The sequence below is a fragment of the Onychomys torridus genome, chromosome 1 (assembly GCF_903995425.1).
Source record: "Onychomys torridus chromosome 1, mOncTor1.1, whole genome shotgun sequence".
Lineage (NCBI taxonomy): Eukaryota > Metazoa > Chordata > Mammalia > Rodentia > Cricetidae > Onychomys > Onychomys torridus.
In genome coordinates, this window is record NC_050443.1 from 58928414 (window position 1) to 58989361 (window position 60948).

At 47.1% G+C, this 60948-nt stretch overlaps 2 protein-coding genes across 4 annotated transcripts in view; one reads left to right on the forward strand and one right to left on the reverse strand.

The window, feature by feature from the left end:
• Positions 1 to 1196, reverse strand: part of Det1 (DET1 partner of COP1 E3 ubiquitin ligase) — a 20069-nt gene extending 18873 nt beyond the window's left edge. Inside the window, exon 1 of one of the 3 annotated variants that reach the window (XM_036179631.1) lies at positions 1070 to 1196. The gene's annotated coding sequence lies outside the window, so the exon portion shown is untranslated. Of the gene's footprint in view, positions 1 to 177; positions 203 to 414; positions 522 to 1069 lie in introns of those variants that run through there. The other 2 variants (XM_036179638.1, XM_036179624.1) reach the window with 2 other exon arrangements.
• Positions 1197 to 51422: 50226 nt separating this feature from the next.
• On the forward strand, positions 51423 to 59335 carry Aen (apoptosis enhancing nuclease). The gene is made up of 4 exons (XM_036194147.1): positions 51423 to 51503; positions 54021 to 54621; positions 57373 to 57573; positions 58597 to 59335. Exons 2-4 carry the CDS (start codon positions 54085 to 54087, stop codon positions 58831 to 58833), a joined length of 975 nt encoding a protein of 324 aa, XP_036050040.1. The 5' UTR covers positions 51423 to 51503; positions 54021 to 54084; the 3' UTR covers positions 58834 to 59335.
• The last annotated feature ends 1613 nt before the right edge of the window (positions 59336 to 60948 follow it).

Sequence of the window (60948 nt, forward strand, 5' to 3'; positions counted from 1 at the left end):
CTCAATTACTGCTCTGGTTGGCTTAGGAAAGAACCTTTTCCTGGAACACAACCACACTCAACTCATTTACACATTGCCTATGGCCACTTTAGCCCTAGGAAAGACGACCTGAGTGTCTGTAACTGGTCAGAGACTTAAATATACTATCTGGCCTTTTGTAGAAACTAAATTCTTCACCTTTGAGAAGAACTGTGGTTATCAGCTTCATCATCTTGTCTTCCAAGGCCTTCTTTCACCTCAGGAGACAGATAGCCCAACACACTAGCCACGCCTCTCCTTCCCTGCAACTCTCACTATCTTACTTATGCGTACAACTAGGGTGATCTCTCCATGTCAGCTACACACCTCTTCTGAATGCCCACCACACTGCTTGACACATAGCAAGCTCCCCACTTGAAACACTGAGCTACCTACCTCAAGCCATATTCTTGGCCAACGCGGGAAAACACAGGGGTACCTTTCGTTTCCGAAATGCATTCTCCCTGGTCCTTGCCAGTAACTTCTCCTGTTGCAACTTCAAGTGTCAATTTTGGGGAAGTCTTTTTTGACCTTCCTACTTAAATTAGGACTCATCTTTTTCTTGTTTTTTTTTTCTATAGAATCTGTCACAACTTTTATTTACATGTTCGCCTGCATGGTTGTGTTTAATGTTTGATTCTCCTCGCTGAACTGTACTCTTTCTACTGGAAGTAACCAGGTCTATTTCGGTCACCACGGTATACTCTTTATCTCCAGCTCTAGGGCTAGCACATGGAAGACGCTTTGGTACGTTCTGAAACGAAAGAAAGCCTGGCTAAATCGGGTCACTAAAGGTGTGAGAGCAAGGTGTTGTTGTTGTTGTTGTTGTTCCTCGTTAGAGCAAGTGCACATGTCCCCTCACTTGGCTTCCAAAACAAGAAAAGGATGCCAAGAGGCAGACACACATGCCCAAAGGGGCGCCCCCGGAAAGAAAAGCCCAGGGCGGAGCCTCCCCGGGCAAAGCCTGGCGCCGGGGCTCGTGGGACCCGGCAATCATGCGGGGAGGAGCCCGGCGCGGAGCTCCCACGGGCCGAAAAGGACAAGTCCTCACCTGTCGGGTCCTGGCTCATGGGGCCGGGGCAAGGGTCGCCCTAGCCTGCTCGGTGCACACCTCCCCCGGCCCCGCCCACGCCATGCCTCCGGACCCCGGCGTTGGCAACCACCGACCCCCTGCTTCCGCCCGCTACCGGAAGTACTGCGCAGCGAGAAGGAAAGTACGGAAGAGCGAAACGCTACCCAGCTCAGGAACGGCACAGCGCACCCTGGCGCCGGGAGGAGGGATCGACGACGTAGAGGCGGGATGAAAAACCCTGAGCCATAGAGATCCAAGACACATTCATCATACCATGAATAGGAATTAAGTTTTCACCTGCTTCTCCTGTAATGGTGGAAGACAGGATTCTATATGCACCATGTCATTCTCCGTGGGCACGGAGCATACAATAAAATCTTCTGTACTAAATGAATCCCATAACATTTACTGGCCTTTCACTGACACATGCTTTAACAAGATAGTTCCTCCCTATGAGCCTGTGGATTCTCCTAGGCTGTCTAACCCCAAAATATCCCATATCAGCCTCTTTTGGATCATTCAAATCTTTATATATATATATATACATATAAATGACACTCTGTGTGTGTGTGTGTGTGTGTGTGTGTGTGTGTGTGTTTATTTTTTGACATTTTGGCAGGAAACCAAACTTCAAATGTCATCTCTTAAGGCTCCCCTGTCACCACCATCTCTGTTTCTTCACTCATCACTGCCTATTATCTGTTTTTGTTGTGGGCATTGCTTTGTTTTGTTTCTCTGCCCTCTGGTAGAATACAAACTGGAAATGGTGATTTTTGTCTTATTTTCTGTTCCAGCCCCACCTATAACAAGACTTCTTACAGAAGCTCAAAAAAGATCCATCAGTTTGCCATGAGTGGTGGTCCATGCCTATATCCCCAGCTCTTATGAGGCATAGGATATAGAATTAGAGGTCAAGCTGAGCCTTGCTCTCCCTGCCTCAACTCCCAAAAAAGACTCTGCACACAACGCCATGAGGAAGGAATATTGGGGGGGGGGTTGAGGGGTTGGGGGAATGAGGGATTAAAGTTCAAGGAAGAAAAGTGACTTGGGAATATTGAGTGGCTGTGATATTACTTTCTGTTTTGAAGATAGAGTCTTATGTGACCTAGGCTGGCATTGAACTCATTCTGTAGACCTGGTAGTTCTTGAATTTGAGATCCTCAACCTCCTGAGTAGCTGGGATTACGGCCTAGCCTGTAATGTTTTTTGTTTTTTGTTTTGTCTTGTTTTGTTTTTCTCTCTTGAGACTGGATCTCATGTGGTTCAGGCTGGTTTCAACTCACCGTGATCCCAGATGGCTTTCAACTTCAGATTCCCCTTCAACCATCTCCCAAGTGCTAAGATTACAGGCATGTGCCGGGCAGTGGTGGCACATGCCTTTAATCCCAGCACTTCAGAGGCAGAGGCAGGCAGATCTTTGTGAGTTCAAAGTCAGCCTGGTCAACAGAGTGAGATCCAAGAAAGACACAAAGCTACACAGAGAAACCCTGTCTCGGGGGGAAAAAAAGATTATAGGCATGAACCACTACACCTAGCTCCCACCCAAATTTTTAACTACACAAATAATACAAAAGCACATTACTCTTGTGAAGTGTAAGTAGTATAGAGACAGAGTGGACAGTAAAACACTCCTCCACTGGCAAGCCTGCTCCTCCCACTATAGTTAGAACTGTCCATCTCTCCAGACCTTTCTACAAATTATTCACTTGTATGAGCATAAACAGTTCCATTAATAGTTCCATTTGACTCTTGTCCCTAAATATGAAAAGATTCTGACATAGGTGTTGTTTTGCAAGCAGTCTTTTTCACTTATTTATCCATGTGTTTCTAAGATTGTTCTATGCTGGTACCTAGAGACTTCACTCAAGTACGCTGCCCCTTCTTAGCAATGCTCATGATTGAATAATACTCCCTGTGGCTCAGCGGATAAAGGCACTGGCCAGACAGCTCTGAAGACCTGAGTTCATCACCTGAACTAAAGGTTGAGAGAGAAAATGGACTTCCTGAAAATTGTAATCTGACTTTCACATACATGCCCGGCAAGCACAGGCCCAACACCTACTTCCACCTGCCATACACAAGCAAAATGGTTTTCCTTTTTCTTTTTTTTAATGTTTTTTTCTTAAAAAGAGAAAAAAAAACCACTCCTATGAGCATTAAAGTTACTTCCATAAGATCAAAGAATAGTTCAGTTGGTAGAGAGCTTGCCTAGCATGTATAAAAACCTGAGTTCGGGGTTGGGGATTTAGCTCAGTGGTAGAGCGCTTGCCTAGCAAGCGCAAGGCCCTGGGTTCCGTCCTCAGCTCTAGAAAAACAAAACAAAACAAAAAAACCCCTGAGTTCCAGCTCTAACACAGCATGGCAGGAGAACCAGAAGTTCAAGATTATCCTCCAATACAGAGTGAAGGCCAACCTGAACTATATAAAATCCTATCGCAAAAAAGAAAGGAAGGGAAGAAGGAAGGAAGGAAGGAAGGAAGGAAAAGGAGGTTTTTTCCCCTAGTTTTCACTGTTAAAAAACCATTATTAACAAAGTTAACTAGGTCTAGAATTTAGAAAATTGTAGCTGGTGATGTAGCTCAGTTGGCAGAGTGTTTGCCTAGCATACACAAACCCAGTTTAACCCCCAGGACCAACTAAGCAAGGCAAGATGGAGTATTCTACTCCCAGAACTCTAGAGACCAAAGCAAGAGGGTCACAAGTTCAAGGTTGTTCTCAGGTACATAACACGGGACACCTGCCTGCCATAGCTATAAATACAATTTAGAGATTCGATATTTTGCTTTTTTTTTTTTTTTTTTTTTGGTTTTTTGAAACAGGCTTTCTCTGTGTAGCTTTGCGCCTTTCCTGGATCTCTCTCTGTAGACCAGACTGGCCTCAAACTCACAAAGATCCACCTGGCTCTGCCTCCTGAGTGCTGGGATTAAAGGCGTGTGCCACCACTGCCCTGCCAAGATTCACATTTAAATAAAGTTTTAGCACTCTTCCTCATTGCTGCCCAAGAAAGTGGTATCCCTCTCCTGTTCAGCATCAGGGCGGTCCTCAGACCTCTGGTGAAATCCAAGAACACCAAAAAGAGACAAAACTTGCATCTATCACCAGTAAATCAGATATGTCAAAATGAAGAAAGCCAGAGATTTTGACAACAGGAAATGGAGAAGATGCAGGAGCCAAACCCTGCCCCCCAACATTGGCTACAGGAACAATAAGGAACCGAAGTACACGCTGCTCAGTGGCTTTCAGAAGTTAGTGGTCCACAGCGCCATGAAACTGGAAGGGCCCTGGGTTGCATATCAGATCTTACTGCATTTGTGATCATACACACTTCTTCCAAGAACTGTCACGGAAAACAAAGTCGTCGTGGAAAGAACAGCCCAGCTGACCGTCAACACTGATTCCAACACCAGACTTCACAGCATAGAAAATGAATAGACAGCTCACATGTACACTTTGTTTGTGCTTAAATGGAAACCACAAAATTCTCCCCCAGAGATAAAGTTGCAGCAGAGAAAGATAATTACCTTAATCAAGTGTGTTAGTTACAAAAAAATATTGCCAATTTGCACACTCATTTCAGTACATTCTGGCTTGCTCTTTATATCACAAATCTGTCCTTTTTTAAAAGCTGTATTGCATTTATTTGTGTCCTCTGTCTGTCTTTCTCTCTGTGTGTGTTTATGGGCCACAGTGAGTGTGTGGGGGTCAGAGGACACCTTGCAGAAGTTTCTCTACTGTGTGGGGCCCAGGGATTGAACTCATGCCCTTGAGCTTGGCAGCAATCACCTTTATCTACTGAACCATCTCCCCAGCCCCACATCACAAACCTTTCTAATTTTGCCAGTTGCATTAGCAAAAGAAAACATCTTATTTTTCAAATGTGTGACTTCCTGATTCTTGATGAGATAAGCTCTTTTTTCCCCTAGATACATACAAGGCATTTAATTTTCTCCTGTGAGTTATTTTTGCATTACCTTCTCCCCCCCCCCTTTTTTTTTTTTTTTTTTTGGTTTTTCAAGACAGGGTTTCTCTGTGTTGCCCTGGCTGTCCTAGAACTCACTTGGTAGCCCAGGCTGGCCTCAAACTCCCGAGTGCTGGGATTAAAGGCGTGCGCCACCACCGCCCATCTCTTCTTCCACTTTTTGTTGTTGTTGTTACACATCCTTTTTAAAATTTTCTTTGTTGGCTTATAGAAGCTATTTATACATTAAGATGTGTTAGTATTGTACATTTTTCTATGTGAAGCTTATACTCATCTTTAAACGTTGTTTATAATTATGTCTTTAGAAACATCTGACCTCTCATTACCTGTCTTGCTGTTAGCCAGTTTAATTCAGGGACTAGTGTTCAGAGGCCACACTGCTGCATTTCCTGGAAGTCTGCTAGCAGTAGGGGAGGGCCACCCTGTCTTCACTCCCTGCCTCTTCCAGGAAGTGGGTTTCACTTCATTCTGGCAGATGTTAAGGCTGTCAGAGTACAGTGGGGCTAAAGAGGCAACCGGGTCCAAGGCAACCGTGTAGGTCACTGTAGAGATTTTGCCTTCATTTGGGAGTAAGAGAAGGAATCATGGGAGTACTCGGAGCAGGGAAGTAGCATAAGGACATGTTTTAGGAGATTCACTCTGGCTACTATAAGGACAGAGGACCTGAGAGAACAGGCTAAGATAAAAAACAAACTAAGGGGCTCTTGTAACAGTCCAAGAGATGATGGTGACCTGGATTAGGGTGATAAGGGTGAGAAGTGGTAAGATTTCTAATAAGTTGAAGATGGAGCCGGCAGGACTTCACAGTGAATTGGATGAACAGTGTGAGAGGGGAAAAAAGGCGTTAAGAATGTTCCAATCCCAAACCAGGAGTGTTCTGACTCAGAAAAGAAGAGCGCATTCTCTTTGGGCTAAATTTGATGCTACCTTCTGCCCCCCCTCCCCCCCCCTTTTACTACCGACCCCAAGGCATAACACAATGCCAGGCACACAAGCACTTGGTAAGGATTTGCTAACTGCTAAATCACTGCTTCCTCCCTGAGCCCAGAGAGTGCCCCAGGGTCAGGAATGGCAGAGCAGTGGCAAGGAGGCTTGAAGGACCCACAAACCTTGCTCATACTCACTCCCACCTTGGGGCTCTTCTGCCAAGGCTTTTAGGCAGGCTGCCTGCCTCAGCCTTGAAAAGGGCATACAGGAGCAGCAGGCTAAGAGGCCCTTGTCCTTCCTCCCTTCTAGAAGAGGCCGCAGAGTGCTTCTTGCCTCACCATACTTCTTCCCTTAGCATTGCAAAGCCACCACAGTCATCGGGAGCCTATGAGTCTGAATAATTACAATCACCATTTAATAAATACTTTCAGTTTGCTAGATCCTATGCAGTTACCCACATTATCATAGCTAATCCCCTGGACGACTCAGCAAGGTGAATTCCATTATCCCCATTTTATAGATACTCCTCTGTCTTAGTCAGAGTTCTCCAGAGTCTCAGAACTTATGGAATGAATCTCTTTCTTTCTCTCTCTCTCTCTCTCTCTCTCTCTATATATATATATATATATATATATATATATGTGTGTGTGTGTGTGTGTGTGTGTGTATTCCATATATATCCCATATATATGTATTCTGTATATATGGAATTTGTTGGAATGACTTACAGGCTGCAGTCCAACAAGTCCAACAATGGCTTGCCGTGAATGGAAAGTCCAAGAATCCAGTAGTTGCTCAGTCCCACAAGGCTGGGTGTCCCAGCAGGTCTTCTGTATTTATGAAGGAATGAATGTGCTGACAAGGTGAGGACAAGCAGATGAAGGATGAATGAACCCTTCCTTCTTCCACTGTCCTTCCAGCAGAAGGTGTGGCCCAGATTAACGGCATGTGTCATCCAGTCTGAAGATCTGGATTAAAGGCATGTGTCATCCAGCCTCAAGATGCGGATCAAAGGCATGCTGTCTTCTTGTCTCAAAACCTGGATCACAGGTGTGCCCTCCATTTCTGGATTATAGGTCATTCCAGGTATAGTCAAGTTGACAACCAGGAAGAGCCATCACAGCCTCTCTGGCCTCCTCTCACAGATGTTCCAGTCTGCTGCTTCTCCATCTCACCATTGTCCCCTCTCCCGGGAAGAAGAGGAGATCCCCCCCCCAAGACCTGACCCCCACCCTGCTCACTATTAGCATTAGTACTAAAAGGACAGATGGGACCAGTTGGTAAGAGGTTCTTAACTGTCTGACTTTCTAGAAGAGTTGGACACTTGACCCTGTTTGCTCCCCTGCCCTGGTCCTCCTAAAAGGCTCATCTCTTTTTTGCTATTTGCAGAAAATGTCAGGTTTCTGCTTGCAATTGCTCCATCTTCCAATTTCAAAACAAATTCTTGTCAGCTCTATGAAGACTCTCCTTCCCGACATGCTTTCTGCTCGATGCTCACTGCCCTTGAATTGCTTTACCTTATCCTTGGTGACCCTGAGACTTCTGTTTTTCTCAGATACCGTCATCCTACTGCCTCCGCTTTATCAGTGCCAGGGAAAGTGGATGAGTTTTGTTCTGTTTGTTCCGTGGAGAGAACATCCAGAGTGGGGGCCAAGGGAACATGGCAGCAGTGGTTTAGACGTTCATTACTTTATTAGTGCTTGCCCTAGATACTATCTCTCTGTCTCTCTATTTTTGTCTCTCTGTCTCGGTCTCTCTCTCACACACATGAGTGCACGGTGTGCGAGCACACTCACATTTCTCCTCTCTAGAAAACGCTTGTATTTGAAGGGGCACAACGAAGAAACTGCAGACATAACTGCTCTGTGACATGGTTAAGGTTTCACTGAAGACAAGACAGAGAACAGCCAGAGGCATCTGAAAGAGTCCAGAGCAGAGAGAAAAAAGAAGTAGACTGAACATGGCCAGCAGACTGGACACAGCCAGAGCTGGAGACCTGAGAAAGCAGGCAAGAATGAGTGGAGACAATGAGACAGTAAGAGACAGGGAATGGAAGGTGGCAGGGAGGGAGTAAGTGGGCGTAAGGATGAGTGGCCAGAGGGAGCTGGAGGGAGTTTAGGGTGGAGGAGAGATGAGAAGGGCTAGGGTGATAGTGTGGGCTTTGAAATGTGTAACAGGTGCTTGTGACTAGGGACTGAAGGCGACTGGAGGCTGGCATGGGCGTCATATGCAGCCGCAGGGATATATCAATGGAACCCAAAGTCCCTTCTGCCAGAGGGAAGGGAAGTGACTCCTTTTGGCAGTTGAGAACCAGCTTCACAAGGTCCTGAGGAAGGCTGTCTTTATCTAAACACCAGAAATCCCCCTATAGTCTAGCTTGAACTCATTTCTGGATATCTGGACAGCCTGAGAGACCTAACAAATGTTTTTTCATTGTCCCTGATCATATGGTAGAGATGAAAGTGTGCACCAGAGATACGTCAGCTGAGAGAGGCAGACTTTTCCCCACTGGTCCCCCAAGAGAACCTGCTCTGCAGTCCATCCACTCAGAAGGAAGCCTTTTCTGAACTCCAGCATGCTGCACAACCATGGTTCCTAACAACAGATGATTTCACCATTTGGTTGGAAGCCAGGCTTTGTGCTGGGCTGGTGTGTCAGAAAGGAGGTGAAAGGGCCATAATTCCTACCTTAGGGCTGCTTGGAAGGGCACTTGCAGATGTCTGCCTTCCATCAGCAGGAGGAAAACACCCACTAGTTCTGTTCTGTTTGACGTTAAATCTAATGCTCCAAAGTAGATGCTGAGGAGGCTGAGGGATGGCTCAGGTTGTATGCAGTGGGAACCTTAACAGGTCTTATTAATAGGAACAAACCTGAGGCCAGTTATTGGGGTGAACACTGGAAGATCAGAGAGACAGAACAAGCCACAGCTGCCTCACCTCACCAGTTCCTCAGCTGGTCTTATTTCCTTGGACTGGAAGTTTCTGAGTCCTCATCCACTTGAATCTCAGCTGAATTGTGCTGCTCCAAAGCATGAATCCTTAAACAGCCAAATGCTGAACTAGCCGAATACTTCCAGTTTCTGGTCTTCACGCCTTATATAATCTTTCTCTTTCTGCCCCCACTCCCTGGGATTAAAGGCGTATGTCACCAAGCCTGGCTGTTTCCAATGTGGCCTTGAACTCACAGAGATCTGCCTGGTTCTGCCTCCCAAGTGCTGGGATTAAAGGCATGCGCCACCACTGCCCAGCTTCTGTTATGGCTTGCTCTGACCCATTTTCTTCTAGCCACCAGTTTTGGCTCTGTATCTAGTGCTGTCTGTTCTCTGACCCCAGATAAGTTTATTAGGGTGCACAATATTTTGGGGAACACAATACCACCACAGTTGTAGACTGCTGGCCTGGTAGGTGTGAAACCCTGGGATCCAGCCTTAGCACTGAGCAAACTGGGTGTGGAGGTGCACAGGGCACACCCCCAACAGTATGGAAATGAGAGAATCAGAAGTTTAGGGTTATCCTCAGCAGCACATATCAAACTTGGGGTCAGCCTGGGCTACATGGGGCTCTGTCTTAACCAAGGGGTGTGAAAAGGAAGCCACTGAAGGCGCCGAGGCTGGGGTCCAGGGCAGGAGGAACAGCAGAGACGAAAGGTGAAATGTGAAGAAAAGAAGCACAGACCCATGTTCCTGAAGTGAGCTGGACAGGGGTGTGAGAGAAGACCAGAGACTCTGGGGCTTGCCTTCTGTGAGACCAAAACAGGACCAACCCTTGCAGGTTAAGGTTTCTGTGTACAGTCAAAGACTAAGTTCCTGCCCGTCCTCTGTGAAGTCCTTGCAAGTTAAGGTTTCTATTTGCAATTAAGAATAAGTTCCTGTTTCTTAGATCTGATGTCAGCTGCAAAGCACGTTCTTCAACCTACACTAAACTTGCCGAACCCCATTCACACGGTGTATATCCTTCCCTTTTGTTGTCACTTTTTTCTTTTTTAAGATTTATTTATTTATTATGTATACAGTGTTCTGCCTGCATGTGTCCCTGCAGGCCAGAAGAGGGCACCAGATCTCATTACAAGTGGTTGTGAGCCACCATGTGGTTGCTGGGAATTGAACTCAGGACCTCTGGAAGAGAGGTCGGTGCTCTTAACCACTGAGCCATCTCTCCAGTCCCCGTTGTCACTTTCTAACAATGAATAAGAGCCAACTCTCTTATTCACCCTGTGAACAATTTCTTTTTCCCTCCTATAAAAGGGACTTCAAGAGGCCGGCAGGAACCTCTCTCTCAAATCCCAACTTAGGGTGAGACAACCAGCTGGCCAGTCCCAAGCTTGCCTTAATGGACAATCTTGGGTTTGTTCTTCTCTCCTCGAGATTCTCAGGTTTAACACTTCCTCATCTCAAGCAGGGGTAGCCGTATTGCCTCTCAGAGTGCTGAACCAAACTATTGCTAGTTCCACGCCCTGACATTTGAAACTTCTCCAAAGTGGTGAACAAGCCTTAAAATTATGGCTATGACTTTGCCTTGCCTGGACGCTGGGCTGACAATGATTTGTGCTAAATGGTTTTTGATTGGCTGGTGGTTCTAATGTGTATTAGTGGGGTATGGCAGGTCTTCTAGCATCATTCTGTTGTGACGAGTCCCATGACCAAACACAATTTCAGGGGAAGGTTGATTTCAGCTTTGGGTAGCATTTTACCATTGAGCAAAGTCAAGGCAGAAAATCACAGAGGAACTTGAAGTAGGACCCATGGATGAATGCTTCTTGCTGGCTCACACTCAGCCAGCTTCCTCATATAGTTCAAGAGCACCTGCTCCAAGAATGGTACCACCCACCATGGGCTGGGGCCTCCTAGATTGACTCATAGTCAAGACAGCCCCTACCACCACCACCACCACAGACATGCCCAGTCTGATCTGAGCAATCCCTCAATTGAGATTCCCCATTCAGGTGACTCCAGGAAGTGTCAGGTTGACAGATAATGCTAACTAGGACACCAGCATGGTGGCTCACACTTGTAGTCTCAGCCATTGGGAGGCAGAGGCAGGAGGGATGCTACAAGCCTGGAGGCCAACCTGGCTTCCAGGAGACCTGTCCCAAAAAGTCGTGATAAAGAAATAAACAGCTTGATAAGTCATGATTAAACAAACAAACAGCTTAACACAAACATATGTCCAATGGAGGAACCAACGAAGCCAATTTGAAGGCTGGTGCTCACCTGTTTCTAGGTCTGCCTAGGATACCGTGTTGGAAGAAGGTCTCTGAAGAGTCCTGTGAAGTGTTTTCCTTAAACCTGGGGTCCCAGGGCACTTTAGGGACTTTCCTTGGCTTCCCCTCCCAGGGACAGGATGAGGATCAATGGCTGGAGTTTAAGAAGCCGTACGTGCATGCATGCGTGCATGCATGGGGAGCAGATAGAACTCCAGAATAAGGATGGCTCCTGTTGCTTATGGAGTAAAAGGAAGAGGCTGGGCCTGAAGAGGCAAAGAGCAGGGAACATAAAATAATCTTTGCTGCAGGGAAAAGCTCTCTTCTACACAATGAAATTAGAGGTAATTGTAAGACACTGAAATCTGATAAGACCGAGAGAGGCTATCAGGTGAGGGCAGCCAGGACTGGCTGGATAGTGGGTAGCTGTCCCACCCCTCCGGCACTGGCAATCACCTCTCTTATGAGAACTGAACAGATAGTCCTGTCTGGACCAACATCAATGCTGCCTACAATGGTGGCAACTGCAAGAGCCAGGGCTGGCGGGGTGTGGTGCTGATCTGGTCACCCACAAAACATGGAACTTCCCCCTAACCACTACCCCATTGTTATGCCCAGATCATGGGACCCCCAAAAGACCACCATGGAGACCGAATCCCGCATGTAAAAGCAAAGAGCCTTTATTTCAAGCTCTGGAGCTTGGTCCCTCTGTCTGTCTGACACAGTAGTGCAAGCAGAGAGCTCTCAGGTGGGGCAGAAGTTTTATCATAGCAGAGGACTGGCTGACAATTTTGTAGGGGTATCTGTAAAACAAAAATAGGTGTGTCTTAGGCTCAAGGACATCTGGCCACCTTATCTAATGGTTGGAATGTTTGGGGTGTCAGGTACTTCCTCACGCCTGGGTGGATCCCTGGGTGGTTATCTGCTTAAGCCTTTTCCTGGATTACCTGCCAGTAAGCCTGTCACAGAAGCTATGTCTAGGCCCCTAAGCCTGTCATGGCTGCTGTGTGGTCAAGTTATTTTGGGGCCCTTCACACCCATGCCTGGTCTAGGAGCCCCTAGAACCTGGACCTGCCTTGGGGGCAGGAGGCTAACCGGAGTGGCTAGGCTAGAACTAACACCCTTTCCATCTACAGGCTGCAAGACACCAGAGGCCCTGGGAGGAACCAGGAGACACTATGACTTGGCAGGACAGGACATTTTCTCCTGATCTGTCTGTTTGGGTGGGAGCTCCACCTCAACCCCTGGCACCCTGGTGTCCCTATACCCAAAGAGTCTGGAATGTTCTGGTGGAAGATCCATTTCAACTCCCCTCCCCCATGGCTTTCCCCAAACCCACCCCCTTCAAAGCCCACCAAACACAGCTCCTCCCCTAGAAAGGCCCAAGACCACTCCCACAGGGTATATAAGCTGCATCCCAGACACATGGTTTTCAGGTCTCCTCTCTGTGGGACCAGAGAACTGCCCAGGAACACTTCACCCATTAAAACGGGGCTTTTCTGATTCGGTCGGGTCTGGTCTGATTTGGATTGCTGTGTTGGCAGAGAGGCTTATCGGGATGCAAAACACTTATCACCATCCCTTTTATCTTTTCTCTTACTGCACATATAGTTGTGAGTAACTGACACCATAAACCAGATGGAAATGCAGAGCGTGTCGGTTAAGAAGCACAGGGCAGTGTGAGCATGCAGCAGGGACAGCCCACCCATGCGGTCCTCAGTTGTGGTAAGTGTTCAAGAAGAGAGGTCTCTAGTCGGATCTGATGTGCACTTGTGTGTGGGATAATGAGGGGGGCCTTAGGCGGGAAAGCAAGATACGAGACACCTTCTAGAAAATGTAGCAGACTCTGAGGGGCAGATTTTGAAAGACATTGCTGAAGCAACACTGAATCAGCTTGAGGAAAGACATCACCGACTGTCTAGGAATCACAGGTTCGATTCTTTTTTTTTGGGGGGGGGGGGGCTGAGGATCAAACCCAGGGCCTTGCGCTTGTAATGCATCCTGGACAACTCAGAATAACACGGAGTCTAGCATATGGGCAACACTGCTAGGCAAGCACTCTACCACTGAGCTAAATCCCCAACCCCCAGGTTTAATTCTAAGTGGGTAGAATTATGGGTGCCAGATTTAGAGAATAACTCAAATGTCTTACAGCAGGAAAAGGCGCATTCAAGACCCATCAAAGCCAATGACGCTGGATTTTAAGTGTTTATGGTATACACATTGGGTCTAAAATGCTTTAACAAAAAATGTATAGGAAGGTCTGTCATGGTGGCATATGCCTATAATCTAAGCACTGGGAATATAGAAGCAGGAAGATCAGGAGCTCAAGGTCATCCTTGACTACATAGCAAATTGGAGGCCAGACTACAAGAGACCCCGTCTCTAAAAACAATAATATCAAAGTTGTATAAGCAGTGTTAATCCCACCAGTTGGGAATAAGACCACTACCACAGTTTAAAGTCAAATTTGAAACGTGCTTTAACTAAATATTGGCCAGGTTGATGGACTCTCTGGCCAGGTCCATCTCTGATTTCCTAGAAAATGGCCTCAAATCAAGTTTTGCAGGGGCTTAAGGCAGCAAAAGCAATAATTCACTGCATTTCCTACGAAGTCCAATCAGGGACAAACATCCATCCTAATGTACTTCCTGCTTGCATACCTCCCACCTACATCCAATCAGGGGCAAGGGTATATCCTGATGCATTTCCTGCCCAAGTACCTCTTACTTACATGTGATCAAGCACATTCGTTACCAATGGATCAAATAGACTTGTTTAGGGGAGTGAAAACATGTGGCTTGTCGTCTCCCATAAGCAATAGCCTCCAGCATTTCAGGAAGTATCTGTCCTTGGGCAAGTGGCTTTCAGATCAGAGGCACTTTTGTTTCATGGATCTCTTAGGCATAGTAATTAAAACTTAAAATGTAACTTTGGCTCTCACAGAAGAAAACAAATTAATTTAAAAGTGTAACTGGATGTGGTGGATAAGCCACGAATAGGGATGTTGGCGCTCTGAAGTCTTTCTCCTTTCCAGCTTTTATTCTCTCTGGGCCTCTAGCCCACAGAATGGTGCTGCCCACATTCAGGGTGAGTCTTCCCCCTCTAAAAAATGGAAAAGACACAGCCAGAGTCATGCCTCGACAGTGAAAGGGTTCTGTAGCACAGGAGTATCTTGGCAATTAGGGCTAAGGAATACCACAAGAATCGTACCACGCAGCAGACTTCACACAAGAGATTTATTTGGGGTGGGAGGGCACACAATGGCTGCCGCTGAGAGGGGATGGAAACAGCAGGTGGAGCGGGTTGTGATGGCGGGCTTTAAAGGGAATATGGAGCATAGGGAAAATGTAGAGGAACCGTATTGCTTATTGCGTTTGTGCCAGGGCTGGCGCTGAGTCATTGAAGGTGGGGCGGGGGAGCACCTGGTTCTGGAATGTGGGAAGTTGACTAACAGCCAGGCTCCTCGGGGTTTCTAAACCTGGTTGACAATGAGAGGAAAACATCACAAGTCAAATGAAGAAGTCAGTACACAGAGTGTGTGGGGTGAAGTCCGTCGATGGCCTTAGTGAACTTTCTACAAGATAAAATAGGCAAGGTAGCTTAAACTTTTTTAACTATTTATTTATTTATTATGTATACAACATTAGAAGAGGGCATCAGATCCCATTATAGATGGTTGTGAGCCACCATGTGGTTGCTGGGAATTGAACTCAGGACCTCTGGAAGATCAATCAATGCTTTAAACCTCTGAGCCATCTCGTCAGCCTCTTGTAGTTTATTTCTTATTTCTTACCGTTTATTAACTTAACTTATTTCTTATAGTTTTGGAGACTGGGAAGTCTAAAATCAAAATTAAGGCCAAGGTCCTGTTTGTGGTAGGGATCTGTGAGAGACAAAGTTACATGTTAAGTTTTAATTACTATGCCTAAGAGATCCATGAAACAAAAATGTCTCTGATCTGCAAGCCCCATGCCCAAGAACAGATAGTTCCTGAAATGATGGAAGCTATTATTTATGGGAGATGACAAGCCACATGTTTTCACTCCCCTAAACAAGTTTGTTTGACCATCTGCAGCGGATATGCTTGATCACATGTGGGCAGGAGGCTCACAGGCAGAAAATACGTCAGGATGTACCCTTGCTCCTGATTGGATGTAGGCTAGAGGTATATCAGGATGGATGCTTGCCTCTGATTGGACCTGATGAAAAATGCAATGAATTATTACCTTCTTAATATTTTCCTTCTTAAGCCATTGCAAACTGATTCTGAGACACTTCCCAGGAACCTGGGTATGGACCTGGCCATAGCCCTCCACCTGGCCAGTATTTAATTAAAACTTGCTTCAAATTTGGCTTTAAACTGTGGTAGCAGCCTTATTCTCAACTGGTGGGATTAACAGATCCTCTTCCTGATTATTATTAGATTTTGTTTTGTTTTTGTTTTTCGAGACAAGGTTTCTCTTGTGTAGCTTTGCACCTTTCCTGGAACTCACTCGGTAGCCCAGCCTGCCTCTGCCTCCCTAGTGATGGGACTAATGGCGTGCGCCACCACTGCCCGGATTAGGGTTTTTTGTTGTTGTTGTTTTGTTTTGTTTTGTTTGTTTGTTTGTTTGTTTTTAAGGTAACCAGAGAGAGAAAGAAGATGGAAAAAGAGGCTTGGTCTGACCTTAGGTGGGACGGTGTTTATTCACAGCAAAAGGACATCTTTGTCACCATGTGTGTGGATGGCCAGTGGGCAGGAGTAACTTCCGTAGTCTACAAGGGAAGCTAGGAAGTGTAGTCATTTAGCTGAAAATGATCAGTTATGGCCTAGCATCACTAGGATGGGGAGGGAAAAGATCCAGTGCTCCTGTCTCTACTTAGAAGGGTACTGCTATGATCCTGTAGGCACTACCTTTGTGGCCTGATTATCTCCAACCACCAGTGTATTGGGCATTAAGCAAATAGAGTTGAGAGGTCGTACAAATATTGCTACCCAGCACATGGGTCATAAAATGTCAGCACGTTTAGACTAGACACAGGTCGGTTGACTGGTTATGACTAGTGGGTACAGGAGCAAGGGTCACTTTCACTTGATAGATAGCTCTGTCTTTTCAGGTGCACATGTGCACAGATGCATGTGTGTTTGTGAGGGGGGTACATGTGTGTACCTGTGTGGACAGCCTCAGGTGTCCTTCCTCAGGAGCCACCCACCTTAATTTTTGAGGCAAAGTCCCACACTAGCCTGGAGCTCTCTGATTAGGCTAGGCTTGCCAGCCAGAGATCCATTTGCATCTTCCTGCTTCTGCCTCCCCAGAACTGGGATTGTAAACATGAGCCACCGTGCTCTGTGTTGATATGGATTATGGGGATCATGCTTGCATGGCGAGTATTTGCTGACTGAGCTATCTCCTTGGCTCCAGATATCTCTGTCTTAGGAAGGAAGGAAGGAAGGAAGGAAGGAAGGAAGGAAGGAAGGAAGGAAGGAAGGAAGGAAAAGGGAAGGGAAGGGAAGGGAAGGGAAGGGAAGGGAAGGAAGGAAAAGAGAGAGAGAGAGAATCAGCTGGCTGTGGTGGCACACATCTCTAATCCCAGCACTTGGGAGGCAGAGGCAGGCAGATCTCTGTGAGTTCAAGGCCAGCCTGGTCTACAGAGCAAGTTCCAGGACAGCCAGGACTATATAGAGCAATAATTCTCAACCTTCCTAATGCTGTGACCTTTTAATATAGTTCCTCATGCTGTGATGACCCTCCCCCACCATAAAACTATTTCATTGTTACTTCATAACTACAATTTTGCTACTGTTATAAATTGTGATGTAAATATCTGAAATACAGGATATCTGATATGTGACCCCTATGAAACGGTTAACACCCAAGGTGGTTGTGACCCACAGGTTGAGAATTGCTGAAATAGACACTATCTCAAAAAAAATTTTAATGAAAAACTTTTACATGTATTTATTTAAATTTTTATGTGTATGGGTTTTTTTTTTTTTTCCTCAAATGTATGCGTGTGTCTGGTGCCTGTGGAAGTTAGTTAAAAGAGGACATTGGATTCCCTCGAACTGGAGCTACATATGGTTGTGAGCCACCATGTGGATGCTGGAAAACAAACCCAAGTTGTCTATGGCAAATGCTCTTAATCACTGAGCCATCTCTCCAACCTCCATATATCCATATATATCTTGGGGTGAGGGGAGACATGAGCATGTTTTATTTCAATAATCAGTAAAATGATTACAGATATTCTTAGAATGCTTTTAAACAGGAAAAGGCTGTATATTTGGAGAAACACTGAGCTGTCTCCACATGTATTTCCTCTTTTCTCTTTAGGACAATGCCAGTCATGGACACAGTGTCTCAGCAAGGACAGATCTTTGCTTTCACTCTGCAATCCAGGAACACTGTGCTAGGCTAAGCACCGAGTCATCTGGTTAGGTATGATTACAGAGGTGGGGATGGGGAGGGGGGACTGTACAACCTAGAGGGTCCCACATCCAGTTGAACTGAGATACAAGATAGGGAGGGAGGGACATTTGGTTATTAAAAAAAGTGTGAGAATGGTGGAAGATTGTCCTGGCTAGGACTGGACAGCAGGCAGTGAAGGGACCTGAGTGACAGGATCAGAGCTGGTCCTCCAGAAGAGCATGGGGTGGGGGGCGGGATGCAGGGTCCCTGGAGAAACACTAAAATATCCAGTACATGGACTTCTTCTTCTCCCACAGGACAGCACTGTTCATGGAGAGGAGGGAGCCAAGGGTGTCCTTCATCCTAGCCCACGTTGGAGGCAGGGGGTAGTGGTGTCGGAGGGAGGTATCCTAGCAACCTCCTCAATTACCCAGGAGGCTTCCCTTAGGGCAGCAGGCGAGGAGCTGGCTGATTCATCCCATTCCTGGGTGCTGGCAAGAAGAATTTGTGCGAGGGTGGTACTTCCCAATCTTGGCTGACCAAAGGACTCAACGGAAGAATTTTAAAAATACTGAATCCATTCCCTGTGGTGGGATGCCTTGCTCAGCCTTGATACAATGGGGAAGGGGCTAGGCTCTCCTTCAACTTGGTATGCCAGACTTCGTTGACTACCATGGAGGAGGCCTTACCCACTCTGAGGAGTGGATGGGGGTACAGTGGGAGGGAGGTGAGGAGGCGGGAGAAGGGGAGGGAAGGGGAACTGGGATTGATATGTAAAATGAAAAAAAAATAATAAATAAATATATTTTTAAAAAAATACTGAGTCCTAGCTGGAAGTGTAGCACAGTGGTAAAAGGGCCTGCTTAGCATGCATGAATCATCAGGTTAGATACCTAGCATGGAATAAAATCAGGCATGGTGGCAAATGCCTGTAATCCTAGCACTCAGGAGGTGGAGGCAGGAGGATCGTGCTCAGCTGCATACTGAATTGAAGAGCAGCCTGTTGTATGTGTAACTCCAGCTCAAAAGGAAAAATACAAATAAAGGAGGGAAAGATAAGCAGCCTAAGTCCTAGCTCCCACCCCACGTTTTCCATGGCTTCTCATGGGCAGCTTTTGAGGCACTACCTTAGTAGACTGTCAGACACACCAGGATCCCACAGTTTTGTCTCAGATGAGCTCCTACACCTCTTCACCGAGTTGACACCAGGTCATGGGATGCTCTTTAAGCTGACCCTGAGTTTGGAACATTTTAGGGGAAGTGACAAGGCCCAGTGCCGCATTCACAGTACTCAGCTGCTTCTGCCCAATATTGCCCTGTACTTTCTGCCTTCTCTTCCTGTTCCCCCCCTCCCCACCCCACCACATCTACCTTCTGTATGCTTCTCCCTTTACAATAGGACTGGAGTGGGGAAGGGGAAAACATGTGTGTTCACAGGGCCGCCTAACTAGTTTGTGGAAGTCGGGGTGCTGGGAAGGATTGTAACCCTGGGATCCAGGTGACTGCTCGCGTATATAAAAAAGACATCATTTTTGGTATATCCGCCAAGAAGCTGGGCTCTGTCCCAACACTGTTGGGTAGGTGTGAACCATCAAGAGCTGATCTTTATGATAGGTGTCCAATAGCTACAATAATTGGACACGAAACACGGTCCCCCTCCTAAAAGTGAGGCCACCTGCGATGGCTCTCCTTCCCACCCCATTCAACACCTTCCAGTGAGAACAGAGAGGTGAAAGGACAGAAGTTGGGGGTGCTAAAGCCATATAGTGTGACCTCAATGAGGTCAGTCACTCCGCAGACCCAATCAGGATTCTGTCATTTCTCCCCAGCCTCATTTTCCCACCAGTTTGTGAGTGGCGAGTTTAGGAGACCACCAAAGTTCTTCTAGGGACCAACTGGAGTTGGAGGGATGGGGAAAGAGTGACAGTGAACAGTTGAGGGTTGGGGATTCAGCTCAGTGGTAGAGTGCTTGCCTAGCAAGCGAAAGGCCCTGGGTTCGGTCCTCAGCTCAAAAAAAAAAAAAAAAAAAAAGAACAGTTGAGAACCACCTGGATAGTCCCCTGCTCAGCACTGAGCTGGTTGAAGAGCTAGGAGGAGGGGAGGGAGGAGGGGACGCTTTCCCCCTTCACAAATCAGGATTGTGTGTGGGGGCTGGGTCCTACATGCATCTGATAAGATTGTTATGTCAGCAGGCACACCTGCCTGGCCATCTGGCACTTCCATTCTGCAGACAAACTACCCTGGGCCTCCTTTGCCCACCTTCTCAAAGGTCAGGGCTACAGGGGTCCCCAAACACCTGCAGGGGAAAAAAGAGGGTGTCTCTCTAAGCCCCAGTTTGCAAGGTTCCCAGGTAACTAACTCTTTGGAATGACTTTGTGTCCCTAGCTGTGAAGTCTTGGGGCAGAGCCTTTGTAAGGCACCCTCCCCCCCACCAATAGTTTAAATGTAGATTAATTCTGACCTTGCTGAGATAACAGTGTGAGGCTGGAACGGGGATAGTTTAAACAAGACTTCCCTCTCTTCTCTCCATATCAGACCGAATCAGAGCAGCAGCCCAGGGACCATTAATCATCTGGAAAGCTGGGTTTCTGAGGCTTATCTATAGTACAATCACCACATCCCCTCTTCTGGGCTCTGGAAACCATAGTATTTAGGAAGAGAGCATGGCACCTATGTTAGCAAATCATGTTAAATTCTGTCTAGCTGCACATGAGCCGCTAATGTATACTTTTAACTGTTTCAGGAAAGATCTGATCTGTGTTACAAAAAACCAGAGGGTCTGCTGTATATGTGCCATATCCTAGCACAGATAATGGCTCTGTAGATTTGTGAGTAGAGAGCTTAGGAGGCAGCCAAGCCATCAGTGAGTGGCTGAGAACATCACTATACTATATGTTGTATGTAATTTATTTATTTTTTTCAGTACTGGGAATCGAACCTAAAGGTTTCATACATGTTAGGCAAGCACTCTGTGACTGAACTACATCCTCAGTCCTTTGAACTATATGCTTAAGAACTTCCTCCCCATTTTGAGATAGGGTCATATGTAGCCTAGGCTGGCCTCAAACTTGCTAGGTAGCCAAGAATAAGCCAAAAGGGAAACTCCTTCCTCTACTTCTCAAGTGCTGGGATTATGGGTGTATGCCACCATGGACAGTTTCACATGGTGCTGCAGATAGAACCACGGTTTCTAGCATGCAAGGCAAGCATCCTATCAATCAAGCTACAGCCCAGTCCCAGGCCAGACAGAGCTAGCTCACTCAACCCCTCTGCCATATAAGGATACTGTGATGAGGAAGTTGCCCAAGAACTAGGAAGTAGATCTCACCAGACACCAGGGCAGCCAGCCTCGGATCATGGATTCCCTTTCCTGGAGAATTTTGAGAAACAAGTTTCTACTGTTGCTCAGCCACCTAGTTCCGGGGTATTTTATTATAGCTGCCCAAAGAGACTGGGAGAATGGGAGATCCCGTGCTCCCACATTGACCTATTCATGCCCATTCAGGCATGGAGGCCCGTGGGATATCCCAGAGCCTGCATTAGGCCCATTGGCGCCCACTCTTCTCAGGCACATAGGCCTGTGCTGTGTGGACTCCATAACCTCCCCAAGACAGACACTTCCATTGGGAGCCAACTGCATTTTCACATGCCCCTGGGCTGGTGATGTAGCTCACTTGGTTGAGTGCTTGCCTGGTATGCGCGAGGCCCCTGGGTTCAACCTCCATCACCACATAAACAGAGTGTTATGACACATGTTGGTAATCCCAGTGCTCAGGGGGTGGCAGGAGGCTCAGAAGTTCAAGGTTATCCTCAAGTGCATATGGAGTCCAAGGCCATAGTGGCCGATAAGGAACCTTTTGTAAAAATAATCCCCCCCCCCTACTTTCTGAGCCTGTATTTCCTTCCCCTCAGTTCTCCATGTTGTGCTTTTAACTTCCAAACATTTGAAGCCAATCACGGCTCCCAACCTCAACAGGAGCCTTGTCCAGGTTACAGACCTTATATCCTTTTCACGGCAGTTCAGCCGTGAGCACTTGCTGGGCCCTGCACTATGATAGTTCTATCATGGAGGCAGGATGAAGAGAATTCCGATTTTATCTGTGGGTGATTCTATGCACAGACCCTTAAAAAATCATAGCCATTATCATGCCAGCTCCCAAGTGCCCATCTTAGGACCTTCGTCTGTGCTCTTCACACCCTTGTTGCGATCCTGCATCGCTCCCCGCCCCCCCAGCATTGATTCTGGTTCACACTAATTAGGCCCTTCTTGGACTGTAACAGGAAGGAGAGCTTTGCCATACTCTTTAAAGAAACCTTGTGAGAGCCAGACCTGCTGGTGGTTGCCAGGCAACCTTGATGATCCTACAGTAAAGACAAACTCTTGAGTCAGTGTGACAGGGTCAGAAAGCCTAGATAACAGAGACTGAATATGAGTCTCTACTCACTAAGAGGTTCGAGAAAGTTCTGGATGGTATTGGTTCCCACTGCTCCGCTGTCTTTTCTTTTTTCTTTTCATTTTAAAGATAGGTTCATGCAGCTCTAGCTGGACTTGAACTTCAAATGTAATATTACAGGGTGTGCAACACATTCAGAGAGCCACTGTCTTTTTATATTAAATTTCCATCGTGGGGTGTGTGTGTGTGTGTGTGTGTGTGTGTGTGTGTGTGTGTACAAGTACCCTCAGAGACCAGAAGGGGGTGTTGGATCCCCTGGAGCTGGAGTTACAGGCAATTGTGAGATGCCCAGTGTGGATGCTGGGAGCCAAACTCAGGCTCCGTGGATAAGCAGTAGGCACTGTTAACTGCTGAGCATCTCCTCAGCCCTGTGTCCTGAAATTCTCTTTCTGCGGTGTAGTGAAGGGTCAGCGTTGTCTGTCTGAAGGTATCAGGGTCAGGAAAACTGTTCTAGCTGCTGCAAGTAGTGCTGGGCTGCATCTTCCTAACATTAGTATTTCTAATTCCAGGAATTTACCACAAAAATAATATGTGTAAGCCAGGCATGTATATGTATGTATACACACACACACACACACACACACACACACACACACACACACACACCTGTAATCCCTACATTCAAGAAGTTGGGGCAGGAGAGTCATGACTTGGAGGCAGCCTGGGTGGAATAGTGAGATGTTTTTTGAGACAGGGTTTCTCTGTGTAGCCCTGGCTGTCCTCAAACTCACCTGTAGACCAGGCTGGCCTTGAACTCACAGAGATCCTCCGACCTTTGCCTCTGAGTGCTGGGATTAAAGGCATGTGCCACCATCACCAGCCATCAAAATAACACTCTCATTGGTAGTAGCTCTTGTACTTCTATGAGACAGAGTCTGCCATCTACCATGATGGTCATGTGTCTAACATTTTCCTTTATGATGATACAAGAAGGATAGCCATTCAACAGAAACCACACTTCAACACCCTGGGTGTGGTCATGCATGTGTGTAATCCCAGCTCCTGGGAAGCGGAGGCTCAGGAGTTCAAAGTCATCCTCAGCTATGCTGTGAGGGGGAGGCCAACCTGAGCTTTGTGAAATTCTGCCCACCCCCACCCCCAGACATCATACTCTGAGTTTTAGATTTTGATCTTTTCTTAGGCTGGTAACACAACATGTGATAATCTCCTGTGATGCTGAGAAGCTGCAGGAATCCACATGTAGTCAGGCACAGGGAACCACGGTGAGTCCTCCTATTTGTTGTTCTACTGAGCTAAAGTGGTCTTAGGTGCTTTTTTGACCTATAACATTCTCAACTTAAAGATGGTTTTATCAGAATGTAATCTATCATAGTCCAGGACATCTGTATAATATATTGCCACACCACTGACACCAAAAGATTGAAAGCTGAGTGAACACCCTCCAAGAGGAAACTAGTAACTGTTCCAGTGGGGTCCTTACTAGAAAAGGCTCTGCCACCACTAGGTTCATTGAGGAGATGCCCCATGTATTAACACAGAATGATCTCCAAGGTGTAATTTATACAAAAGCATACATTAAGGTATAGAACTAGATGTAAGCCATACTACCATTGGCATAGAAAAGGAAAATATCAACACTGGTTATAGGTGCAATAAATACTCCTGGATAACAGAATGTATTCTGTTGTCTATGGAGAGAACAAGTGACCTCTGAGGAACAGGAACTGGATGGAGACTTTCTGATACATATAGAAATCATGCTGGAATGACACCATTGAGCAGATGGTACCTCAGCACTGGAAGTGACCCTGCGTGGCAAGAGTTAAAGGGACTTCACAGCTGTCCTCTGCAAACTGAGCCTGAGATTATATTTATATAGTACCTATAACTTAAAAAATAATTAATTAAAAAATTAAAAGACCTTAAGAACTCAAATGTCTCCCGTAGAACTTGTCTTATAGACAATAGCGTAGCTAAAATCAGGAGACAGAAGTTTGATGAGAATGCAGTATAGTATAACCTCAGAGTATCTCTCTAAGGGGCCAGTGAGATGGCTCAGCAGGTAGAAGGTGCTTGCTGCTAAATCTGAAGATCTAAGTTTGATCTCTCCTTCCATTTCCCCATTCCCTACCCCAAGATACACATGGTAGGAGAGAACCAACCCCAGCAAATTGTCTCCTGACCTCCATACATGCATCAGAGCACGGAAACATATAAACCCCACCCACAAACAAACAAATAAATAAATGAAAATTGTAATGATATCTACCCAACATATTTATCAACCACAAAGGTGGCAATGATTTTTCTAGCAAAGCAACATTTAAGGTCCACCTTAACTAGGTGTTCAAGGTGAACAATATCCAGACTAAGAAGATATCAAAATGATGGAGTCTCTGAAATGATGGGTTGAGGAGGACACACTATTTCTTCTCTTGTGTAGGACACAGATGTCTTCTGTAGGACACACCATCTCTTCATGATAGTATTTGTCACCAACTTCATCAATGAGAGGACATCAACTCAAACTAAGAGATGCTGCACTGAATAACTGACCAACCCTTTCTTCTCCTTCAAACTGTAACTGGAAGATAAGGAAAGAAAGAACTGCCATAGATTAGAGACTAGTGTAATATCATGGAATAAATAAATAGGCTAGAGATGGAACAGGAGGAAAAATGGTGAGAGGGTTCTGGCCATGAATATTGACATGTGGTTATGTTGACAAGCTGGGAAGAGAAACAGACACTAATTCTTTATACTATTCTTGCAGTCATTCTTTAAATATAAAATGGACCAAAATAGAGTCAGTAGAAGAGAAGCTAATGAAAAAAATTTAAAACAACTAGAGTCAGAAAAGCCAAATTTGATAGTGTCTTAGGTAACCCTTGTTTGCTGAGCAATATCCTCACTCTAGGAAATGACTCAGCCACTTAAAAGTCCTATCCTATTAAGGAGATAGATGTCTACGCTACCTGGTGTTGACTTCTTTAAGAAAAGCTACAGATTTCTCTCAAAACTTGCTAAACAACCACATGGGGCTGTACATAGGAAGAAAACATGCTAACTAGACCTCCACATCCAATTTTTTTGGAAGAGTTTTTGTTCATAAATATTCATTTTCTTTCTTTCATATGGTTTTTTAGTGTGTGTGTGTGTATGTGTGTGTGTGTGTGTGTGTGTGAGAGAGAGAGAGAGAGAGAGAGAGAGAGAGAGAGAGAGAGATGTTGCCCAGGCTGGCCTCAGATTTGCTCCATACTTGAGGATGACCTCGAATTCCTGCTCCTCCTGCCTCCATCTCCTAAGTGTTGGGATCAAAGGCATACACCACCATGCCTGGTTCACAAACATACATTTACAACAGCATCTAGGAGCTCAGTCATTGTGTGACGGCACCTAAGATCTGTGTGGTTCTGACTCCACCATCATTAACACCATGGCTGTGTTTCCGGGAAGGACTTTATAGAGCTCCCCACACTGCTTATCCAGCAGCGAACAAACATCTGTCATCAGGAGTGCATACCAGGTATGGTCATGGGGTGGTAATGTATTGAACAAAGAAGACAAAGTTCCCAGATCAGCTGGGGGCAAAGACAGTGAACTAGAAATTAAACACCAGATGACCCACTTGAGGAAAAGACCATGGCACCATGGACATAGGTGACAAGAAGACCTAACTTTGACAGAGGGCAAACCAACCTTACTATAAGCTTTCCCATTCTTTATTCCTTCCTTCCTTCCTTCCTTCCTTCCTTCCTTCCTTCCTTCCTTCCTTCCTTTTCTTTCTTTTGTTGCGTATGTGTGTATGTATGTGTTTCTCAACCTTCATATCAGATATTTACATTATAATTCATAACAAATAGCAAAATTATAGTCATGAAGTAACAACAAAATAATTTTATGGTTGGGAGTCACCACCACACAAGAACCTGTATTAAAGGATTGCAGCATTAGGAAGGTTGAGAACCAATGGTATAGTGTATGTGTGTTGATTTGTACATACATACTGGCGAATATGTACATATGTGTTTGGAGGTCAGATTTTACGTCCAGTGTCTTCCCTTATTTTTCACTTTATTTTCTGACTCAGAGTCTTTCATTGAAACCAAAGCTCACCAATGGATAGAGTGGCTGGCCAGCAAGAATAGATGTTTCTTAGACTTATGGTGTAAAGTCTACTGATTACACAGATCTCTGCTTTGGTGGGGTGTCTGTTCAAGTCTTTGTCCTGGTTTTAAAGGCTTTTTAATGTAGCTGTATGTGTGTATTCCTTGTGTGTTTACATTTCTTTGGAAGCTAGAAATGGGTGTTAGATACCCTAGAGCTAGAGTTACAGACAGGTGTGAGCTACTCAACATGGGTGCTGGGAACTAAACCTGGGTCCTCTGGAAGAGTAGTTGATGCTCTTAATTAACTGCTGAGCCATCTCTACAGCCTCTTTTCTGAGTTTTAAGATAAGTTGTTTGACTTATAAGTTGATTTAGAAGCTGGAATTCCAGCTGGGCATGGGTGCATGCATCTGTGGTTCACTACTGCTTGGGAAGCTAAGGCCAGAGAATGGCTTTGGCTCAGGAACTCAAGGCCAGCTTGGACAACATAGACTTCATCTCCTGAATTAATATAATTCCCTCTTTGCTCTCTTTCTCTCTCCTTCCTTCTCTTTCTCCTGTGTCTCTCTTTCTTCCTCTTTTGCTTCCTATATTCCTTCTTTTTTTTTCTCTCTCTCTTGGTCTTTAAAATCTCTTGATGTAGCCCAGGGTGTCTTAGTGTTCTCAACCCTCTTCCATCAGCTTCCTGAGTGCTGAGATTACAAGTGTGGACTACCATGTCTAGTGATAGAGAATGAGTTGTAAATAAGACACAAACAAAAAGATAAATTCAATAATATAAAACCTAAAAACTTTAGTTGAGGAAAAATATGTATACCAAGCTAAAAAGTCAACACATTGGGGTGAAATATTTGCAAAGTATATCTTCAACAAGAAAATAATATCTAGAATACTTAAAGCACTGGTAAAATTGATTAAAAAAACAGAATATTGATTTTAAGGTTTTATTATTTTTAATTATGTATATTGGAAAGGTGAGATGCATGCACACAAGTGCAGGTGTCCATGGAGTTCAGCATAGAGTGTTGCATCCTGGAGCTGAAGTTATAGACAGTTGAGAGCTGCCTGACATGGGTTCTAGGAACCAAATCTGGGTCCTGATGATCAGAGTAACATATGCTTTTAATTGCTAATTTATCTTTCCAGCCCCAAGAGTATTGAAAATTCAATAAAGGCTACATACAACCAAGCAATTCATAGCAGAGGGTACTCAAAAGGACAGCTGCTGTGAGATGTTCTGTATGTCAGATGTGTTGCTCTGATTGGTTAATAAATAAAACACTGATTGGCCAGTAGCCAGGCAGGAAGTATAGGCGGGACAAGGAGAGAGGAGAATTCTGGGAAGTGGAAGGCTGAGGCGGAGAGACACTGCCAGACACTGCCATGACAAGGGAGATGTAAGGTTCCGGTAAGCCACAAGCCACATGGTAAAGTATAGATGAATAGAAATGGGTTAATTTAAGATAGAAGAAGTAGGGTTGGGGATTTAGCTCAGTGGTAGAGCACTCACCTAGCAAGCGCAAGGCCCTGGGTTTGATCCTCAGCTCAAAAAAAAAAAAAAAAAAAAGATAGAAGAAGTAGTGGCAAAGTATATATTAATAAAAATTGGTTAATTTAAGATATAATAACTAGATAACAAGAAGCCGGCCACGGCTACAATTTGTAAGCAATACAAGTCTCTGTGTGTTTACTTGGTTGTGTCTGAGTGGCTGTGGGACTGGCGGGTGAGAGAGATTTGTCCTGACTGTGAGCCAGGCAGGACCAGAAAAACTCTAGCTACAAACAACAAAAGTATAAGAGTCCCAGGGAACCTAAAAATGTAGCTCCTTTGGTAAAATACTTGCCTAGTATGCACAAAGCCCTGAGTTCGATCCCTAGCATCACATAAAACTAGGCTTGGGGATGAATATCTGTAGTCCTAGTACTTGGGAGGAAGAGGTAGGAGGATCAGGAGCTCAAGGTCATCCTTGGCTATATATTGTGATTGAGGATATATGGCCCACCTCAAAAATAAATAAGTAAATAGTACCCAAACTGACTGTCATGGAGGCAGTGCAAGTTAAAACATTGTAATGGGCTGGAAGGATGGTTCTGCAGTTAAGAGCAATGTGTTCAATTCCCAGAATCCACACAGAAGCTCATAAAAAACTCCAGCTCCAGGTGATCCAACTTCTTCTGACCTCCAAGGGCACCAGGCACATCAAGTGGTACTTACTGTAGCTGAAAGTTTTCCTGTGTCCTGCCTAGTCTGCAGTCACTCAGACCCAAGTAAACACACAGAGGCTTATATTAATTAAAAACTGCTCGGCCATTAGCTCAGGCCTACCACCGACTAGCTCTTACATTTAAACTCAGTCCATTTCTGTTAATCTATATGTTGCCACATGTTCTATAGCTTTACCTGTGTGCTGTTACTTGCTGCTCCCTGAACTCAGCCTTCTACTTGCCAGAATTCTTCTTGTCTGTTTATCCCACCTATACTTCCTGCTTGGCTACTGGCCAATCAGTGTTTTATTTATCAGCCAATCAGAGCAACACATTCACAGCATACAGAACATCCCACAGCATGGTACACAGTCATGAATTCAGGCAAAACTGTAGGGCCCTAGAACTCCCAAGTTGGGTAACTGCAGCCCTGCTTGCTGACCTTAACCAGGTATCCTCCCTATGCTGATTCCCTGCTGGTCTCAACCTTCCTGAATGCTCACCGAGGTTCTTTGTCTGTGTATCCTGCATTTGGTGTAAGCAGCTTAGATGCAAGAATGTAGAACATTCAGTAGTGAACTTCTGCCCTCCAGGGGTTCTTCCATTGTGCAGTAAGCCTGTATTTAAGGTTTCCTCCCTTCTTCAATAAATGGTATTCGGCATCCTCTGGCACAGATGACTTGCTGTCTTTTGTCTCTGTTTTTTGATCCACAGCCCCGCGCTCGGACATGGTGAATGGGTGGTGGTAGCGCGGGCGTTACCGCAACACAAAACACCCATGTACATAAAATAAATAATAAAAAACAATTACAACAATAAATTACACTCATCAACTTTGAGAAATGAACAGGGATGATGCTTTCAAATGTTTGTGAAGATGGAGTGGGATGTTTTAGATGTTGTTCTTAGAAGTATAAATTTCCACCGTTACTCTGGTGACTCATGTGGCAATATCTATTAGTGTGAAGCTGTGTATACCCTTCAATTCTGCAGCTCTCCTTATCGGTACATACACTAATGAAGCTCATGTATGAACATTGACACCTGGAATAATGCTTCCCTCTGTGGAACATTCTAGAAGCAAGGTGTCCAATATAGTACTTCTTACAAACAATAAGACATGGAAAACACTTACATTTCTACTTAGGCAACAAAATTCTCAGTGGGGAAAAATAGAGTGATCAATGAACTTACAGGTCTGTGGAAGTTAATTTAGATATATAGGAAATACCACACTGATGTATTTCTGTGAGTAAAACAAATGACAGAAAGCCAAAAGCTGTAGATGGGGATTTAGCTCAGTGGTAGAGGGCTTGCCTAGCAAACACAAGGCCCTGGGTTTGGTCCTCAGCTCCGGAAAAAAAAAAATTAAAAAGAGAGAGAGAGAGAGAGAGAGAGAGAGAGAGAGAGAGAGAGAGAAAGAAAGAAAGAAAGAAAGAAAGAAAGAGAAAGCCAAAAGCTGTAATGTGAAAATAAAAAGTAAAGCCAAATCCAAGTATGAAGGCACACATCTGTGATCCCAGCACTGGGGAGGCAGAGGCAGGAGGATTGAGAGTTTCAGGCCAGCTTGGGAAACACAGCCAGATCCTGTCTCTAAATAAATATATACATACATACATACATACATACATACATACATACATACATAAGCACATAATATTAATGTGGACCACTCCAGGTAAGTACCAATGTAAGAACTGTTTTGTAACATGGACAGCAAGACAGGGATCAATCACCTTCAGGATAGTATTTCATCCGACGTGAAAGAGAAAATGGGATGGAGGCATCTATACTTGTATACTTTTTCTCATGTCTGAAAGTACCTGGAGCAAATGTGTTAACAATCATCAGAACAGGGATGTAGAACTGTTTTCCTGGAACATCCTAGGTGGTCCGCTGCATCAAAATGAACATCTGCCTCCCAGCCACCGGTTGTCAGATACTGAAGTGGATGATGTGTTCAATACAAACTCGGTGTTTTCTGTGAGGAGTGCAACAGCCAAGGGAGTTGCCGCTGACGCTCTGGCTGAAGAGTGGAAGGGTTATGCAATCTGAACCAGTGCTGGGAATGGCAAACCAGGTTTTCCCACGATGCAAGGTGTTTGACCCACGGCAGAGCGCATGTGCTTTTGAGTAAGGGGCATTTTCTTGTTATAGACCAAAGAGAACTGGGGAGAGGAATTGCAAGTCTGTTTGAGGATGTGTTGTGAATGCCACAGTGTTCTCAACTTGGTTATTGTAAACAAACAAAACAAACAAATAAACAAAAAAAAAAAGAGAGAGAGAGAGAGAGGACCTTCCTGGACTGACAGATACTACTGTGCCTCAGCATTCGGGACCCAAAAGAGCTGCAGAATCTGAAAACCTTTCAGTCTCTCTAAAGAAGATTACGGGTGCTACTATGTTGTCAGAAAACCCTTAAACAAAATAGCTAAGAAGCCCAGGACCAAAGCACCCAAAATTCAGGGTTTTGTGACTCCTTGTGTCCTGCAACACAAACACTGATCTATTGCTGTGAAGAAACAATGCAATAAGAAAAATGAGGAGGCTGCTGAGTGTGCTAAACTGTTGGCCAAGAGGATCAAGGAAGCCACAGAAAATCTCGAGGAAACATTAACAAGAGACATAAGCTGTCCTCACTGACACCTTCTACTTCTAAGTGTGAATCCAGTCAACAAGTCTTTAAAAGTAACAAATAACAGTGTGGTAGCATCTAATCCCAGCACTCGGGAGGCAGGGGCAGGTGGATCTCTGTGAGTTCAAGCCCAGCCTGGTCTACATAGTGAGTTCCAGGACAGCTAGAGCTATAGAGAGAGATCCTGTCTCAGGAAACAAAGCAAGTAAACAAGCAAACAAAAATGAAAAACTAAATAAATGATTCAACCTCCCCCCCCCAAAATAACATTTTATTTCAGAAGGGTCTCTCTACTTCCCAGTTATGAGAAAGATTTGCTTTACGACCAAATCAGTGAAGCTAAGCTGCATTCTGTACTGAGATATGGGAGACCAGGAGACTTTATTGTGCTCAAGTCACATTATTATGGTAAGTGTTTAAGGAGAAACCAGTTAACATGATACATGTCCCTACTTTGTCGTAATGATGTATGTGAAGAAGTCATCATAATAAATTATGCAAACATATATTTGTTTGGAAACTGTAAAAATAATTATAAAAAATACCTACACACATATGTTAAACAAACACTCCACTATAGTATGCTTAAAAGAATAGGAAACAGTAAGGATGTCAAAAGTTTTCTTATAAAGATGTTGCTGGGTTGGGGATTTAGCTCAGTGGTAGAGCACTTGCCTAGCAAGCGCAAGGCCCTAGGTTCAATCCTCAGCTCAAAGAAAAGAAAAGAAAAGAAAGATATTGCTTTTAGTCATACAGTGAGTGGGAAGAGTCTGTGTTCTTCTCCCCGACCCCGGTCAATGTTAAGAAAATGTGACCTCATAGGAAAACATGATGTCCATGAACTCTAACAGTACTTACTTCAATACACTTGGTATTGAAAGCGAAATGAATCTTTCTTTGTTTGACATGATTTGCTTTCATGTGTTCAGGTCTCAGTGATTCCAGAATATGACAGTGCCATATTTAGATGCATATGATCCTCAGGCAAGCAATAATTCTGAAAGCTTATGGGGATCAGTTTTCTCTACTTGGTAACTGGTGGGACTTACTATATGGAAAATGCTCATTCTAGCAGCAGCGCCTAAGCAAATGCAATTTCCCTTGTCCACGTGAGGCAAACCCTGGCCCCTCAGCGTATCACATCCACCAGAACAGGCAGAGAATGAGCCACTCAGTATCGTTTCCTGGCTTGCTGGAAAGCTGTTTGGGGATTTTTTTTTTTTAAATAACAAATCCTTTTATTTTAAAAAAATATTTAATTTAAAGCAATATAATTTAAGTCTCTCTCTCCAGGTGTTTTTGCCTGAGTTCATGTCTGCATACCATGTGTGTGCCTGGTACCCTCAGGCCGGAAGAGGGCAAAAAGACAAACCTTGATTAGACCCTGAAAATAAAGGAAAGAAGAAGGACAGAATGGTAGATATGTGCCTTGCTGGGTTCTGCTTTTTCTTTCTTTTTTTTTGGGGGGGGGGCAGTGTCTCAGTTATTTAAGACTGTCTTGAACTCATTACATGGCTGAGAATGATCTTAGATTTTGGATCATCCTGGTCTGCATCTCTCTATGTGCTGGGATTAGAGTCCCCTACCTAGTCCATGCTTGCTAGATAAGTCCGGTTCCAATTGAGTCACAGTCTCAACATTTATTTTATTCATTTTAAATATCTTCAAAAGGCTTAACGATTTATTTATTATTTATTTATTTGTTTGTTTGTTTGTTTGTTTGTTTATTTTTGGTGTGTGTGTGTGGTTTTCACTTGCCATAGTACACATGCAGAGGTCAGAAGACAGCTTGTGGGGCTCCCAGTTCTCTCCCTCCACCATGTGGGTCTCAGGGATCGAACTCAGGTCGTCAGGCTTGGTGGCAGGTTCATCTCACCAGCGCTAATAACTCATCTTTAAAAGGAAAAGACAATCTCCGCACAAGATTGTTTGTTGGTGGAAACTGGTGTTTTGGTCCTGGGGAGCCCTTTCTCCTTGGTCATATAGGTTCTCTTCACTCTAAAGGGAATGGTGAGCCTTCATTTGCTGTGCAGCAGGGCTTTGGTGACAATCAAATATATGCAGAGAGAGGGAGGGGGAGAGAGAAGCACACACTTGGAAGACCATTAATTCTGCCTAATGCGTGATGCTATTGTTATCACATGAAATGAAATGGCAAAACCATAATGAGCAGACAACTCAATCTGAGATTTATAACCACAATCATTCTAATTTTGAATTAGATTATAGAGAAGAGAAAGACCTTAATTCTCCTTTGTGTTCCCCAGGGTGTTCCAATAGGGCAGATAAAAGCTGCCTGCCCAGGGATGAGTGCCAGCATAAATCAGTCCCAGCAGCCCTCGGTACTGTCCATCATGACAGCCTTTTCCTAGAAACTGATGGAGGTAGCAACCCAACGCAGCTTGTAGGAGCTGTGCTGAGGTAAACAAATCTATAAGGGATGAGGGTAAGGTGTTGACATTCCTGAAACAGCGCGGCCACAGGGCTCCCTCTAAGTAGTTCAGTGTCGCACACGCATCTTGTTGCTTTAATTGACGTTTGCCAAGTCTATGGTATGAAGCCTACTGACTTTATGGATCCCTGCTTTGGTGAGGTGTCTCTGGTGCCCCTGTCTTAGTGTTAAATCTGGCTGTTCTCTTCTGGTTGAGTTTTAAGAGTTCATTGTAAGTTTTTTTGTACAATGGCTCTCTGTCAAATACATCTTCTGTGTGTATGTCTCCCAGTTTGTGGCTGTCTGCTCATCCTCTGCCCTGAATTAGATAGTGCAGAAATTAAGCCGGGCGGCGGCGGCGGCGGCGGCGGCGGCGGCGGCGGCGCACACCTTTAATCCCAGCACTTGGGAAGCAGAGCCAGGTAGATCTCTGTGAGTTCAGAGTTCAAAGACAGCCTGGTCTACAGAGCGAGATCCAGGACAGGCACCAAAACTACACAGAGAAACTCTGTCTCAAAAGACAAAAACAACAACAACAACAACAAAAAAAAAAAAAAAAGAAAGAAAGAAAGAAAAAAGAAAGAAAGAGAAAATGAAAAAAGTAAAAAGAAAAAAGATAGTGCAGAAATTTTGATTAAGTCAAGTTTATTAGTTTATCAGTGATTTTTTTCCTCCATGAATCGTTCCTTTGATATTGTGCTAGCTCAGTGGGTAAAGGCACATCTTCAGTAAGTCTGACACCTGAATTTCATCCCCAGATCTCACCAGCGCCTGAAGGTTGTTCTCCAGCTTCCATATACATACCATAACACTCTTGTGCCCACACCATGCACACATATCACACACACACACACACACACACACACACACACACACACACACACACACACTTAGTTTTTAAAAAGTCACTACCATGTCCGAGCCCATCTAGGTTTTCTCTTGTGCTCTCTCCGTTAAGCCACGTTTGTGAGGTATTTTGTCACAGACATGGGTAAAGTAACTGCGATGCCCTGTTTCCAACACCAGCAAGGGCCATAGTGTTGTCACCCCGTCCTTATCACTTCAGGTCTGGAGGGAAGTGTGGTCAGAAACAGAAACAAGCTTAATGGAGAAGAGGCCGGGGCCAGCTGGGCTGACAGGGTATCTGAGTTAACCAACAACCAAATGTCCCTTATCAGCCTTTTTGCTGATAAAGCTATGTCATGGTCACTGACTATCCCAGGCAAGATCTGAAGCAACCTACACAGGTCTCTCCACCTGTCCCAATTATGCCCATCTGGAACAGGGCTAGATAAGTGATGGCTAGCTACATAACAACGGTTACTCCCTCCCCTGTTTCGTCATAGCACGTTGTAACTATAGAAACCACACAATCCTGCTTCAGAAAATTTGGGAAACATGATAAAAAGAAAAAAAATTAAAAGTCCCCATGATCTCTTTACTGTTGTATAAACGGCCTCGTGTGATGTGCCTCCTTTCTATTGTTTTCTGTACGCACGCTGTTTTTGCTGTTTTGAAACCCAGAGCCTTGCGCTTTGCTACACTGAACAAACATGGAGCAACTCTGTGTGTGCCATTTAGTGTCATTATTTTCATTGTGCCCAGGGCTCGGCACGCAGACCAGAGGTAGAACGTTCTAGCTCGCAAGGCTCTGGGTTCAATATTCCCAGCACCGCACACACAAAACGGAAGAACTTGAATTAGTGTTGAGCAAGCAGGTCTACATTTTACTCCTTTACCTTTTTTAATTTTAAATATATTTATTTATTAATTTTTTTTTCATTTTACATACCAACCCCAGTTTCCCCTCCCTCCCCTTCTCCCGCCTCCTCACCTCCCTCCCACTCTACCCCCATCCACTCCTCAGCGTGGGTAAGGCCTGCCATGGTAGTCAACAAAGTCTGGCATACCAAGTTGAAGGAGAGCCTAGCCCCTCCCCATTGTATCAAGGCTGAGCAAGGTATCCCACCACAGGGAATGGGCTCCAAAAAGCCAGTTCATGCATCTGGGATAAGTCCTGGACCTGCTGCCAGGGACCCCATAAACAGATCAAGCCACACACTGTCACCCACATTCAGCAGGCCTAGTTCGGTCCCATGCAGGTTCCCCGGCTGTCAGTCTAGAGTCAGTGAGCTCCAACTAGCACCAGTCAACTGTCTCTGTGGGTTTCCCCATCATGATCTTGACTTCTTCTTCTTCTTCTTCTTCTTCTTCTTCTTCTTCTTCTTCTTCTTCTTCTTCTTCTTCTCCTCCTCCTCCTCCTCCTCCTCCTCCTCCTCCTCCTCCTCTTCTCCTCCTCCTCCTCCTCCTCCTCCTTCTTTTTGAATAGCATGAATATTTTATTTAGTTATTTTTTTATATAAACCCCAGGTTATAACATTTATTTACCAAGGGGGTGGGGTCCTGGGGAAGGGAAATGTGTCTGTGCCACAGCACAAACATTAAGATCAGAGGACAACTTAGGAGTTGGTTCTGTCCTTCCACCATGTGGGTTCTGGGGATAAAACTCAGGTTGCCAGGCTTGGTGGCAACTACCTTTTCCCACTGAGCATCTTGCCAGCCCTAGAAATAGATCTTAGAGTGAGTAGATTACTCCATCTAGTCAGCCACTGATGTAGTATCACTTCATGTTCCATATGTATGCTGCTTCCACTTTTAAAACCATTAAGCAATGCCACAAGGCACACTGTGACGGTTGATATTGATTTTCAATGTAGCAAGATCCAGCATCACCAAGGAGGCTGATCTCTAGGCATATCTGTGGCAGAGTTTATAGACTGGGTTAACTGAGGTGGGTAGATCCATCCTGAATGTTGGTGGCACCATTCCATGGATTGTGGTTCTTAGCTGCATGAGAAGAGAGTGACCTGAGACCCATAGTCACCTCTCTCTCTGCTTCCTGGCTGTGGATTGCAAGACGACCAGCTGTCTCAAGTTCCTGCCACCATGATGGATTGTACCCTCAAATGGTAGGCCAAAATAAATTCCTCCTCCTTAAGATACTGTTGTCAAGCCTATTTTCTTGAAGCAACTAATAAATATACTTTCATGTGTTTAGCATTTTCTGCATTTAACATTGCATTATTAGAATATTCAAAACTAGCCCAAAAAGCATAAATGAACTTATAGTTTTTGATACAAAATGTAAAATTATTTTCCAATGAATTCAGCTAACCAATTTACAACCTCCACAAGGTATGAATCCTCTTTTCCCCATGCCCTCTCCAGCATTAGGAGGCCAATTAAAAATAAAGCAGGAAATGAAAATGTTTGTGTATCAGGGGTTTGGTGAGTTGCCTGTTTCATAGTCCACCAACTGAGCTAAATCCTAGCCCACATTTAGTAAGTGATTCGGTAACTCACATAGAGGAGACAACTGGTCTTTTCAGTATAAATAGCTGTAGTAAGCATAGGTGGAATAGTCTATGATCTGCCTCTTCATATACAGAACAAACAGCCAGATACTCTGTGAAATGTTGGTAAACTATCCACCAGATGCTCTGTGGAAATGTTGGTGAGGAACTAACTATCCACTAGATACACTGTGGAAATGTTGGTGACCTAGCCAAACAGACACAGTGTGAAAATGTGGTTAAACTATCCAGTCAGAAACTGTGAAAATGTGGCTGAACTATCCAGTCAGAAACTGTGAAAATGTGGCTGAACTACCCACGGCTCCAGGAAGATACTAAAGTGGATTAACGTGAGTGTCCTTAGACTCCCAAGTGCAGTATCTCCAAGAGCCTGGAGCTGTGCTAAGGGACAAACCAAACAAAAGAAAAAGAGCTGGAGGATTCTACTTACTACCAGAGAACTGGAACAATCCAGCAGGGAGGAACTAGCTACGGAGAATCCACACTGGAACTGATCTAGTGTAAAAGCACCTTGGTGTGCAGCATCTAAAATGTACAGATATTTACACAGAAGACAAGTTCATAGAAATAAAAGCCTGCTCGTCCTTAGGGTAATTGTTCTGCTAGGGGAAGAAGGTAAGTTTCTCCCATGCCAGCATATGTATTTAAAATGTCCATTCAAAAGGCTGGAGAGATGACTCAGTGGTTGAGAGCCTATGTCCTTAACTAGTTAATAAATGGTTTAATAACTCATACAAAGGAGACAACTGGGTCTTTTCAGTTGTCACCTGGATGTGCCCTGAATTTGGTTCCAAACACCCACATAGTAAAATTCACAATGGCCTGTAACTCCAGCTCCAGGAGATCCAACACCCTCTTCTGACCTCCTTGGGCACCTGCCCACACATAGCATTCACTCACACAGACACACACACACGTTCACATAAATAAAAGTGATAAAAACAAATCTTTTTTTAAAAAGAACAAAAACAATGTCCTGGAGCCCATCAACATCCCCACCCCTGGCTGCTGTCCGGAAATAGCTGGTGCCTAGTTGGGTCTGCAGGGCACTTCCCAGTGTGAAGGGCGACTTGCTCCTGGAAGAAGCTACCACTGCCTTCTGAGCAGTGGGGGGCAGAAAAATCCACATGCCTCCAAGACCCCACCAGTAACATTAATGAAGTGAGACAAGTGAGGACGAAAGGAAAGTCACCTCCCCTTTGCTGTAAGGGGGAATATATATGAACGACAGGGCGATGGCAGAATAGCCTTGGTATCACTGACTCAAAAAGAGAGAGGCAGGCCCCATCCCCAGTCCTTTCAACAAGGGAAGCATGCAGTACATCCAGCCTCCACTGAGGAGGAAAACCCAGATTCCCATAGGAAATTCCCCAGTCTTTTTTTTTTTTTTTAAACCAGGGAGAGGGTTAGTAAATGCGTCTGTCTCTACGGAGTTGCCACAAGTTGGACGCCCAAGATCCTAGGAGGGCTTGCTATTCCTGGTTTGGTTGGCTGCTTCTGGAGCCCTGGGCGAGCATCCAGGCCAGGTATGAGGAACGAGACAGGTGGCTTTCTGCGTGGGTGCCGCCTCGCGCGCGCGGGGAGCTCAGAGGCACCGGTCGGTCAGTCGGTGGAGAGTAAGTGGGAACCTTGAGCTTTAGAGTCCTTGAATTAAAGAAAATCTCTGTGTGTGGTCCAGTGAACCAGATCTCAGCGGCTGGGTGGGGATGGGGTAGGAGGCTGGAAGTGCCCTTACGAAATGCAGGATTCTGCTAGGTCGCCTCTGGGAGCCTGAGGGCAGCTGATCTCAGGCTCTCAGCAGCCTGGGCAAGGACGGCGAGGAGGACCCTGCACTGATTGCCTGGCCAGGTGAGAGCAAGGCTACTTTCAGGACTCCTGAGCCACACGCCGCCGCCGGGGGCTCTCAGGAGAAGAGAGAGGCTCCGGGCGGGCGCTGGACCTCTTCGCTTCTCCTAGGAAGCTGTTGCCATGGCCACAGGGGACTTTTGATGTGAAGCGCGTTGACCCCCTCCTCTTCCCCCCAACCCCCTCTCCCCTTCAAGATGACGTCACAGACGTCCGCCTCCCTGACAGGCCACCTGTAAGCTGGTCTCCGCTTTAAAGCAGCTGTGCGTCTGTCTGTTCCCCCGAAGTCCAGCGAGCGGCCACCATATCCATCGACTCTTGGGAGCATGCTGCGACTCCAGACCTACCTTCCTCTCCTCGGGGAGAACACTGCAGCGGACAGAACAGACGACCGGAGACAGGCAAGTACCCACCGAAGGCTCTGCCGCAGAGCATCCTCCGCACTCACCCGGTCCCCGCGCCCACGCTTGGACTCCGGGGTGAAGGGAGTTGCTTCCAGAAGGAAGCAGAGAGCAGAGGCTTTCCCCTACGGCTATCTCAACCCCAGCCAGTGCTCCCGTCCAGTCCCTTCCCCTAGTCAAGGGCTTGGATTTGAGAAGCAGCCACCCCCAAGTCCCAACCGTATGGATTCTCGAGGTCGAGCTCCCAGGGCTGCCCTGGAGGGGAGGGAAGGGGGCGGCTCGGCCGGAGGTGCGGTGTCTCCCTTCCTCCAAACCCGAGGGCTGGGAAAGCGGTTCCGGAGCTCGCACTGAGCTCTCCTGCTACCTGGAGTAAAAGGGTTGTGTGTTGGCGAAGCCCCGCGCTGCCGTCGGGTCTCCGCGCCTTTCGCCCAGACTCCAGGACTAGCCAACCTGTTGCCTGCAGGAGAGCGTCCCATGAGATTGGAGCGCCAGGAGTCCACGCAGAGGTCAGCGGTGATTCTGCTGGGGAACACCCCGAGAGTCCAGCGCCCACAGAAGGAAAACGTATACAATGCCGGGAAAAGCGGCGGGTAACCATCCCAATGCAACCAACATTCTCCCTACCCTTTGCGACATCAGCTGGTGGCCCCACTAGCGGGGGGGGGGGGGAAGGCTCAGGGACTGTGAGGACCTGGGGAGCACCCGCTGAAAAGGTAAAAACAGGGCAGATAAACCCCAATCTCGACTTTCAACTCTCCAGGTCCCTGTCTGGATGGTCAGGATCCCGCTGCTTAAGGTCCCTGTAGCCCCTTCCTGAGAAATCCAGCTTCAGCACATCTGTTCAGCACCAGAAGCTGGACAGCACTCCGCAGAGTCTCAGGGGTCGGTTCCCAGATGCTGCTCAACCTGCCAGACCCATGCCCACACTCCCACACAGACCATTCAGACGAGGCCAGGAGGTGAGACGCAATTTGTAGAGGTGGGGGGAGGGGGGTCGGCGTTCTCATTTCTCCAGGGGTTTGAGTCTTCAGGGAAAAACAGAGCTAAGCTCTGGAGACGCACCCACAGGGTCTGTTAGGGTCCCCAGGCACTAGTGTTCTGTGAAAAATCACCACATTGGAGTCTGTCTTCTCTCTAAACCTTACTGGGAGTAAATGAAGGGAAAAAACCATGGAGTTGGAGAGATAAGATACCGAGGCTATGGTAGAAAGTAGTACATCGTGTCTGAGTGCCAATGGGTATAGATGATGTCTGCCCAAAATGAACATCCAGGTACACATTTTTTTTTTTATCTGAAGAAGTCCTAAGAGCCTTTGTAGAGGAGCACAGATGATTGTTTTGCCAGGGAGGAGAAAGCCAGGGTGGGGGAGAAGCTGTCACAAAAGGGCTAATGGAGGTGGGGGAGGAGGAGAGCAGAGCGGTCAGGACGCCAGCTCTAGTGTGGTTACCAAGCAACCACCCGCAGCCCCTGCTTCCTGTTGCCTTGGTAACAGTGAATGGAGGGGCTTTGGCTACTGTTTATCTGTGAGCACCTTGATTCTCTAAATATCTCCTGGTAGCCCCTGCCTCGTGGGCTGCGTGGGAGTCACCACCATTTCCATATACTGCTCTAATGACCAGTGAGGACGCCCTAGTAGGTGATTTTCCCCTCTTTAAATCAAGACCCCTGAAATCCTTCCCACCCGTACCCCAGCCCACTTCAGAGATGTAATCATAACCTGCCCAGCCATTTTTCTCAGGACTTGCAGTTTCGGGTCCTCTCATTTATCCCTTTATACTAGAGGAGCTGATTGCTCATAACCTGCCCCCCTACACACACACACACACACACACACACACACACACACACACACACACCCTTTCCCCTCTAAATGACAACAAGAAGGATACAAGGATGTCCTTTAAGTGTGTCTGCTGTAGGTACCATTGGTTTGGCAGCCCCCTCCCACTCTTTCTATGGGAGATGGGTCCGGATGCTTGCTTGCCTCACCCCTGAGCGTCGCAGAGAGAGAAGCTTGGGTAGACATGTGTCTCCCTTACAATTAGTCTCTAGCACAGCAGCACTGGATTCAAAAGTCTTACCTAGTTGTTCTACTCCGCATTGGCTTCCTGGCAGATTCTGTCCTCTGGCCTTTCCCCCTGTCCCTGGATTGGCAAACCCTGACTCTAGTTTCCACTTGCCGACATCCCTTGCCTGCATTCATTTGTAACACGTGGGTGGGAAACCATTGTACCCACACGTTTTCCAAGGTGAATGTAGCCTTCTGGGGGGGGGGGGGTGAAGGGGAATGCCTAGGAAGTTGCCAGAGCAACCTGTTTCATGCATTGATTCATCTAGAGTAGTTCTCACTAGGAACTTGCTGCTTCTAAACACAGCCGCATTTCACACATGGCTGTCACCTGCTAACACAGAGGAAAGCTTCCCATCTCAGGCAGTAACTACCAGGATGCCTCCTATCAATAAATGCAATCACATTTCCATTCCTTCATCTTCCCCTCACATAGTGCTAATACAATCTTATGAAGACCCATTCTAAGTTCAGTCTATATTTTAGTCCTTCCTTCTCAAAAAGCCCATTTAGATTATAGTATGGGGAGCATTTATATCAAAATGCCTTTCTCTTCCATGTTACTATAGAAACTTCCTTTTACACCAAACCAGACAGCTGGTCTGCTTTTTGTAGTTTTCTGCTCAGAGTACTGCCTTTCCTTTACCAGCTATCACTGATCACATCAGTAATGCCCCATAGCAACAACAATCTTTTTACCTAAAAAAATTCTTCTTCTTCTTTTTTCTTCTCATTTCCTTATGGACAAAGGGTTTACTTTCCTTTCAAGAAGATAACTTAGACCTTATTGGCTAGAAAGGAAGAGCCAGTCTCTCATTGGTTGATATGTATCACCGTATCAACCAATAAGAGAATGCCATTTATCCTTTACTGACTAGCTGGGAGAGCAGGGTACCCAGAATGATTGACTCTGCCTTAGTTTTACCCAGTAGCAAAGGACAGGTTCTGAACCCAGGATCAGGGTTTTGCTTTACCTGATTCAGACTGCACTTGATTTACCTGAATTAAAATTTCTGCTTAGCTATTTGTAGCTCACTTGAACATATCCACAGAATACATTGTTCTGGATTTTCCCATTTTATGATGCTTCATAAATATATTTCCAAGCCAGTACAGGTTATTTCTAGTATCAGTACACCAGGGGTGCAAGGATCTGAGATCTCTAGGAATACAGATTTGGTCCTTACGTGTGAGGGATTTATGAGCATTTGGAGGAAACAGGATGGAAAAGAGGCGGGAAATGCTGCCTCACCTGTGGCGGGCAGGCATCTCTGTGTGTGGGACTCACTCTGCTCAGCCTTGGTGCTCTGGGATGGCTTTGCTTTTGTTCTTCGGCTGCCCCTTTGGTGTGGAGACCGGGATGGATGGAGACAACGACTCTAACACAGGAGAGGAGCAGACTGACCACTGTCCAGGAAGCCTCCTGGCAGGTAGGTGGTGAGGGTCCCTGGAACTGTACTTGGGTGGTCAGCTTTTCTGTCACTGTTTGTTTTCTTCTCTGCTCCAAGTTCCACATCCCAGGACAAGAAGTGGGTCAGGGGAGTCCACTGAAGATCCTCTTCCTCTTGGACCAGTAAGCCAATGACAGCCCGGAGGATGCCTGAAGGTGAGAACAGACTCAGTTTGTCTCTCCTTGGTTCTTAGGAGTAGACAGACACCTGACCAGGATTTTTCCATCAAGGGACACCTCTTTCGCCCCCTCCCCATGCTGTGCTGAATTTAGTTGGGACCATGTGCTCCAGTGAGAGGTTGTACTACACTTCCATATTAGGGTCTCTGATTCCTCAGAGGCCAGCCATGCTTGAAGCAGAAGCTCAAGACTAAATCTTCTGGGACAGTATCAAGAAAAGCCCCCTAACTTCTCTGTGAGAATGGTAGTTCAAATCCTGTACCCACCCCCACCTCGAGCTCTTCCTCCATACCTAAAGCTTCATAGTTTCCAGCCTGCTTCACAAAAGATACATGAAGGCTCAATTAATTGTTACCATGGTTACATGGAGTGGCCACACTGAGGATTCCTATCACCCATTACTGTCATGAGGTAAAAGAGAGGAGGGGCTTGGGGATCGTTGTCATGGAGGAAACCATGGAAACCAGGGTTGCTAAGGGGACAGCTCTAAATTCAGAGGGAAGAACTGAGAAGTGGGGAGTGACACTTAGTGGGCTCCAGGGCAGGTCACTTTTCCAAGACACAATCCTCTGAGACCAGAGCAAGGATTTGGGTACCCGGCATCTCCCTCCAACTCAGAGAAAGGCTGGAGTTCAAGAATTTCAGAGAACACGAACCACCATCAGGTCAAAACCATCCTCACTGGATCTACCAGGAGAAAGGCAATAGAAATGCATTGGTCCCGCTCACACCACATAGTCCGGCTGCCTCTGGACTCGGCTGCTTTGCCACTGTTATGCCAGGCTGGTTAGTAAGAGCCCCCCATTCCCTTGGGGAGCTTAGTGTAGGGCAGTGACTCAGTTGGCGGCTTTTGAGTCAAGGGTATTCAAATCCGGGTCTGCAAAGGGGTATACAGATCGCTTCTGAGATCTGGAAGTTTTCTGTCTTGTCCGTAAGCATGTGTCTGACCAGCTGAAGGTTGTGCGGAAGTCTCTAAGAAAGTTCCGCATCCTCCAGAAATCCTGTAAGTATCAACCTTTCCGGTTACCCGCTCATGGCTCAGCAGCCCAGTTACACCTGTTCTTTAGTGTGCACTGAGGTCTCCAAACCTCAGAGCGGTCCTGGGTGAGGACTGGGGACACGTTTTTGCAACCTCTGAAAGGAACTCTTCGGAGTTCAGTTGGGCCTCTGTAGAACTGTGCCCCGTCCCATCCCATGGGCTCTGAAGGGATCGGACCCAGAGGCCTTCTCCAAGCATCCCCATCCCGTCTGTCGCTGACTCTTTCTGTGTTCAGGCAAGCCCTTTCCCAGTCTAGATGAACAGAATAAATCAAAGGACGGAGGAGGGGTGGGGCAAAAAGGAAGAGCTAGCAATTAAAAGGCAAAAGAATTAAAAGCGCCAATCGGGAAGGGGAATAATCCTTCAGCTGCTGCAGACATACAATTAGGAGCATGGGCTCTCGGAGTTGCCAGGATATTGTGGCTTTTCCTAATTAAGGAGCGGATGTGCCCTGCCCATGCAATTAGAGGCTGGCTCAGGCAGGAGGGGCCTTGCCTACCTCCTATCAACGCACTGCCAGGGAAATTAACCAACCATACAGCCCGCGTCCCCTGCCCACTAGTCCCCCTCGAGTCTGGGTTGTGGCGCATGAGCCTTGGGAGGATGTTCGCCTTGGGCTCTGGGGACCCACTGGGAAGGGGAGAAGAGGCCTGGGGTAGGCACTACTTAAAACTCTTTCTTTTATCCTTTCTCTGAAGGTACAGGGTTTTATGATACCTGAGGAGAACAGGGAGACAAGAGCTGCCCACCTGCTTCCCCAGGAGAAATAAGATTTTCCTATGACTAAAGGAAGTGTCTTCACCGTGGAAAATAGGACACTCCAGGGGGAGGGAAAGATAGTAGGGAAATTATTTCTCCACCATTTGGAGCCAGAGACTTTAGGGAGTCCTGGGGTATGCGTGGGATGTGTGTGTTGGGGTGCGTGTGTGTGTGGGGGGGGTGGAGAACATAGGGAAAGTAGTGGGTATGAGGATAAAAGCCAGCCTTCCTCATAGGCGTGCCCAGCTGACAACAGGTGGTGGGCCCAGAGGCGGTGGTTAGCAAGGCCACAGACAGGCCAGCCCCGTCTGGAAGACTAGTGATTTTGTTGTTGTTGCTGTATACCCAACAACAAGTCCCTGTCTACCACACGGTGCTGGTCCTCTCGGCAGCTGCGGGGAGGCATGGGAGCCCCACTTCTGGATGTATTTTCTCTGCCTTCTATGTTCCCTAGCAAACACCTCGAGAAAACTTCCAAAACCTTCCTCTCATGTCTCTGCTGAGGACACCTCAGAGGGACTCCTCCAGAAACAAGGACATTGAATCTAGAGTGGGCCAGAGGACAGGATGCATGTCCTCGGGGAATGGTGAGCTGCTCTGTCCCCACACACCCTCCTATGGGCTTGCTTCATTCACCCTCCAAGCTCTTCCTTGGTGAGGGGCACCACAGGGCCAACACACAGGCTCACGGAGGGCAGATGACAGTATGTACCAGCACAGGCACATGTGTTCCTCACCTAGGGGTCCAGGTGATTATTACCTTGTGGACAGTGGGCCACCCGTTCCTGGCTGGTCCTGAATGTCCGTGTCTGCCCATGGGACTGATGATACAGAAAGAACCCCCTCAATGCCAGTACATGCAAGTTTGGAAGCCCGGTCCCCTGCCCGTGCTGGGAGGCCACCTCAATGGCAAAAGTAGTCATTTCCCCCAGAAAATGGTGGCACATGCCTTTAATTCCAGCACTCAGAAAAGCAGAGACAGGCCAGCCTGGTCTACAGTAAACCTCTGTCTCAAAAGGAAAATAAATAAATGAAGAGAAGAAGGAGGCCCTTTCCAACCCTCCATCCTCTTTCTGGGTGTCACGTAGCCCAGGCTGGCCTTCAATGAACTATGTAGCTGAGGATGATCTTGAACTCCTGATCCTCCTGTTTCTGCCCCCTGAGTGCTGGAATTACAGGCGTGTGCAACCAACCGTATTTGGTTTATGCAGTGCTGGGGGCACAAGCCCAAGGCTTCTCACGAGAGAAGCAAACACCTTATCACTTGAATCCTTCATCCCTTTTACTTTGCTTTCTCTTCTTTTCCTCCTCTCCTACCCTTTGCCCTCCTTCCTGACATTCATTCATTCATTCATTCTTCTGCAGTACTAGAAATAGAACCTAGGGTCCTGTGCAAGGTAAGCAAGTGCTGTACCCCTGTGCTACACCCCAGTCCCCCCTTTCTCGATGCCCCTGTCTGGAGGTCACCTTGCCCTAAGGTGGGCACCAAGTCCTGAGGTTGATACCCTTGGTGGAAATAAGTTTCTCAGCAACAAGTTCAAGTCCCTTCTCCGGTCCCTTCCATGCTGAGTCACACTGTCGTGCTCAAACCCCGAAGCAGAGCACACACTACAGCACCTTACACTGAGATTGGCTCAGGAGCCATGCACCTCTAGAAATCATGAAAATGTAACCTTTGGCTCAGCTCAGCTCAGCAGGGCAGTAACTAACACGTGGAAGCTGTGTGACCTTTGGAAAAGGCACTTAGCCTCTCTGAACCTTGTCACTTCACCCCATTGTCAGCTCCCTCCTCGCAAGGGCTCCTTCCAGTTCCTAGCCTCTTGAGTTCCTCCTTGCTCCAGCCCTGCCAGTAGGCAGCCAGTCCTATTGAAAATCTCATTCACACTTGAGAAGGCTACAAATTGGGTCACTCAGCAGGCGTCCATCCTGCAAACAGAGGCAGAGGGTACGTGCAGGCGCCGGGTGTGTTATAAGCGAGAATGTGTGGAGCTGAGGAGAGAAGGGGTAGAATCTCTCCCCAGATGCCCTCAGCATCCAGGGGTGACACGGGGGTGAAAGGACTTCGATCCTATGTTCATGAAGCAAAAATTTAGGGAGGGGAAGGAAGTGAGGCATCGCTCTGATCCGAGAGCTGGGTGAGACCACCTCTGTGGGTGTGGAGCAGAGTCCCAGCTCTGAAACCAAACTCCCCAGTCTCAAGCCGCCTTCCTCTGCTTCCACACTGTGTGACTTCAAGACAGGAACTTGTCACCTCTGAGCTGCATATGTTACTGATCCCATCTACCTAGCTAGGTGGTCATGATAACTGGGCAAGGGGTGTGTGTGACATAACACACGGTGGCACTTGGGTCTCTTGCCTCTTGTCCATTTTCCTCTTCGTCAGCCTCAGTCAGCATCTTTTACCTTGGAGCCACAATAAGTGAGAATCATATCTTTCTACTAGCATCCCTTCTCATGTGGTTTAATCAGCCTATTTAACGTTAACCTTCCCCTTTCCCCAGAGCAGCATTTTGTCTATTTCAAGCCAATCAATAAACACATAATAAAAACGGAGTTTTATCAAACCCCTCCTCATTGTAAAGACACAAATCAAGGTTTAGCCAGCTGACAACCTGCCTGTCAAGTTACTTGGGGAAAATAGACAATTCTTTTACTTTCTAAGGTAAGGTGATGTTTTAGGAGCTTTACAACACAAGGGAGCCATTGACTCAAGGGTCAGATCATCAGGATCTCCCTCTTTAAAAATCAACACCTCACTGTCATCCTAGAGCCTTTCTCCAGTAACTGATGGAAGCAGATGCAGAGATCCACAGCCAAACACCAGGCCGAGCTCCAGGAGTCCAGTCGAAGAGAGAGAAGAGGGCTTCTATATCCAAGAGGCATCAAGATCATGATGGGGAAATGTACAGAGACAGCCGAACCAAGCTAGTGGGAACTCATGAACTTTAGACCAACGGCTGTGGAGCCTCCATGGGACTGGGCTAGACTAGGCCCTCTGCATAAGCGAAACGGTTGTGTAGCTTGATCTGCTTAAGGGGCCCCCTGGCAGTAGGATCAGGATCCTAGTGCATGAGCTGGCTCTTTGGTGCCCACTACCTATGGTGGGACACCTTGCAGAGCCTTGAGGCCGGGGGAGGGGCTTGGACTTGCCTCAGCTGAATGTACCAGGCTCTGCTGACCCCCCACGGGAGGCCTTACCTTCTCATAGGAGGGAATGGGGGGGGGGTAGGGTAGGGAAGAGGCTGGAGGAGCGGGAGGAGGGAAGAGGAGGATCTGTGATTGGTATGTAAAATGAATAAAAAAAAACACTTAATAAAAACATCAAAACCTTTTAAAAAAAAATCAACACGTCGGGTAAGATCACCCTACACTCGGCTCCTTTAATACACAGGGCCACAGCGCCCTCTGCTGATATCTGGGTAACTGCTCCTTCCAGGCCTTGTAAGTCAGAATCTTGGGCTGTGACCCAAATATCAACAGTTTTTCAAGCTCTCCAGGATCGACCGAAACTAAGGACCCTGGATTTAAGGATTGAAAAAGATGTGGCTTGGAACAGAACAAGCAATAATGGGGAATAAAATTCTCCAGATGGAAGCACCCTAGTCTTGCATGATAAAAAATGAAATGTGATATTAACCCCAGGCCTAAGAGTGCTGCACATTCTCAGGAGTTGGGAGAAGGTTGAAGGCACCACAAATGTCTAGGTCCAAAGTCCGACTCAGCTACTGTAGAGTTTGGAGTGCTGTTGGAAGGGGAAGCCATGTGAGTAATGTAAGTAAATGATTTACATGTGGTCCCTTCAGACTCTAACAGCAGAGCTTGAACTTGGTCCTGCTTCTGGATCACTGCTAAGCTGCTTGTTAGCTTGGAGACCGATGGCTGGGCTGGGTGTATGGCTCAATAGTAGAGTGCTTGCCTAGGATGTGTTAAGGCCCTGTGTTCTAGCCACCGCAACACATACAAACTTGCTAGATCCCACCTCTGTGCTTTTCATTCAGTGAGTCCAACCACTTCCAAGGTAATGCCTATGGCTCTGGCATATAAAGAAACACCACTCTGAAAACCGACCAGATTAGCATTCCCTTTCAGGGCTGCACCCAATTCAGCACCAAGGGCATCCCACAGCACCCTCAGCTGTCCTTAGAATGGGTACACACGGCAGGTAGGACAGCACATTATGCATAATAATTTGCAAAAGCAAAGTATCAATTCTTGCCAGGTGGTGGTGGTGGTGGCGGCGGCGGCGGCAGCAGCAGCAGCAGTGGTGCTTGCCTTTAATCCATGGCCAGCCTAGTCTACAGAACTAGTTCCAGGACAGTGAGGGCTACACAGAGAAACACTGTTTCAAAGAACCAAAAAACCAAAACAAAACATCAGTCTTATGTCCCAAATGCTTCCCTTCTACTGGCACCTGCCCTGTAGCTAAAGGTAACCTTGAACTGCTGATCCTCCTGCCTCTGCCTTCTAAGTGCTGTGATAGCAGAGGTGCACCACCACAGCTGGTTTATGTGGTGCTGGGATCAAATTGTGCTTCCTGATGGAAAAGATGGTGAGGAAGGGGCCCTCGAGGTGGGGCATGTGCAGGGCCCAGCTCACAAAGTTTCTGTTATGGAAAAGCTCCAATCCTTCTGGAAGGAGGCCAGGGAAAGTGAGCTCAATGACTTAAGAAGTGAAGATTGGCCTGCTATCCACAGCAAAATGCCAACTATCTTGAATGCCTGGGACTTCCATTTTTTGTTTGCTAGTATTTCTGTAATAAATCTAAGTAGTCATAAAGGATGTACCAGAAATATTGACACCTTAAAAAATGTTTAGGTCAGTATGATTGCTCAGCTGGTAAATGAGCTTGCTGCCATACCTGACGACCCAAGTTCAACACCCCAGGACCCTCATGGTAGAAGGAGAGAAACATCGTAACAAGGAGAATTATCTGCCCTACACACACACACACACACACACACACACCCCATAAAATATATGCATGCTGGAGATAAACTGGGTTGGTAGAGTGCTAACATATAGGAAACCATGGGTCCCATCCCCTGCACCTTATACACTGAGTGTGACAGCACACGCTGATAATCTTAGTGCATTTGGAAGGTGGAGATAAATTCAAGGTCGGCCAGGATATGGTGTCTCAGGCCTTCAATCCCAGCACTTGGGAGACAGAGATAGGTGGACCTCTGTGAGCTCGAGGATAGCCTGGTCTATAGAACAAGTTTCAGGACAGGCTCCAAAGCTACAGAGAAACCATGTCTGGGGGTGGGGGAGTTCAAGGTTATCCTTAGCTACATAGCAAGTTGGAGGCCAACCTGGGTTACATGAGATCCTTAAAAAATGGGCTGGTGAAACGGTTCAGGAGGTAAAGGTGCTTGTTGCACTGACAGACGGCATGAGTTGAATTTCCAGAACCTGCAGGAAGGAGAGAATCAACCCTCACAGGCTGTCCTCTGACCTCCACACCCACTCCATGGCATGTGCATACCATACACAGATACAAAATAAATGTATTGAAAAACAAAAGGCCAACAAATTCCCAAATCAACAAAACCTAACATTGGCAAATAAGTGCAACCAAACCTCCATGGTATAGCCATTTTGATTTTAACTTTGCCAATCCTTTTTTTATTCTGTTTTTGAGAACGGTCCCTTGTAACCCAGGTGGTTTCCACCTTGCTGTGTAGCCAGGATGACCTTGTGCCCCTCAACCTTTGCCCTCACCTCCCTAGTGTTGGGGTTACAGGGATGTGCCGACACTCCCCAGTACATTTTCTTTAAAGGCAGTGCCTCACTATGTAGCCCTAGCTGGTTTGCATGCCCATCACATTATCAATTTTTAAAAACACATAGAAAGACTCTTGGAACTATCTTGACTTTTATCCCAGCATCATGCTCCAAAAAAACTACAATGCAGCCAGGCGGTGGTGGTGCATGCCTGTAATCCCAGCACTCGGGAGGCAGAGGCAGGCGGATATTTGTGAGTTCAAGGTCAGCCTGGTCTACCAAGCAAGATCCAGGAAAGGCACAAAACTACACAGAGAAACCCTGTCTCAAAAAAAAAACCAAACAAACAAACAAAAAAAAAACCTACAATGGTTAAGAATTTCTCCCACCATTTTGAGTTCTGGAATGGTTTTCCATAAAGAAACACCACTTCCCCATAGAATGAGCTAAAATTCATGAGTGCAGCAGTTTTTCCATGTCCACGAGACACTGGTTTCACCCATCCTTCTCAACCAGAAGACATTAAGTCAACTTGACGCAAGGAAAAACGGGGGCAGCCTGGGCTTCATGAGACCCTGTCTCAAAAAAATCAAATCAAATCAAATAAATATTGAAATTAAAAAATAAATAAATTCAAAAATCAGTGCAAAAGAAGCAAATCTGATTTTTCAAGTTTCTCATAATACTGCATATTATTATTATTATCATTATTATTTTATTTTTCATTTGGGGGAATCAAGCCAGGGCTTCTCTGTGTAGCTCTGGCAGTCCTGGCAGTCTCACTTTGTAGACCAAGCTGGCCTCGAACTCACAGAGATCCTCCTGCCTCTGCCTCCCGAGTGCTGGGATTACAGGCGTGCACTGTTAACATTTCACCGGATTCTCAGAACCACGAGGCGGGAGGGGCTGCAGTCCCCCGTAGGCAGATGTGGGTGTGCTACCTGTGTCATTAGCTCTTTGAAGGTTGAATTTCACTGGGCATTAGATCAGAAACCGGAGGCCTTCACTGGCGTCAGGGACAGAAGAGCGCATGTGTCATTCGGCCCTTTACTAACCTAACACCGCCTTTTCCCCGCACAAGCCACGCCCCCACCGGAGCCCCTCCCTTTCTGGTCTGACACACCCACTCGAGGAAGACCAATCAGAAGAGGCCTTAGGCGGGCGCTACGGCCCAGCGAACCAATAGACGGGCAGCCGAAGCCGGGCTTGTCCGGGCAAGCAGCCGCGGCGGCCCGCAAGGACTCCACGTGTAGGCCGGGAAGGCGCCGCCGGGTTTTCAGGTGAGCTGGGGGTCGGCCGTGGGGAGTCCCGGGCCGCCGGTTCCTGCCGCCAACCGCTCGCCTCTCTTGGGGAGGGCCGGTGTGCACCCAGGCCGGGGTGCGGCCTCACGCAGTCCCGGCCCGGCTTGCGGGCTGTGGGCCTAAGGGGGCGGCTCCGGCGAGGAGCATCGACCGGACGCCCCAGCCGGTGGGGAGCGCGGGTCTTTCCTAGTTTTTTTTTTTTTCTTTTTCTTTTTCTTTTTTTTTTTTTCTGTTGGTCTGGTAAGCTTTTGGGGTAACACCGGGAACCTTATTGCGCCAGGCTTTCCCAAACTTGAGGGTGGGGTCTCGGGTCCTGTCCCCAGACTTTGCCTTCTACCTAGGGCTACCTATTGAAAGCCCGCAGTTAGCGGTTAAGGGACAGTGACTTCCCGGGGTCATCTGGTTATTTCGTGCTGGAACTGGTCTAGACCTGCCTTCTGATAGAGACCTGCCAGCAGGCAGATGGTCCTTAGGCCACTGATGATTCTGGCTTTGCAGTTTCTTGGGAGCCTTCTCATGTGGAATCCTCTTGGACCAGGGACCCTCACCTGAAAGCCGAGTGCCTACCATACTAACCAGAGTTAAGATGAGAAAATTGTGTACGTGCCCATGCTGACAGGGCTGTGTCCTCCGAATACTTCTCTCCAGCGAAATTGAGCACCATCCAGGGCTACAAACTGTAGGAGTGGGTCCTCTTGGTAATAGTTGGTTCTGACCTGTCCATAGCGCCAGGGACTATAGGAAACGACCACTTTTATCTCTTTAAATACAAGGCCACAGAGACTTTTTCTCAAGGGGACCTAGTTTTAGCTTCTTTCAAACCTTGCCAGCAGGGCATGTCTGTCCTCCCCTCCCCACCCTCAAAGTGCACCATCAGCAGGGCCAGCACGGGTCCTCTAGGCCGCTTTCTCTCCCATTGCTGGGCTAAGGCAACTTGAGATTCTGAATTTGTCAGTTCTGAGACGGGTATGAGGAAGTTGCTGACAAGCTCCTTTTAAAAGAGAGGGTACTATTTGGAGACCGGCTAAGCAAGCCGAGAGTGGGTGAGTCAGCAAGGGTCAGGGAGTCTCCTCATGCAGATGTTGGCATCAGCAAACACAGAGCTTTTCCTCTTTCCTCCCATCTGCTTTTGCTACCTAGTCCTGTGCTACTCCTGCCCAGGCCCATGGTCTAACCTCATCCTCCAGTGAGGTAGCTGAGATGTCCCCTGAAGCCCTCCCTTCTGTCCCTCTCCTTGTATTGAGCCATAAGAGAAGAATAGCAGACCCAGTGGGGCGCTGCAGCTGGCTGACTTGAGGGAGCCCCGCAGACTACCTGTTGACTGAGGAGTTACAGGGTAAATGTCTCTGCGCTTCTGAGAGACAGTTTGTGCCTACTGGTCCACATTTGACTGGCCCACCCGGGTGTCTCGGGCCTCCCTCACTTGACCAATAGACTGAGGACCCTGGGGTAAGAGTGGCTTGTGGAAGGACCACGAAAGTCAGTGGCAGAAGATGGAGTGGTATAAAGGAAGAAGCAGTCTTCCCGGCTGTAATCCATCTTATACTTTATAGTCTAATCTGGTGACCTCAGGTGGCCCTTCTGCCTCAGCCCCAGGTTATTTGTCAGGCCTTTGTCCTTGGTGTCTCTGCTCCCCACTCCCTCTTCCCTGCAGGGTTACTGTTCTTGATTTGTAAGGCTCTTGATTTTGTTTTGCCTCCTAGTACCTCTAACCAGCTCTCAGCACACCAGCTGCTGCATTTCCATGTCTCTGGTCAAACCAAGCTTCTCGGCCCAGCATCTGGCACAGCTGGGACCCCAGAGAACCTCCTTGCAACACTGGGGAGACACAGGGGTTCCTGAACAGCATTTGGTGATACAGAGCTGCAGCTGGGTCTGCAGGCCTGGGGTGTATTTGGGAAGAGCAGTGAGTCCAGGTGGAGGCAGCTCTGGCCTAAGGATAGCTGGCTACCCAATGTAGGAAAGAGAATCGGCCCCGCTGGAGGAAAGGACAGAGACCTAGCTATTGAGCCATACTGTGTGTGAGGTATAGGTCAGAAACAGGGGCACAGCAGTTTATAGGTTAAACCTCGCTCTGCAGAGTTCAGATTTGGGGATCTTAGATGGGTGGTGTTCAGCTGCAATCTGTTTCTGTGACCTTTGCTTCTCTGTGTCCATACTCCTAACAGGCTGGTAAACTACCGCTTTTAGAGGTGAGCTTGACTTCAGAGCACGGACTCTGGATCCCTATCAGCCTTTAACCAAGTTACTCAGCCTCTGGGCCTCACTTCTTTCTGGGAGACAAGGGTGATGATACTCTGGTGTCAGTAGGGCGGTAGAAGACTCCATGTAACACTTGTAGAGGGAATTTGCGAGTGTGGCATGTGCAGTGTTCGAGTGCAGTTCTTAGTAAAGGGGTCAGGTTTATTCAGGTACTCGAGCTGCAAATACCACAGGATAAGAGGCAGGGTGGCCTGGTATCCTCCCATCTCCTCCCCCTGTGTGATTTCTCTCCAGCACACTGCCCCGCTGGAAGATCGCCTCCGGGGCTCCTCTCACCCCTAGCTGCGAGCTGCCTGGCATGGTGCTGGGAGAAGCCCCTGAGTCTACTCAGTGCCCACCCCTCTCCGGCCTGAATTCCAAGGATGTGGTTCGGAAGAGACACAAGAGGAGAAGCCGGCAGCACCAGCGGTTCATGGCCCGCCAAGCCTTGCTACAGGAGCAGGAGCTGTTGAGCATGGCTCCAGGGCCAGGATCCTGCCCTCTGGCCTCCCCGTCACAGATACCAGCAGACACAGAGGCTTCAGGCAGCAGAAGGCAGCGTCCCAAGGCCAGGTCCGGCCGGGGTGGCCCATGCAGCAAAAGGCCTGTCCCCAGAGAAGGCCCAAGGCCTGGGCCCAGCAAGTGTGTCGCCATTGACTGTGAGATGGTGGGTACAGGCCCCTGTGGGCGGGTGAGTGAGCTGGCCCGCTGCTCTGTGGTGAGTTACAACGGAGATGTTCTCTACGACAAATACATCCGGCCTGAGATGCCCATTGTGGACTACCGCACCCGCTGGAGCGGCATTACCCGCCAGCACATGCGCAAGGCCATCCCCTTTCAGGTGGCCCAGAAAGAGGTGAGGACTCCGGGGTCTTGTTTTGACCTGAATGACAGGTTGGGGAGAGAAGCCCTGGTTTAAGTCACCTGGGGTGGGGGTGGGATCCTTGAGAAGTCGCTTCACTTCACCACATATGCAGTTCCTTTTCCAGAGGATGGATATAAATCCAGGTGCTGCCTCTTCTACAGGGCTGCCAGGTGCTAGGCAGGGGCTGCTGCTAGAAGGGCTATGTGAGAGGTAAAGGCATTACTTACAAAAGTCTATACAGTCACCTATGGTCCTGTCACAGTCCAGGGCCGCTGTTGTAGCCCATCTCCTCATGGTTTCTCAGGGCTTGGAAAAATGATTAGTAGTTGAGATCCACTAATATACTAGGAGTCTGCAAAAGCATTTGACCATAGGAAACAATGAAAGCCTTGTAAGTAGACTAGGATCCTTGCCCCAGGGTCTTCTGTGAAGACTCCATCCCCATAGATGTCTAGAGCTCTGACATGGTTGTCTAAAAATCGTGGCTAAGATGGACATGGTGGCACATGCCTTTTAAAGGTCCCAGCACTGGGGAGGCAAAGGCAGGCTGATCTCTGAGTTCAAGGCCAGCCTGGTCTATAAAGTGACTTCTAGGACAGCTAGAGCTACACAGAGAAACCCTGTCTTGAAAACAAACAAACAAACAAAAAAATCATGCTAAGCAAGCTTGCTCCATACATTAACCACAGAGTTAGTCAACAGAACCGTGCCTAGTACTGTAGTGGTGAGGGGAAGCTCTTGTTAGCATCAAAGGCTGCCGTCGCTGTCTTCAGGACTCTGCCCCCTTGCTTCTCTGCATGCTGACTCCAGGCCCTCCGCACCTGCCCTATGCCATGGAAATGGTGTTGAGGCACAACACTGAATTTGTGTGTGTGTGTGTGTGTGTGTGTGTGTGTGTGTGTGTGTGTGTTTATAAGGATTATATTAAAGTATATCTTAATATAATAGGATATATTTATAAGGAAATGGTGTTCAGGCACAACACTCAAAAGACTTGGTGCTACCACAGAAACAAGGAGACCTCATTGAAATGGCACTGCAGTTTTGCCCATGGTTCAGAAATGTAAGAGACCCGCAATTGCTTGTGGAAGCAAGGGCAGGAGGAGGATGCTGGGGCTGTGAAGTGGGGGCGGGGTTTCTGAGTCAGACACGGTTAGACTGCTGTGGCTCAGCACCCAAGCAAACAGTTGCTGGCGATGTTTGAGATGTGTAGTGTTGTGTGCTCTGGGTTCCACTCAGCATTCATGTAGTGTTTCTTCAGGAGTAAAGTTATGCAGAAATGAAGGTGAAATTTGCATCCTAGGTTGTACTCTATCACAGCTGTGTTAGAACAAATACACTTTCAAAACGAGCACTAGAACAGAACTACTTTTTAATGTTTCTGGGTTATTGGGATAGGAAGGTTTGGGAAATACTGATAAACTCATCTTGTGACCTTTGTCACAGTGGGCTGGCTAGTTTTGTCAGCTTGACATAAGCCAAAAGTCATTTGGGAAGCAGGAACTGAAAGTGAGAAAATGCCCCCACCAGATTGACCTTTGAGCAAGCCTGTGGTGCATTTTCTTGATTGATGATTGATGTGGGAGGGCCCAGCCCACTCTGGGCAGTTACTACACCTAGGCTTATGGTCCTGGATGTGTAAGAAAGCAGGCTAAGCAAGCCAATAAGCACTCCTCCGTGGCCTCTGCTTCCGCTCCTGCTTCCAGCTTCCTGAGTTCCTTTCCTGACGTCCCTCAGTGATGGACTATGTATGGTATGGAGCTGAAAGATGAAACAAACCCTTTCCTCCTCGAGTTGTTTATGGTCGTAGTGTTTTATCACAGCAGTAGAAATCCTAAGTAAGACATTCCATGATGCCCTAAGCATTGCTTTGGAAAGACTTGATCATGAATAGAAGCAGTAGGAAGTCTGTGCGAGCCCTCCACCTCTGATCCCTCCCATCCATGTTTGTGGTTGGTGGTGACCCCTGGAGCAGGCTCACTTGGGCTAGTGGGGGTGGGGGGGAGGTAGCTTTGATCTCTCTCCTACTTGATGGCAGGTGAGGTAGGAGACTGGGGGTGATCCCAATATAAAGCTTAAATGTGTCTTACCATCTGCCACAAAAACTGGGTCCCATAATGATAGGAAAGGCTGTGGAAGGCCAACAGCTGATGATCAGGAGTTAGCAGGCCTTTAACCCTGTTTCCCTGAGCATGAGGAAGGGAAGGAACAGGATGTGCCTCTAAGGCTGCAGAGCAGGTTTTGAGGATAGGAGGAGGCAGTACACACAGGCGCAAGGAACTGTGGAATACTAAGAAGGGCTTCCACTTAATTGTGTATCTATCAGAGCCAGGCATGGTTCTTTTAGTTTCATTCAACAGGTCTTTATTGATCAGAAAATGGGGGACTGAGGCAGGAGGATTGATGTTAGTTCTGGCTTGGTCTGCAGAGTGAGCCTTGTCTCAGAAGGACCGGCCCAACAAACAAAAGCAAGTCAGTATATGCTGTGCTCTGGGTGAACATCACTGGTCAAGTCAAATAGAGCTTACTGTGCAGGAGGGGAGACTAGATCATCCTAAGAGCTAAGTGTGTAGAATATATAAAAGCAAAATCCATACTTAGAAAGTGTGGCTAGCTTAAGGAAGGACCAGGGTCCCTAGGTAGATGAGGATCATGGGAGGTCCTCCAAGGAAGGCTGTTGAGCTGAGACCTGAGTGGGTAAGAAGGTCTGACATGGCCTTCCTGCCTCCTCTCCCCTCACAGATCCTGAAGCTCCTGAAGGGCAAGGTGGTGGTGGGACATGCACTCCACAATGACTTCCAGGCCCTCAAGTATGTTCATCCTCGGAGCCAGACCCGGGATACCACTTACGTCCCAAACCTGCTCAGCCATCCCAGCTTCCACACCCGAACTCGGGTCTCTCTTAAGGACCTGGCCCTGCACCTGCTACACAAGAAGATCCAGGTATGTGGTGCAGAATCTCTTGGTGGAGGAGTTGGGGGAAGGCTCGTCTGACTTTCATAGCTGCTGGACTGTGGATAGGACTGTGGACTGTTATAGCCACCTCCTTCCCCGTGTGAATTCCCCAGCAATAGTCAAATCCCAGCAGGTTCATCTCTTTTGGTCTTTGCCCACCTAGCTCCTGGCTCTGTCCTGTATCCTCATAGGATGTGTTCTGACTCTTGCTGTGTCGTGTTTTGATATCCATCTTCCAACTTCTGGAGCAGGATTTTTTTTTTTTTAAATATGTATGGGTGCTTGGCCTCCATGTGTGGACCACATGCATGATGTGCTCTTGGGGGCCAGAAGAGGGCATCAGATCCCCTGGAACTGGAGTTATGGACAGTTGGGAGCTGACATGTAGGTGTTAGTAATTGAGTTTAGGTCCTGGGGGAGAGCAGCCAGTGCTCTTTTTTTTTTTTTTTGGTTTTTTGAGACAAGGTTTCTTTGTGTAGCTTTGCGCCTTTCCTGGAACTCACTTGGTAGGCCAGGCTGGCCTTGAACTCACAGAGATCCACCAGGCTCTGCTTCCTGAGTGCTGGGATTAGAGTCGTGCGTGATCACCACCCAGCCCAGTGCTCTTAACTACTGTGCATTCTCTCCAGCACCAACATAAAGGGAGGATTATTTTGGCTCATGGTTTAATAGGGTTCATGCTAAGGCAGAACATCATGGTGATGGGAGCATGTGGAGCTCTGTACCCCACAGTGAATATGAAGCAGAAAAAGGACAGACAGAATACTCCCAAGGTCTTTTTCTGGTACTCTGTTTCCTTAAGCCACCTCAGTTTCTAGTAGCTTTCAAAGTAGCACTGTCTGCCAGGGAAGAGGCCCACAACACAGGAGCCCTTGGGATATATTTCGTTTCTAAATCATAACAGCCTCTCTTCTGGGATGTATGCTCTCGCCCCTTGGAGGCCAGCTTGGCTTCTGGGTCGATGATCAGGCCCATTTCAACACACAGTGATGAGTTTGCTCTTGTCTGCAGGTAGGTCATCAGGGACACTCGTCTGTGGAAGACGCCATGACAGCCATGGAGCTCTACCAGCTGGTGGAGGTGCAGTGGGAACAAGAAGAGGCCAATAACGCCAAGGCGCATCCTGAGGACAGAGGACCTGACAGCAGCACTGATGTGGAGCAGTACATGGAGGACCAGTACTGGCCTGATGAGCTGACCCAGAGCACCAGTGGAGAAATGCGGGAGGCCCAGGAAGGGAGGGAGTGAGAGGAAGGAGCAGGCGATGGCGGATGGGGCAGGGAGCCGGGAGGGGTCCTCTCCTGGCAGACAGGGCAGGCAGCAGCCTGGTAGACAGGGTCAGAGCACTCACCTGTCCACATGCTGGCTCACAACCCTGCCTCCTATATATCTAAGGGATGCTTCGCCCCAGTTCCTGTGGTTTCGCTAATGACACTAGGCAGACCTTGTCCTAGTGCCCAGCAGGTACAGGGAAGGTGTTTTAGGACCTTCCAAGGCTGTCACTGGCTCCCTGAGCCAAGACTTCTGGGGTCAGTGCGTCTCCCCCAGGAGTGGTGGGTGCAGTCTGTCCTGGAGGTCCATCTCCCCCTCTGGCAGGGTGAAGTTCAGTTGTTCTTGCTACCTCTCTTCTTCACAGATGTGTTCAGGTTTACAGCAGCCTAGAGTTAAGTCCTTTAAAGAAGACGTGTTCCCTGTCTGCAGTAGAGTATTATTTTAAGGTGTGTTATGTTGTTTATGTTGCATTTGTTTAACTCTGTGAAGCTGTGTTACTGAGCCTGTCTAAAACACCTGATGGTCTAATAAAGAACTGAACCTCCAATAGCACAGCAGGAGAAAGGACAGGTGGGGCTGGCACAGAGAATATATAATAGGAGAAAAAAAACAGATGGAGGAGTAAAGAGAAGAGGGAGCCAGAGAAGGAGGAGGACTCCAGGGGCCAGCCATCCAGCAAGCCACGGAGTGAGAGTAAGATTTACAGAAGGGAGCTGGTGGTGGGCCCCCACAAAAGAGCAGAATCAACCAACAACACCTGTCTCTTACTTTCTTAGATACCCTGTGTCCTAAGGGTAACTTTAGGGGACTAAGTTACTGAGCAAGGGCTCAGATCACACCATCCTCTGACAAAGCTTCATCCTTACTGCTACGTAACATTGAGACACTAGGCAAGCCTGTGGCTTCCTGTTGAGCTGTTTCCCTCTCTGTAAAGTGGGGAGTAATAGACCTGCCTCAAGGAATGTTTAGGGGCTTTGCATGCATCTAGTGATGAAAGAGAATGGGCTCTATTCTGGCCAGTGCCTGACTTCTGAGCTGCTATGGCCTGGGAAGTCCTCTGGTTTGGCTTTTCCAGCAGATGAGGTGGGGGCCAGGGCCAGGGCATTGCAGGGGGGTTCCGAGTTCTCTGCAGGTCTTGTTACCAGCTTTGGGCTTCACATCAGCATCCGGCCACTGTATTGGGAAGGTGACAGCAGCAACCCAGACAGGGTCAGAAAGGAAGGGACACTGCTTACTGAGTCCACACTCTCCACTGTCCGCCCAGGCCCTGATCGCACAAAACCTTAGTCACGATTGCTTGCTGGCTGGCTCCTCCCTGCCAGGGGAAGAGAGAACTGGCCGGATCATCACTTTTGGCCTGGCGCCAGGGGTAAGCTCTTGTTTCCTTAAAAAGCAACAACTTGTGCCAACCTCGCTGCTGGGTAGTAGCTTGAAGGGAGGTGGAGCTGATCGCCTGTGGGAGTGTACTGTGAGAAAGCAGCTTGCTCGTGGTACTGGACCATTAATGCAGGAATAAAGCCCAACTGGAAAACTGGGTGGAGTGATCCTTTCTAAATAGTCAAGCTGGGCTGAAGGGTGGATGGTCGAGGGTTGGGGAGGGCTAGAACACTGAGCTTTGCTGGGTGCTGGTCTAGAGGTGGCATCTTTAGATGGTACACGTTAGATCTAGAGCAGGTTCTGACTCCCTTTTAGAATTGCCCTATTACACAGCACACGATTTAATTTGGTCTCTCCCTGGCACTATGTTCTCATATTAAAAGGTTTGAGGGGTTTTTTTTTTTTTTTGCTGTTCAGAAGGGATCTCATGATAGAGCCCAAGCTGTCTATAACTCCTTGTGGAGCTCAGGCGGTCCTGTCGCAGCCCACTCGGTGCTGGCGTTGTAAGCATGTGTTGCCATTCCTGTTGGATTTTGCCCTTTAGGAATGAGATTCCTTTGTGTGTATATAATGTTAGTCACCTGTCCTTACACAGCATCCGCTTAATTGCTTCCCCTCTTGGCTATTGTGAATAAAGTATTCATAAGCATGACATGCAGATATCACTGATCCCCTGCTTTCAAATAATTGGATAGGTTCCCAGTAGGGGAATTG

Excerpts from the sequence above, each read along its gene's own strand:
- Aen (XM_036194147.1), top strand. The coding sequence starts at position 54,085 with ATGGTGCTGGGAGAAGCCCCTGAGTCTACTCAGTGCCCACCCCTCTCC. Across the intron at positions 54,622-57,372 it reads TTCAGGTGGCCCAGAAAGAG|ATCCTGAAGCTCCTGAAGGG; the intron begins GTGAGGACTCCG and ends CTCCCCTCACAG. Across the intron at positions 57,574-58,596 it reads TGCTACACAAGAAGATCCAG|GTAGGTCATCAGGGACACTC; the intron begins GTATGTGGTGCA and ends TCTTGTCTGCAG.